General features: G+C 39.1%; 3 protein-coding genes across 3 annotated transcripts; 2 read left to right on the top strand and 1 right to left on the bottom strand.

The window, feature by feature from the left end:
• Nucleotides 1–7388: 7388 nt before the first annotated feature.
• Nucleotides 7389–8376, bottom strand: LOC125401918 (olfactory receptor 6N2-like). Its single transcript, XM_048436367.3, has one exon. It carries the CDS (start codon nucleotides 8331–8333, stop codon nucleotides 7389–7391), a length of 945 nt encoding a protein of 314 aa, XP_048292324.3. The 5' UTR covers nucleotides 8334–8376.
• Nucleotides 8377–17912: 9536 nt separating this feature from the next.
• Nucleotides 17913–43269, top strand: LOC125401950 (interferon-activable protein 204). The gene is made up of 8 exons (XM_087906105.1): nucleotides 17913–18275; nucleotides 20835–21119; nucleotides 21998–22110; nucleotides 22617–22775; nucleotides 29254–29676; nucleotides 39572–39760; nucleotides 41116–41202; nucleotides 41929–43269. The coding sequence occupies exons 2-7, from the start codon at nucleotides 20855–20857 to the stop codon at nucleotides 41149–41151; spliced, it is 1185 nt and encodes a 394-aa protein (XP_087762231.1). The 5' UTR covers nucleotides 17913–18275; nucleotides 20835–20854; the 3' UTR covers nucleotides 41152–41202; nucleotides 41929–43269.
• Nucleotides 43270–50042: 6773 nt separating this feature from the next.
• Nucleotides 50043–60550, top strand: LOC148121994 (interferon-activable protein 205-A-like). The gene is made up of 5 exons (XM_087906106.1): nucleotides 50043–50212; nucleotides 54260–54433; nucleotides 56832–57245; nucleotides 58605–58802; nucleotides 59607–60550. The coding sequence occupies exons 1-5, from the start codon at nucleotides 50210–50212 to the stop codon at nucleotides 59658–59660; spliced, it is 843 nt and encodes a 280-aa protein (XP_087762232.1). The 5' UTR covers nucleotides 50043–50209; the 3' UTR covers nucleotides 59661–60550.
• The last annotated feature ends 398 nt before the right edge of the window (nucleotides 60551–60948 follow it).

Raw genomic sequence — 60948 nt, forward strand, 5'->3', positions numbered from 1 at the left:
CGACTATGAAAGAAGAGCCTTGGGCCTAGAATTTTCTCCTTTCTGCTTGAAGAAAACTAAACAAAAATAAAAGCTAAACAAGAGATAGGGTAATTCTCTTTCCTGTCCACCTACCATTCCTAGGGAAATGTTCCCATGATGTTATGAAATAATGGCCTTTACTATATACTAACTCCAACAACCAGAGTGCAGTAGGAAAAGGAGCCTTACTTTTTCAAATAGCTAAGTCTCACTGGGGAAGTCTCTTGAAAATCATCATAGTTCTTATCAAACATTTAAAGAGGAAAAGATTGATAAAAAATAAAAACAAAGCTATATTTGGAGAATTTATCAAAGATTAGATCTTTGGACCAAGATAAATAATCAAGAAGACTCTAGGATGTGTTTATTATTATTATTATTTCTGAAAGAATCCTAACAGGAGACAAACTTCAGGATTCTTCAGGAGACAGGGAGAAAGGAGACTGTATGAAGCCAGGCCTCAGTGAGGTGTATCAAGGGCACCTTATTCAGGGATTGTATTTCTAAATTTGTTTTACTAGCAACTCAAAGTGAACTTTGGACCAGACCACAGCTTCCTCCCTGTTTGAACTTCTTTAAGTGAAGAAGTTTAAGTTAGAGGTTCGTGAAGCTCCTTACAAATTATTAGTCTGTGATTCTCCAGTCATTGACCGATGTGTGTTGAGTTAGCATGGAGATGCATTGTCTACATTAGCGTCCCTAGAGTGCCACTTCCATACTCCAAGGGAAATTATTTAGGAAAGGTCAAAGTTGTTCCCTACTTCTCCTCTTCAGTCACTCTTACCTCTTCTATGCCACTTTGAACCATCACCTCGCTGCTTTGGTTACAGTAGAACTAGTCTCATCCTTCTTGATATCAGCTCTATGCCAAGATACTTCCATCCTTATAGGCCATGCTCCTGGTGCTGCCGGTCTCCCACAGACTCCTTAATGAGTGTTCCCTGGGGCTATTATGACTACCTCTCAGTATGGTTCCCCTGGGCCAAGAAGTTAGGCTCAGAAAAGTGAGTCAAATGAGACATGTTTCTCAAACAACTTAGTGCTGCAATCTTCACTTTGGAGTTCTGAAATCAAATCCCAGGGATATTGCCTGTTTTGCAATGACCATAATACGTGTCGTTAAAGGAACAACCCAACTCTCAGATCCTCATTCATGCATGGAGAATAACAATTTGCGGAACCCAGAAAGGAATTGCCTCTTGAAAACCTACTGACAAGGAGATTTGTCATTATTCACCATATGCCTTACACTCTAGCAACCTAACCTACATAGGTACCATTCCTTTTATGCTTAATATTTCCATATTCATCCCTCCTATCATTACCCGACAACAGAGTAGTTCATTGTTTCAACCACTGCTTACCAACTATTATTGAAAATACTATTCCCGGTTTTAATTTATTGTTAAAATTATTGATTTCTGTGTATTATGAATGTATGTGTCTATGCTTATGTGCACAGGTGTCCACAAAGGCCAGAAGAGGGCGCCAGACCCCTCTGGCACTGAAGTTACAAGCAGTTATGAGGTCCTTAGCATGAGCAGCACGCATTCTTTACTGCTGAGCAACCCCTCTGGCTTTCTAAAAATGGTATTCTAAATACAGTATTTCAAATACCCACCAGCAGGTTTGCTACCAGTACTCAACCCAGTCCACCACCATTTTACCCTGGGCACAGTAAACAAACAAACTTGGTTTTTCACACAATTTTTCTACTCTCATTTTTCTCAAAATTACTTTATCAGTACGCAAACTTTGACCTCAGCTGAGTACACTGTCTCCAAGTGTGTACTTGGATAGATTCAGAGTCCAGATATTCAAGATAATTGCATTTACCCATTGAGTGTGAGTGTAAAACATTTGACATTTGCAATTGATATAAAGGTACTCACTTTTTTTTAAATTTCAGAGCAAGAGATATGTGCAAAGCAGTTGTTAAATTAACCTTAAGAGAAGGAAATAATTATGTTAAGAAACAAATAGCTCATAAAGGGACTGGTCTTGTGGAACCATAGTTGTAGAATCTCCATGGCTCAAGGCCACAGCAAGATGTACAAGAGGACTTTTGATAAGGGTCCATCCCTCTTCTCAAATAAAATGTCTAGACAGGAAGCCATTGAAAATAACTTTTAAAATTGTGATAGGGATGCTAGAGTGTATCTCTCCATAGCTGATGGCTTCTGGTGGGAGTAGGGGTAGGGAAGGACTCAGTTTACTTTAATGAGTTGGTCACTGGGAGCTTGACTATGTTCCATTGAGTATATGAACAAACACAAGACAGTGCTGGCTTTTTTTTCTTTCTTCTTTATTTTGGAAAGATGTCACAAGGGTGTGTGAACCTGGGAGTACTGGAAAGTGAGTGTGATCAGGGTGTATTACGTGAAATGCCCAAATAACAACAACAAAAAAACCTATGTTGGAAAAAGAAAAAAGAAACAAATCACATTAAGTGGACATAATATACAAAATCCCTGAGACTGGAAAAGGTTCCTGTGGGAAAAATAGCATTGGAGACCAAAGCATAAAACACACATTGTTTCTAAATGCTAATGGAATTCCATGATGGGCAGGTTCTAGATCTTACTTCCTCTGAAATACCCGACTGTTCACAAGGATATATAAGTTGCAGCAATCTTTCAAGACAATGCTGTATTTTCTACAATTCCAAACAAGGGACCGTGGTTTATCTGAACCCTGAAATTAATAATGGGGCTACCTCAAAGTAGCAAAGTAAATGCTCCAAATTTCGCCTTCCCTTCACATCACATTTGTCCTTCCGCATTCCTATGTTTGTCAGCCAAGCTTTGAGAAGAACTGCACATCATTTCTACATCTGATGTGATAACTCCATTTATATGTCCGAAAGCATGGTATTCACTGAGTAGATTATACACTCCATATCTCGTGTCTCTCAGGTTACTAATCAGATACAAATACCTGAGCATAGAGGTAGGAGATGCTATCTAGCATTAAGTGGAAGAGGAATGTAAACCATAAGTTGCAATCAGGAACAAAGAATGCCTTCTAAATTCATCTATATAAAAATTCTATGTAAGAAAGGACATAATAAGTATAAAACTCATCAGCTCATTAGTAAATTTTCCAATAATACCACATGCCTATGAGAAATTAGAAGTGAATAAAGGAATGCTTTATAAGGTTAGGGACATTTAAGAAGAGTGAGAAGAAGCATCGTTAAGAGCCAGAGCTGGTGGATGAGTACAAGCAAACTGTTTCCTGGACATAGTAGGGCAGATACACATATGAACGCACATCACTTATGACATCATGCATAAGACTTGTGTAAGATCAAACCAGACCATATCCCAACATGGAGAGGAGAGGTGAATACCAAGTCCTACTCTTAGCTGAGGCTATTTGCAACTGATAGCTTTGGGAGAGGGGGGAGGGGCAGTTTTCTTTAAGAGCATGGCCCCTCACAGGTCCACCATGATGCAGTGGAAGGCCACAGACCCAAGGATATATGGGCAGCAGCACAAATATAACTTGATGGGTTTAAATTAAAAAAAATTAAAAAAAGGAATAAAGATGAGGCAAAGCTGAGTTGGGTGGGGAAGTAGAGTAGAACTGGGAGGGTGTGGGGGAGGGGAATGATACCAAAGTCCATTGTTGGAAACTTGCAAGCAGCTAAGGGAGATGAGGAAACATCACGGGTTTACATGATTGTGAGTTTCTGTTCTTCTAAAAGTTTAACATGCTGTATTTATAAATAATACATTATTTTAAAATTGGACCCTAAAGGTTACAAAAATACTATCAGATGCAGCTAAAGTGTACCTGATAAACAGGAAAATGATGTCATAGGCCATTCTGAAAAATAACTTGGCAGGCTTGCATTCAGTGAACAGGGTTCTTACTAATTTCACCTGTCTTTGCTATCTAATGTACTAAAGTTAAGACAAAGTACAAATATCCTACATGAGGAATGCTTGTCTTACTGCAACTGTACTGCGATTGGTGTGTTCACTTTTAGTCCCGACCTTCTCATCCTGACTGTTCAACTAGAGTCATTATTCAGATTGGCAAGGTGGCTATGAGCTGGCATGGATATTTAGCTCCATACATCGCATTAGGCACTTGTAAAATGGGATGCTGTTTGTTGCACAAAATGAAATATACAACCACTTCCTGCCAGAGACAGCCTGAGAGATTCCACTTCCCTGAGGTATTGTCTGGCCACGCAAAGGGCATGTAGAGGGTTGAAGATCCAGTAACAATATACACGAAGTAAATAAATGCGGTTTGCATATTTTGAAAAGCACTGTGTGATAATAGCCTCAACTTTTGTTATAAAGAGAAAGACCCAAGATGGTTAGGAACTAAAACAATTGCACAAGGAAAGGCAAAGGTGGCTTAGAGTTTTATGAATGGATTTATGAAAGGCATTTTCTCCTGACAGAGTTAAAGGATAGTAATATAATGTTTGCCACAGTTATTTGACTTTTTTAAAAGTCTGTTTATTTGTTCGCATACTCATTTATTCTTCTTAAATATAAATGAATAAAAATCCATGGTATGGTATTCCTTGCTTTCCTCAGTTGTGATATGACTAGTTCTAGCTCCACAACCGATATGTAAGCATCCTATCTTACCATAAAGCATGAACCTCATAGAAATGGAAGCCCATAGACTTAACTACAGTGATGCAAGTCACTACCAGGACAAACAGCTCCCAGAAGTTCTTTAGTGCTAACAACACAGAAAACAATTCTTTTGAGATCAGAAGCCTATGTGAAGTTAGACGCATAAGGAGACAAAGGATGCGGGTCTCAAATAATAGTGAAAGAATGGAGTACTGTGCCCAGCACTGAAGAGCATAGGGTTAATGATCATGTCTGAATCCTCCAGTTAAACAAGGAGCACATGAGGCACAGCTCAGGAGGAGACGCTTCATTGGAATGCCTCAACTATGCTGAATAATACCCACAAAGGAGAGATAAGTGTACAGATAAACAATCACTAGATGTGGGAAATGCAGGACTTTAACATTGATATAGTTTCTAAGATTCCTAATACTGCACCCATTTTACAGATTAAGAAACATGAGGCAGAGATTTTGAATATGTTGCCTAAGCTCACAAAGCAAGTGAAAAAGAGATTAACCTTTAAACCAATGCAGGAAACCTTAATCTCTTTTCTATTTAACACTGTGAGGTAACAAGGTCAATCAGAACATTTATTATTCATTGGAATTTTAGAATAGTCTGTCACAGGCATTTAACACAAAGAGAAACCAGAAAATAAATATTTTCCCCAATAAGAAGGGAAAAAAAACTGTGGGAATTTGACCATTAAATTTCCTTTCTTTGGGATATTCAGTATAATCTCTGCTGGGTCTGGATCATGATGCTTTTCAAAGTACTGCAATCCTAGAATTGAAACTCCCTCAGCTGGAAGGAATGTGGGCAGCTACCCCTGGCAGCCACTCAGATTTCACACAGAGATGAGACTGAGGTGACTCTGCCAAGGTCGACTAGACATCTGGATGACATCTTGTTGAGTCCGGCGCTTTATGGCAATTCCAGAAATCCTTCTAACTTAGTTGTGCCAATAGCGAAACAATAATCATTAGTCAGTGGGATAAGATGAAGGCTTTATAGTGTATTTTAGGCTAGGCATGGTAGCACAGCTGTGTGAGTTTTAGGCCTGTCTGGTATATACAGTGAATCTCAAGCCAAGCTGCGATACAGGTTCAACTCAGCTCATACACATACACACACTCACACACCTGTGTATATATGAACATAATAATCACCAATCCTGATGTGGAGAATATTAAAAAATCATTGCTTTCAGTTTTGTAGTGGGATTTATGTAAGAATGAGAAAGACGAGACATATTCACACAGTCCCCAGTCTCTGCCAAGGCTTTAGTTCCATCATTCTAATATCCAGACCACCCTTAAGTGGGTGGCTGGTGGCTCAGGATTTACAGATCTCCAAAGTGCAGAGGTGAAAGGGAACAGTCCTGTCAAGCTTTAAACAGAGGGTGGGGCTGACTACACAGCTTTGTACGGTGTTTCCCTTTCTGTTGTTTACTGGCATGCCTTTCCTGTGACACCTGCCATTTTTTTTCTGCTCCTCCTATAAAGATGACTTCAAATTCACTCTAAGAAAATATCTCTGGCACTGAAGGAGAGCTCAGACAACATGCTCAACCCCCGCTGCTCTTGAGCCAAAGGAAACTAGGTGAGCCGTTCTAGTCTTCAGCCACTCCCTGAAAGTTAAATCCTTCTGAGGTGGCTCTGGGACCATGACTCAAGATTACTGGACTCGACCAGGGGAGCTCCGTGCTCCGCATGAATCACCATATATGCTGTCATTGTACTTTTTCTGTCACCCTTGCTTTCTACCTTTTCAACTCTGTTGGGATCACCTGTCTTATAAACAAGCTGCTGCTGGCCTTTAGTTGGTCTTATTTCCCTGTTGTCATGCCTGCTGATTTTACCCACTATCTTGAAGGGACTTGTGAATTCTGAGTCATCAGTCACACACTTTGGGGTTGTCTGGATATGAGGATGACAGGACCAAAACTAGGCACTGAGTGAACATGTTTTACTTTTTTCATTCTTTTATCTTGTCCCAATACAAAAAAAAATCAAAGTCATAAATTCAATTAAAATAGTTTCTCTATGACAGAGACCCACTTTGGAACACTGGACTGAGCTCCCAAGGTCCAGATGAAGAGAAGAAGGAGAGAGAACATGAGCAAGGAAGTCAGGACCGCGAGGAGTGCGTCCACCCACTGAGATGGTGTGACTGTTCTAATGGGAGCTCACCAAGGCCAGCTGGACTGGGACTGATGGAGTAAATGATCAGACCGGACTCCCTGAATGTGGCTGACAATGAGGGCTGAGAAGCCAAGGACAATGGCTCTGGGTTTTGATTCTACTGCATGTACTGGCTTTTTGCAAGCCTAGTCTGTTTGGATGCACACCTTTCTAGACCTGGATGGAGGGGGGAGGGCCTTGGACTTCCCACAGGGCAGGGCACCCTGACTTCTCTTAGGACTGGAGAGGGAGTGGGAGGAAGAGTGGGGGGAGTGGGAGGGAAATGAGAGGAGGTGGAAATTTTTAATAAATAAATAAAATAAAAATAGTTTCTCTATGCGAGTTTTTAATCCACTGTAGCATTTCTTCACCATCAGATCAGAAAGGATTAGGATAAAACTCCTTCCCCTTGACCTGTTCCATCTCTGATAGGTCAAGAAAGAGTGGGTCTGTGCAGTAAAGTGAGTGCTGAACTGAGTGGTAATCTTATTGGCATTGATTCTGATTCTGCAAAATGATTAACGACCCAGTTGATTCTTACATTTGCCCAGGATGTGGGTAACTCCGAAAGAGATAACTAGGCTTCCCTCAACAAAGTCCTGATCTTGTCACTGACCCTCTTCACAGCCTCCTTCACTTCCTTGTTGCGAAGGGAATAGATGATGGGGTTGAGGAATGGGGTCAGAAGGGCATACACTAAGGCGATAAGCTTGTCGGTGCCCTCAGGTCTGTTCTGAGGGGAGCCCACGTATACAGTAAAAGCAGAAGCATAGAACAGCGCCACGACTGTCATGTGGGACGAACACGTAGAGAAGGCTTTGGCCCGACTGGCAGCTGAAGGCAACTTCAGCACAGCTTTCAGAATACCCCCATAGAGTCCCAAGATGAGGACAAAATTGCATCCAGTGGCCACACCAATAACTGCCCCATGAACCTGAGCATGCCAGCTTGTGTCCAGACATGCCAACCGCATTAGTGGTGCCAAGTCACAAAAGTAATGGGCTACCTCTTTCAAACAGTAAGATAAAGTGGCAGTGAGACTGGCAGGCACCAGGGCTGCTGAGAAGCCAGCCACCCAAGTGGCACCTGCTAACCACAGCTGCACCTGCCTGCTCATGAGTGCATGATAATGAAGCGGGCGACAGATGGCCAGGTAGCGGTCCAGAGCCATGACACCTAACAGGTAGCACTCAGTCATGCCCAAGGAATGGAAGACATACAGCTGGACAAAGCATGCAGTCGACGGGATGGGCGAATGTCCATGGAGCAGGGTACGTAGCAAGGTGGGCACTGTGGTGCTGACATACCAGAGTTCCAGGAAGGAGAGGACACTGATGAAGAAGTACATGGGTGTGGACAGCCCCGAATCTGCTTGAACAAGGACAATGATGAACAAGTTCCCTGCCAGTGTGAGGAGATAGATGCACAGGGTCCCCATGAAGGCAAGAGGTCGCAGAGTCCCTGTCGGAGTGAAACCAGCAAGGATGAAGGTGTGGGTCCAGGTGTGGTTAGCACGGTCCATGATTCCAAGGAGGCAGGGGAGTTAAGCTGCAAGACGAACTACTTCAGCATCCTCCCTCTCTTCATGCAATGTTCCTAGAGCCAGGAACAGCAACTGTGAGCACACGACTGAGCTTGAACATTGTCTAATTAAACCCCTTATGTTTTCATACTGAAACTGCACCTCCCCTTCACTACCTCCTGCCCGAGGCAAAATGATTGGCTGAATGACCCAACATCAGTAGGTGGCTGGGCTGGGACTAGAAATGACGACTCCTGACCCTGTTTAATCTTTGTGTATGTTCTAGTACTGAACTCTTGAGAGTCTAGCAACTCAATTCTCCCTAGCCCACTACCAATAAAAGGGGAGAAGGAGCTTTTCTATTGTAATCTTTCTTATGAGCTTTATCTTTTCTGAGGACTCAGTGCAGCTAGTTTACAATGATAAAATAACCAGAGGTATTGTGCTGTTGTCAGGGATTGCCACCTAAAGGTGGTTATTGTGACCTCTCTCAGGAAATTTTACGCTTCATCGACTGTTCTGGGAGGGAAGGATTAGGGGATCTGGGCATAAAAATGGGGCTGACACTCCAAGAGTTTTCCCTAAAATATCAGGCCCATGCTGTGTAATGATTATTCATTCAACACGCATGCTGTAGCTTTTAAAAGTGGGTCTTCCGGAGAGACAAGTAATAGGAATTATCAAAGAAGAAAAGTGTGAGTCAGAATCCCCAGGCAGAGAAGAGACTGCAGCAGCCAGAGGCTGACTGCATCCCCTTGCTGACACACCACAGCTGTCTGGGGATTTTTCACTTAACCAACTTCTTCCCTAAAAGGAAGAATAGAAACACTTGGCAGTTGCTTCCTGAAACTTGTATACGTTTTGATTTCCCAATGTTATTGGAAAATGATTGTGAGTTTTGTGGACATCAAGTCTAATTTTGCTTGAGTTTTCTTGCCACACCCTGAGAGGATCAAAGCTCTTGCCTAATTCTCTTTTAATAATCACACACCCGCTTTACCATCTTCACCCATTACCTGAGCCCTTGATGGCTTTAGAAACTGTAGCCTCCTCCTCAGAGCAGTTTCTTTCACTATCTACTTATATCCAGTGCTTCTCCACTTTCCCAGAGGCTCCTTGTGGGGTGTCCCCTGGAGCTGTGAGTGTCATGAGCTCTCAGTGAAAGTCCCTCTGGGACAACGAGTTGGGCAGAGAGAAGTGAAACACGCCAGTTCTAATTCTCAGATAATTACTCTTCATCTTGCACCCAGGACTGATGCCTTTATCAATAAATTCATATTCCAATAAGAGACAGTCAAAACTAAGGCTGTGGGAAATGATTCCAAAGAAAGAGATAAATAGTTGTGTAAAATAATGTTAAAGTGATTTTAATTCTTTTAATCTAACTATCCCTTTTATTGGTATACTTGTTCATAATATTGTTTCCTAAGGAAAAAAATATGAACCAAAGTTCAAAGTGGTGTCATATGCAGCTAAACCACTGTGACAAGAATTACTCAAAAATCAAATGGACCACTTTGTGTTTTCCGTATTTTAAGCTAGGGTAAAGATAGTATAGAGAATGGTATTTCTTTTCTCACAAAGTTTAATTTGTAGTGTGAGAAATAAACTTTAAATAGAAACTGAAAAAAAACACACAAAGAATATGAAACATGTGAAAAGGTATCAGTCAACTCAAAATAAGGTGTGTTCAATCTGAAGCAATATTCTGATATTCCTCTCATGTTTTTACTTTGACAAAGACCTAGAAGTTCACAGACATACTTGATTTGAAAGGTGGTAATTGAACAGGTAGGTGTTTTTCATGTATTATGTATAAGAAAACAATATAACATACTTTTAATGAAACTTTAACAGTACTTATGTAAACTTCATACTCATTTTCATTAAACTAGCTTATTCTATTTCTAGAATTTCATCTTGTATTTCCTTTTAGTCTATAATTGTAACAACAAGAAGCAATTCAAGACATTCACAATAGGGGACTGGTTAAATAAAACAACCAGAAGAGACAAATGAGTTTTTTATCAAAATGAGAATGCCCTTCCTGAAATGATATATAAATTTTCCAGGAGGTATAGAAATACTTACATCTGTTTGCTTTCACTAAAGAAAACACTGAAGAGTTCTAAAAGCACTATTAAGTTTTTTAATGAGTACGGTGTATGTAAAGGCACAGAGAGGGAAAAACTAGGTTTGGGAGAAACATTCATATTACCTTCTTTGGATTACTTGATTATTAAAAATAAAATAGACATATTATTTACTGCTATGATTATGCTCACAGTAATGCGATGATATTGTGTCTTGTTCTAGCAATCAGTGATGAGTGCCTATTTCCCTGAGTTGTGGGCTGACTACTGAAGACTCCATACTAAGAAGCATGCTCATGTTCTTCATGCTTATCATTGAGCATAGACCTTAGTGATAAATCAATCTGATCCAAGAGATGCTCAGCACATCCTTTGGGTATCACAGAGGAGCGCACTGCTCGAGGCGTATTTTGTTGTCTTCACAAATATTTTTCAACAAAGACAGGTTGAGATAACTGTACTTAGGAAGACAGAAAGTAAAGAGAAAAAAACGTTATGGTACCTACTTTGCATAGGTAAGAAGAATGACAAGAACGTCCAGGGTTTCACTAAACACCTTGGTCCAAGGGAAAAGATCAACTTGAATCACTACTAGTTTGACTGTTGTTTTTACATGATAAACGTGAGATATATGTAAATTAGGCAAGAATCTGCTTTATGAAATTTATATGTAAAAAATTTAAAGTAGTGTCTTTCTCATATGAATAGATATCTTTTCCCATGTGCTTTCCACGTATCAAATACTTTAACACAAGAGTTCTCTCTGCGTCTGCTTCTATCAGTTACTGGATGAAAATTCTATGATGACAATTGGGCGAGTCACCAATCTGATTACAGGAGAAGGCCAGTTAGGCACCCTCTGTGCTGTTGCTAGGTGTCTTAGCTGGGGTCATCCTTGTGGATTCCTAAGAATTTCCCTAGCTCGAGGTTCCTAAGCACTAGGCTGAGCTCCTGGAGTCTAGTTGAAGAGTGGGAGGAGGGACTATATGAATGGGGGGGGTCAAGGTCATGGTGGGGAAAATCACAGAGATAACTGACCCAAGCTAGTAGGAGCTCTTGGACTGGACTGACGGCTGGGGAGGGAACCTGCATGGGACTGAACGGAGCCCTCTGAATGTCAAGGACAGTTATTTGACTTGATCTGTTTGTGGGGCCCCTGACAGTGGGACCTGGAATTACCTTTGATGCATGAACAGGCTTTTAATGGAGGCCATTTCCTGTGGTAGGATACCTTGCTCAGCCTTGATGCAAGGGGGGAGGGTTTTGGTCTTGCCTCAACTTGGTATGCCAGACTTTGTTGACTGTCCAAGAGAGGCCTTACCACTCTGAGGAGGGGGTGGGAAGTGGGGGAGTGAGGAAAGTGGGAGAGCGGGAGGGAGGGGGAACTGTGATTGGTATATAAATATTTATGTAAAATGAAAAATATTTAAATAAAATAAAAAAGACAAAAAAAAAACCCAAAGAATTCTCTAACTTACCTATTGTCTGTATTTCACAAGTGAGAAAGACAAGTGAAAAATTCAAAGACATTAGGGCGAAAAACTATTAAAGATAATGATTGAGTCATGGAAAGTGATGTTTAAATCCCATCTCTAAACACTATCTGCCCTGTGTCTAGAGGAAAGGAGATCTGTTACCATCTAAAAAACCCTCTTAAGTGCCCAGACCATGGTCAGCCACTTTGCATATTTCATTTCTTTTCATCTTCGTGGGAGTTTGAGTTCGTTGTTATGTTTTTAGGGTAAGGAAACATATTTCAGAAGAGGTTCATGTTTTTCAGCAGAATTTTTTAACTAAAAGGAGGCAAAACCTGGATATGTGTGGACATATTTCCCTCCCCTTTGGCACATTCAGAAATTGACCATCTGACTGGGCCTACATCAGGTCCTCCTTTCTTAAAACAGGGTTGAGCTAGAAAGAGATCTCAGGCAGAGTGCTTGCCTAGCACATTTAATGTCCCACATTCAAAACAGTGTTGCAATCACATAACCAAACTTTCTTAAAATAGAAAGAATCTGAAAAGTCTTCCACACCCAGCACGTGTTTTGCAGCCATGGAATGAAGCCAAGAATGTTGCAATAGAGCAGCAGAGGTTGCCAAATTCATCTAAGGATGAATGCGTGTTTTCTTTGTGGGAAGTTCAGAACTATTTCTTTATTTTCCTTAAATCATTGGCACTGACTTTTAAAAAGAATGTGCAAAGGAGTATAAAAACCAGAGAGGGGGCTGAAGAGGTGGGTCAGTAGGTAACAGCATCGGCTGGTGAGCCTGAAAACCTGAATCCGGTCTCCAAGAGCCACATGGTGAAAGGACAGAACCAACTCTTGTAAGTTGTTCTTTGATTTCTACATGTGCTCAGAGACACATGCAGAAACAGCTTGCATTTTCACGTGTGCACACATGCATGCATCTTCACACACATACACACACACAAATAAATGAATAAATAAGTAAATAAATAAATAAATAAACCCATTGGGCATCTACTGGTATGATGCAGAAATTCAAACTACTTTTGGTCAAATATAAAGAGTATTCAAGACTCACAGGGCAGTCTGGCTCTGCCACATTCTGTCTGTCTAAGAAGCTGTGTGTCTTTTGGACGTTCATATTCCCTCTTTGACCTTCAGTTCCATCATCAGAAAAGAGAGAGCCGAAATGAGTCATCTCAGAGAAGAAAATGGTGGCGACACCAGGTGAGCATAGGGAAGGCCAGAGTTGTTAAATTCCAGCCTCTACTTTTTATTCCCATATATCTCACCTTATATTGATAATTTTTATATGTGACCCTTCATATGAGGTTTGCTCATTTATCTATTTGAAAGCAGAGAAGTTAGTGTTTCCTGAGGTATTTTGTTTTATCTTTATGTAAGACTGATGGGTTCACATCTTGCTAGGGCTGTGCAGCAATGACTGAACTAGTCTGAAGGAAAGTGGAACACGTGCCTACCTGGCATAGATAATGCGCAAGGATGCATTTGGAAAAGAAATGCAATCTATTATCATCATGAAAACAGGGAAGACAAAGACCTCAGGCATGTGGACTCAGGCCTAGACAATGGTGTTGACTGGAACCTCAGATAGTAGTGCTGGCCAGAGGATGGATAGTTTGATTTACTCTGGTATCCTCCAAATCCAGTATCTTTAAAGTGCCATGCTTAAACCTAATATATGCTCTTCACTATGGAATACTTCTAATTACTGAGCAAATCTCCTGTCTTCCCTATATTATTCATCCAAGATGTCCTTTTCTCCACTCTCAGAACTAGGCCATTAACACAAGAGGCATCATTTTTCTCTCTAACCTTATAATAATTCTGGGGTCTTCCTAAGGCTCTGTGTCCTGGTGAATACAGCCACTCTAGCGAACACTGTGTAAAAGTTATGGCTCCTTCTCCTACAAAGTTGATGGTTATAAATATATACATTCTTGTTAAATTTCTGGTGGCTGGCTAAATGGACTTAAAGAATGAAGAGTTACAAATAGCATTTCATCTAATCATAGTTGAAAGCCCTGCTCCTACACTCAGTGTCTATTACAGGTTAAGTAAATGGAGCCCTGGGTGTCTATTTGATAAATGAGGAATGAGGTTGTACATGTATCATGACCTGTCTTTCCTCAATGAACTGCCACTTAAAACAAGTGTTTTGGGGACAACAAAAAAGCTGCACCAATGTTCAGGGACTATAGAAATTCTAGACAAAGAGAGAAGCAGAGTTGAGCCTCTGCACAAAGGCTCAACAACATGCAGTGGTCCTGGAAATGTTTATTAATGGGTGTTCAAAGCAAGTATTCAATATTCCGTCTTTTTCAGTAGGTCTCAGGCAGATGCCTTGACCGTTCCTATCTTTAAACACACCAACCATTTGTTTTCATATTGTGTTTTCAAGACAAGGAGCTTTGACCCCACTTCTGACTATGGACATATAGTCATATGTGTTAGCAGTCTAACACATCCTGCTGGAGCATATGTTTCACAGGGAAGGAAGAGAGACAGACCTGAAGCAGCTTCAAAATCCTCCCACAAACTTTTCCTCAGCAACTCAGGGGAACACAGTGAAACACTAACAAGTTTCCTAATGAGAAAACAAACGAGTTGCTTAATTGAGCTGGGGAAGCCAGAAGCCAGAGCAAAGGGAATGGCTCCCAGGTGGAAGTCAATGCCCAATTAATGTCCTGGGGCCTCAACTTCAGTAATTATCAGCATTTTCTCATCAGAGATCACCAGCGCAGGAGTGCCCTAGTAGGAAGCTTTGGGGAGGCCCTCGTTGTCTCCTTTTACTTCCTTCAATTAGCCCTAATTAGGATCATGGGAACACAGACCAAGATGTCAAAGTTACTACTTTAGGTTAAGACTTTGTAGGAGTCCCTTCTGCACATACTTTTCCTAAATAATACATTTGTTTCTTGCATCTATACTAGGCAATATGTTGACTTAGACTGACATCTGGGCAGGCCTAAGTCTGAATCCAAACTTTGCCACTAGCTAACTCCAGTATAATGTGAGCCACAGACCTTCCCTGGCCTCGACCTTTTTATTAAAACATGAAAGTGACTTGACTCTGTGACTTTTATGGTGTTTTGAGCTGTAATTCTAAACTGTGATAAATGATATCGAGTGCAAAGTAAGGATGATGAAAACAATCCTAGCTTAATATCAGGGCGCCAGCAACAAAGGAGGGAAATCAAGTTCAGTAAATAGATTGACTCTTGATTACACACACTGTGGGGGGAGGAGGTATACCGTGTGAATCAAGCCAATTAAGCTAATTCTGTGTTCTTTTCTGATCTTTTAGAACATGTGATAAGCTGCCTATATTATGAAAACAAAGCTCACTTCCTTTTATAACAGAAAAAGTTCCAATCATTGCCTATCTTTACACTCCTACTTGTCTGTACATGTATGATTCTCAGGTGCTACTAGAAAGTAAAATCCACAAATGAATATATCACAAAATATTCCATCAAAACCCCTACACTTTAATTCTAATCCCATACTTCATCATTTTAAAAAATTATACACAATTCTCTTATTTTGGGGGGGGGGGGCTCATTTACAACTGAAAATAGTGGCCACGTGGAAGACCAATGGGAAGAGTCTGTAAAATAATTTCAGTGAACATGCAATAAACTGCTGCAGAAATGGAGCCTAACTTTGCTGACATCTATTACTTTATCAGCATACATGAATCTAATTCCAAACACAAGAAATGATTTCTGAATATTAAAAATATTGGGTTAGAGATGAGTTCAATAAATGACTGAAAGCCTAGAGGTCTTCGGGTCTGTGTATTTATTGAGGTCATTAGAAGACATTAAACTATGAAAGAGTCAAGATCTATGACACATCAAAAATACTCATGACTTGTGACATGATCTAGACTCATCTGTAAGCAGAGATTCATATCTCTTCAGGTATATGGACTGCAGTTTGGCCACAGCCAATAGACTAGAATGTGCTAATGCCTTTCCTGGAAGGAAACTCTGCCTGAGGCTGTGACATTCCGTCTAATGCAATCATGCCATGATGAGTTATAGGGAGGGATTATAGCATGGGAAATTACTTCTTAAAGTTTGGGATGGAAAATAAGCTCAATTATTTTTAAGGCCCCGTCTTCTTCACTGTGGCATTTCTCACAGTACTTAAATACAGGTACACAGGTTTTATGTCACTCAAAAAAAAAGGCTCTTTTATATGTTTTACTACAAAAAATGAGTTATCTTTAAATTCTATAATGTTATTTTTGTTTATTTATCATTGTTGTTTATAGGAATTTTAAGTTCATAGAAAATGGTGCCAGGGCCAGACAGACGAGTCAATGAATAAAAATATTTACTCACAAACCTGACTAGCTTAATTAAATATATAGTATATTTATATTGTATATGTATGATATATGAAATAAATATATAAATATGCTGATTCAATAAAGTAGCACAAGAGTTACCATCTGACCTCCACATGAATGGCAGAACATGCATGTATCTGTACACCCACACACACACATACACACACACGAGAGAGAGAGAGAGATTATTGATAGATAAATAGATAGATAGAGATAATTTAAAATGAATGAATGGTGTCCAAATTAAAGTTACCATATATCCTCTGCCCCAATACATGTACCATCTCCCTCACTGTCACCATTTCCAACGAGAGTGAGACATTTGCCACACCCAACAAATATGTGTTTAATACTGATATGTCTTTACCAGTCCAACACATAATTCACATCAGAGTTTTCTCTTCTTTTTGTACATTCTGTGGTTTGGCACAAATGTGTAATACACATGTCTACCATTACATTATCATATGGAACACTTTTACTGATCTATTCTTTAACTTTTTTTCTACCTCCTCCAAGTATATGTAACCCTTGATGTTTTTGTCCTGTGTCTATACATTTACCTTTCTACATTATCAATTGGAACTAGACCTGAAGAAAGAATCTCTCCTCATGATCCAGCAAAAGGCTCAAGTCTACCAGCAAACACAACCCTTCATTTGCATGGGAAAATGAATGGAGCTGTGATTGTAGGAAGAACAGCTTCTCATTTGTATTAAAACACTGTGTCTTGATTGGTGAAGACAGCCATATAGTTGTTTGATGATGTGTTTTGATCACTACAAATTCTCTTTATATATCCATATAAGCAGGAAACAATTTTCCTTTGGAAGTATGTAGAAAAGTCGTTCCTGGTTTAATCTGTGCTATTGCAACATAAAGCTCAATTAGAGGTGTCTCTTAAATGGCCTTTTCTTGGTTTTTGTTTTTCACTGACAGAGTAAGCTGACCTGTTACCAGGTGATGAAGACGGTGATGAAGACAGAGTGGCGGAGGTGACAGTGTTAGTGACAGTGGTGGTTGTGGTGAAGAAGCAGCTGGGAAATCCAGAGATCTTCTGGGGCTGAAATAAGAAGTCAGAGATAAAGACAATGAGGGCTGTATTGAGAGCTGAGGATGTGACACTGGCGACTCTATCAACCAGATGCATCCCAGGCAGCTGTCAATCCTTAAGTGCCAGCAATCCCATCATCCTAGCCAAGGAGCTGTGACACTGGACACCCAAGGCCCCAGGATCATAAAGGCACGGCATGTGTGCTGCTGTCTTTTACCCACTGCTTCCAGAACTTGTTGATGACAAAAGCTTCCAAGTTCAAGGCTGGAAGTTGGTGGTGAAAGCCCAGGTTAACAAGCCTCCGATCTGAAACCTCAGGACCACAGATCTTCGGCTTCAGAAGAGTTAGGAGTTTGTAAGACCCTGGGTATATTAGACTATGTCCTAGGCCATGAGTCCTCTACTACAATGAAAACTCTGTCTCAGCTCTCCCTGATTCCTACCCAGAAAGGGACCTTGACCAGTTAGTTTTAACACTCTGAAATTGGTGCACCCCGTATGTGGGGTTTGTGTCTAGTGACTCGTATACAACTGATTGCTACAAAAGTCACAAGGTTAGGACTTTTGTGAGGGAGTGAATTTCATAAGAAAAGAATGTGAACATACCTAAGCTTTGATTTTTTTTTTACGATAACCACAGTGTTATGGGAAGTAAGTAGTCAGGTTTCCCTAGTCAGGGAAATTGAAAGCTATGAGCAGCACTGGGAGGAGGCCTGACTATTTCTGCACCCCTCTCCCCAGGGAAACAGCACAGTGATTGACATCTATCACTGCTCAAGATATGAAGTGACTTTAACAATGTCACAGTCCCTGGTATCTTGACTACTATCCTACTCTTCAGCTTTTGATTTACTCGTTCATCTATCTACTCAAACCAAACAAGCTCACTTCTTGCCTTGTTAAAGGTCTCAGGATCTGAACATCGTTGCAGAAATTTTCAGGGAGGTGAGTCTGTTTCCTAAACATATGATCAGATATCTCTGTGAAATATAAAAGAACATAGGAAAGAAATCAGAGATTTCTACTTGCCATCTAAGTGCTGAATCTTATACAATTTTATGTTTAAATGATGTATTATTTTTTCTAACTTACACTCCTTTATATGGCCTATTATAAAATCAATACACATATGCAATGTCTAGTAGTATAGTCTGTGAAACAGGCATTTCCATGCCTTCAACAATCAACTGTTGTATGTATTGGGAATTACACATTTTATTTTCTAACTGTGCTGAACTATGTTGTACACTGTTCTGTCCAATAATTGCTCTGTTGTGCTAAATAAGAACAAGAGTTGAGTTGTACTTTCTGTTGTAATGTTGAATTTATTTTTTAATTTCTTTCTATTCCTCCTGCCTCTAGATCTTCCCCATCTCTGGAGACCCATGATTCCACATCATTCTTCTATAAAGTTGATTACTGTTAATAATTGAGACAAGTGGTATTTATCTTTCTGTATCTGTCATGTTTCACCTAACAAGACTATTTTCTTTTCTATTCATGTTGCTTCAAATGACAGAAGTTCATTGCTTTTAAGGCTAATAAATACTTGGTGTGTGTGGGGGGGTCATGTATGGAAGTGCAGGTATATACATATCACAGTATACACGTGGAGATCACGAGGTATCTTTGGGGAGTTGCTTCTTGCCGTCTATGTTGTATTGAGTAAGCCTTTCTTGTTTTTCTGTTGCTATGCTCTCTATTCCAGAAGAGCTGGTCAACAAATTTCCAGGCATTCTCCTATCTCCACCTTCTCTGTCACCATACGAGCGCTAGGATTACAGACATAACTACTGTATCTTGTTTCTACAGGTTCCAGGAATCTAATGTCAGGCCACAGTGGGTACTTTTACCAACTAAGCCATCTCCATTGCCCATTAAATGTATATTTACCATGTGCTTTTTTGTTTGCTTTTTTGTTTTCATTTTTCAAACAGTCTCAATTGAGGATTCCCTTGAACTCCTGATCCTTTCTCCACCTCTCCAGCACTGGGGTTATAGGCATGTATAGTGCCCAGCTATTTGTTTTCTTAATTCACTCATCCACCTAAAAAGTATTTGCAGTTATTCTGTATTTTGGCTGCTGTTGTAAATAATAATGCAATAAATATAAAAGTGCAATTACTTTTTATACAACTTTTTCATATCCTTTGGTTATATATTTATTTACTAGAAGAAATGAAATACACTTGTTGTGCTTTTTGTATTTAAGGGATTTCTATATTATTTTTTGTAATTAATTATGTACTAAATTATGTAACTTTAAACAGTATTAGAGTTGCTGCTTCTCTGAATCCTAATCAGAATTTGTTTTTATCTGTGTAATGATAAATATTCTAACTGGGTGAAATGATAGGTCACTATAGCTTTTATTTAATTTTTTCTGATAATTAGAAAAATTACTTTATATCTAAAAGGCACTTATGAGTGAATACATATCATATTTGTCTTTCTGGGTCTGGGTTATCTCACTCAAAATGGTGTTTTCTAGATCCGTCATTTTGCCTGCAAATTTCAAGATGTCATTATTTTTTTCTTCTGTGTAATACTCTATTGTGTAAATGTACCACATTTTCTTTATTCATTATTCAGTTGAAAGGCATTTAGGTTGTTTGCAGATTCTGACTATGACAAACAATGCTATTATGAACATAGTTGAACACATGTCCTTGTGGTAAAATTGAGCAACCTTTGGGTATATACCCAAAAGTGGTATTGCTGGTTCTTGAGGTAGGTTCTTTCCTGAGAAATTGCCATACTGAATTCAAAAGCAGCTGAACCAGTTTGCACTCCCACCAGCAATGCAGAAGCGTTCCCTTTTCCCCACATTCTCTCCAACATAAGCTGTCATCAGTGTTTTTGATCTTGGCCATTCTGACAGGTGTAAGATGAAATCTCAGAGTTTTTTAACTTGCATTTCTCTGATGGTTAAGAAAGTTGAACATTTCCTTAACTGTCTTTCAGCCATTTTAGATTTGTCTGATGAGCACTCTCTGTTTAGGTTTGTAGCCCATTTTTATTGGATTATTTGTTCTTTTGATGATAAGTTTCTTGAGTTCTTTGTATATTTTGGAGATCACCCCCCACGTGTTGTTTCTATTGGGTATTACTGTCACAGTCACTAGAAAAGTAACCAGTATAGCCACAGTAAATCTGAGGAGTCAGGATCTGACAAAACAACAGGGACACTTAAGGTGAAGAGAAGATGCAAACCAATACTCCTAAATTCTGCCACAGTGGCATTCCTCCAGAATCTTTCCATCTCAGCTAGCCTGGACCCAACTAAACCATCTTCTTTAATAGGAAAGATTGATTTAAAGTTTGTCCGAATACAGCAATTCTTACCCAATATTCCATGTAACATAAATGGCTGTTGTACAATTGTTTTTCATGAATACACGTGTATTCAATATTTTCACATAGTGCATTCATTCATATAGACATTCCTTTCTTAGGGAATTTCTGAACACATATACAATAATGCATGCCAATTTTCTCTTACAGTTTCACCAACAGCTTAAAAGATGGTGAATGAATACAAGAGAATTGTTCTGCTGAAAGGATTAGCGAACCTCAGTAGTGATCAGTTTGACTGCTTTAAGTCATTAATGTCCAGTGATTTAAGACTGGAAAGACACATGCAAGAGAAATATACCAAGGTTCAGATTGCTGACATGATGGAAGACGAATTCCCAACTGATGTTGGATTGGGCAAACTGATTGACTTTTGTGAAAACATACACACTCTTAAAGGACTTGCTGAAATCCTTAAAGAAGAGAAATCAAAAGGTAACATGTAAAATAGAACCCCCTGTCCCTAATACTGTGTTGCTATCTCTGCTCCCTTCGTTAAAGTACCCACATAGCTTTTATCTTCCCAATTTATACTTCAGTGATCACAGCTGCATTGGTGTTTTGGGTTGAACTGAGGATGTCCCCTTTCCAGTGGATGCTATGAGTTAAGGAGTCTATTTGGTGTGTAGACTAACACAAAAATAGAATTTCATCAAAGATTGGGCTTGCAGGTGTAACATAGATATTGGAAAATTATGGTTTAAAATCTAAGTATATTCATTAACCATTAGTGTCACCTATTTTATTAAGAACACTAGCATTAATTATCCTCTCTATTGACAAAGATAAGACAATACGTTAATCAAATATCGCCTTAAGAAGGTATAAATCACCACTGTCATTCATAAAATTACAGAGTTAGGTAATAAGATTTTAGAAAGATAAAATCCACAGCTTTTCTATCTTATTCCACAAGTGTGTACCAGGTTTCTTTCACTGATTTTGATGATTTGAGTGTACTATATACACAAAGCATAACCAACAAATCATGATGAAAATTTGCATTTTTAAGAGAATGGCAGGAGAATGAGAATGAGAAAAGCTTGACTGATGTAATGGGGTTCAAGGACAGGAAGGTTTTCTCCCATTATAGGGAACGAGTAAGAAAAACATCAAGTAGTAGAGACTGTGTCTAAGACAGTGCCTTTAGTGATATAATCCTACAGTAACCTAATGGAATAAACATTAATATGAATGCAATAAAAATGTATTCATATGGCAGGAAAACTAGATGGTTTCTAGATCCTCTATTTTGGTTCAAGTGGAGTCTTTTGTTCATGCATTTGTTGTGATGAAAATTATACCCTTCCCAGTAAAAGGAAAAACACCACTGAGAAATAAGAATCAAGAAGCAAGTTCTGCTATAAAAACACCAACTGCAAGCAGTACTTTAGCATCGGATGGAGGGGAAACTTCTGCAGCTCAGGTGAGTTTGAGGTACAGCAGCAGATTGATAGGCCAAAAAGGTTGCAGCAGAGCTGCTTGTCCATACTCTGTCCATGAGGCACTGACTGCTTTTTAGTTTATCTTCAAGCCTTACTGAAACTCATGGATAAATGATCATGTGGCATTAAAATATGTTAACTCCTACAAGAGATGTGGTATACTTGACAGTCGGGTAGGATAATGGCTGCTTCATGTTTGTACAAGACCCAGTTTTCAATTTCACATTCAAATTCAATTATGCCCTACCATAAAGGTAATGTGAGAAAAACTATGTGTATAACCCTTTCCTCTCCCTTTATATAATGAAACTACTTATGCACACATTTTGTTTATTTTCACAATCATATTCTAGACCTGGCCAGAGGGTGGGTGTCACTCCAAGCTTCCAACATATTCAGGCATAATAAACCTACTGCCTAATAATGAAGACACACTTTGGTCACTTGATACTGAGACTCATTAACATTGCCATGTATACACTTTCAGAAAAGAAAATGTATGAATAACGAAAAGACTGCCATGAAAAAGGCCAAGGGGTCTGAGAGGCTAAATCACCCTCCATGTTCTACAGAAAACACAGCCAGTTGCCAGTCCTCAGTATTCCAGACCTCATCTTTGGCTTCATCCAACACTTCTTTGGATAAGGTACAAGTTTTATGCCACCCTTTCATTTTCTCAATCTAAATATCAGAATCAGATTTTCAAGTTTGCCCATGATTCACACTTATCACTGAGATTTAATTAGTTACACACACACACAGTGTTTGGATACAATAGAAGTAGATCACCATACAAAGGCAGAAATATAAACATAGGTGATACAATTACAGAATTTGCTGCATCATAACTTTTGGTTGCCACAAAGACATTTAATAAACTTGGCATTACTGACAATGAGAAGTCCTGCCTTGCGCTGATCATAGATATGAAGAGAGGGATGAAGAGTCAGTAGCCATAGGCTCAATTTCTATAAGATGGAACCCATACCTGACTCAGCTAAAGCAGTCAAGAACCTGAGAAACCTACTACTATTTTTCTGCTTAAGGAACATAGCAATAACATGACTCATAGTGACAAATTGTCATATCTATAGATCAGTGCTTCATTCAGATCTCATCAGAGAAGCTTCTTCTTGTCATAGATGGGAATTAACAGAGACCCACAACTGGCCAATGTGAGATAGTGAGAGACTTTACAGTATCCATCCCTCAGTAGGAAGTCTGCATCACATCCCTCAGGGATCTATGTGGAAGAGGAAGATGAAAGCTTGTAAGAGTCAAAGATAGTGCATGACTCCAAGGAAACAATGTTTGCCCTTTTGGACAAACAGGAGTGATGCATATCTGAGCTCAGACACTGTAGTGGCACACATTAAAAAAAAGCACAGGTTCAAGCTGCCTGGGGTCCCATAACAGGGAGAAGGGAGGGAACATAAGTCCAACCCTTAACCAAGAAGCAATTTTCAGTAGATAACAACTACCAAAGGGTTTCTTCAATGGAGACTCTCATCCACAGTCTGAATGAGAGTGGTACACCAGCACCAAAAGAGGTTCGCATGGTTTTGTGTATGTGGTGGATTGGGTTTTTATTTTGTTTTTTGGGGGGAAATGTTTTTCTCACTTTTTATGTTTTTATTTATTTACATTTTGAGAATGAGAGGAAGACATGAAGTTAAATGTGGGGGGATTTGGAAGTGTTGGGGGGAGGGGAATCCTAATCAATATATATTGTATGGAAATTTTTAAAATGAAAATAATAGAAAAATACTAATCCTGAGAGGGGCGAAAAGAAATGTAGTGAGAGAAATTAGAGAATTTTTGTAAATCTAAAAAAAAAAAAAATAGAATACTATTCAGAACCTGGTAGTGAAAGAAAGCGAGCGGCAATCTATTATCTTGTGTTGACTTTTTCCAGGTCAGGCTACTTTCAAATGGGACTTGTCAAATATTTCTGCACTAATACATTAAAAATGGGATGATTAGCCAGGCAGTGATGGCACATGCCTTTAATCCCAGCATTCGAGAAGCAGAGGCAGGTGATCTCTGTTGCAAGTAGGGGCAGCTTGTTTTTCCCTCTGCCTGGCTAGCTTAGCCCTAAAATAACCACACAGAAACTGTATTAATTAAATCACTGCTTGGCTCATTAGCTCTAGTTTCTTATTGGATAATTATTACTTATTAATTTAACCCATGTCTATTAATCTGTGAATCGCCACTTGACAGTGGCTTACCGGGTAAAATTCCCAGCGTCTGTCTCTGGCAGATCCATGACGTATCTCTGACTCTGCTGTCTTCCTCCCAGAATTCAAATCTGTCTTCTCTGCCTACCTAAATTCTGCCCTATCAGGTCAAGGCAGTTTTTTTTATTCATTAACCAATATAAGCAACACACAGAGGGGACTTCCATATCAGATCTCTATGAGTTGGAGGCCAGACTAGTCTACAAGAGCTAGTTCCAGGAGAGATAGGGTTGTTACACAAAGAAACCCTGTCTAGAAAAAACAAAATTAAAATAGAAAGAAAGAAAGAAAAGAAAAGAAAAAAGTAATTGATGCCTCTTACTTTTTCTGAGTACTCATTGAAGGAAAACTGTAGCAATGTCAGCATCCATCTCTGAACGCTCCCTTTCCTTTCTCTAGCTATCCTTCTGTATGCCCCCATCTCTTTATCACTTGATGAAATATAACCAGACAGTCAAGCAAAAACAGAAGCAATTTTACTCACCTCAATCTTACCATTCTAATAATTTAGAGATAAATAATTTTTTTATATTTTTCATTGATTGTTATAATTATGTGAAAATTTTTTCTAGGGTAACATTCTACAAGAGTTATTACTTCATTGTTTTTCCAATTTGACATATCAGGATCATCTTTCCAACTCCCTAAGTTACAAGCATATAACATTCAATGGTTATATCAGTATTTATGTTGCTTTTTAAAAAAAATTCATTGCAGAATTCATTGTAGATTGTTTATCCAGTACTACAAACTAAGTTCCACTTTCAATGAATATTGTGAATGGAGACTGTGCTTGGTTTCCTGGCTGCCCAGACTCTAATAATCACACAGGAACTACCTTAATTGCAACACAGTTTGGCCAATAGCTTAGGCATATTTTTAACTAGTTGTTACATCTTAAATGAACCCATTTCTATCAATCTGTGTATCACCATGAGGGTGTGGTCTACTGGTAAGATTCTGATATCTTTTTCCTTTGGCAGCTACATGACATCTGCCTGAATTTATCTGCCTATTCTCTCTCTCTCTCTCTCTCTCTCTCTCTCTCTCTCTCTCTCTCTGGAGTCTTACCTCATTCACGATGGGTTTTTTTCTAGCTCTATTTGCCTGCAAATTTCAAGATGCCATTGCTTTTCACCACTGAGTAATGCTCTATTTGTAAATAGACCACATTTTCTTTATCCATTCTTTGGTAGGGTTATACCTAGGTTGTTTTCAGGTTCTGACTATTACAAACAATCCTGCTGTGAACATAGTTGAGCAAATGTCCTTGTAGTATGACTGTACATCCTTTGACTATATGTCCAAGAGTGGTATTGCTGGGTCTTGAGGAAAATAGACTCCCAATTTTCTGAGAAACTGTCCTACTGATTTCCAAAGTGGCTGTACAAATTTGCACTCCCACAAGCAATGGAAGAGTGTTCACCTTATTTCACATCCTTTCTACCTTAAGATTCCATTTTTGTTTTTCATCTTAGCCGTTTTGACAGGTGTAAGATGGTATCTCAGAATTGTTTAGATTTGCATTTCCCTGATGGTTAAGAATGTTGAGCAGCTCCTTTGAGAATCCTCTGTTGAGAATTATCTATTTGGATTTGTACCCCATTTTTTAATTGGATTGTTAGATATTTTGATAACTAGTTTCTTGAGTTCCTTGTACACTTTAGATTAGCCCTCTGTCTGATGTGGGGTTGGTGAAGATATTTTCCCATTCTGTAGGCTGTCTTTTTGTCTTGTTGACCATGTCATTTGCCTTACAGAAGCTTCTCAGTTTCAGCAGGTCCCATATTAATTGTCAATCTCAGTGTCTATGCTACTGGTGTTATATTCAGGAAATGTTTTCCTGTGCCAATGTGAACAAGGTAACTTTCCACTTTCTCTTCTATGAGGTTCAGTGTGGCTAGATTTTTGTTGAGGTCTTTTATCCATTTGGACTTGAGTTTTAAACATGAGAATAGACATTAATCTATTTTCATTCTTCTCTATGTTGACATCCAGTTATGCCAGCACCAATTTGTTGAAGATGTTTTCTTTTTTCCATTGCATAATTTTAGCTTCTTTGTCAAAATTCAGGTGTTCATACATGTGTGAATTAATATTAGGGTCTTTGATTTGAGTTCATTGGCCCACCTTTTGTTTTTGTGCCAGTACCAAGCTGTTTTCATTACTATAGCTTTATAGTAGAGCTTGAAGTCAGAGATGGTAATGATTCCGAAAGTTTCTTTATGTACGGGATTGTTTTAAGCTATCCTGAGTCTTTTGTTTCTCCATATGAAGCTGAGTATTGCTCTTTTGAGGTCAGTGAAGAACTGTGTTAGGATTTTGATGGGAATTGCATTGAATCTGTAGATGGCTCTTTGTTAGATTGCATTTTTTATTGTGTTGATCCTATCTACCCAAGAATACTGGATATCTTCCATTTTCTGATACCTTCCTCAGTTTTCTTATTTAAAGAATTAAAGTTCTTGTCATATAGTGTAAGAGTCTGCACTTCCCAATGGATACCCACACCCGGTTCAGGCTGTGAGCTTTCCCGAACTCGAGCCCACGAGAATGGACGATTGTCCTGAGGGTTGGAAAAGAGACACACACACAAAAGAGACCTTTGCTCATTTATCAGAGTAAATGGCAACTTTATTAAACTCAAGTCAGGTATTTATACCAGTGGGCTAGAAGGATCGAAAATGCAAGGCCTCCTCCCAACCAGAAGCAGGAGGAGAAGATTAAAGCTTCCCGGCCCCTCGGGGCAGGGTCAGCTAGGGGAGGCAGGCTATCGGCCCACTGCTAAGACCTTGAATACAAGTGGAATCACCATAACAAAGAGAACCAGGTTCTTGCTAGGCTATCTTCTCAAGCCAGAGCTAGTGCAGAGTCTCCAGGGAGCCGGAGGTCACAGGGCCCTGGGAATCTCTAGGAGAGAAGGGAAAAACCTTGGTGGCTACAATATAGGCCTTTCACTTGTTTGGGTAGAGTTACCCCAAGATATTTTATGTTTTTTGTGTCTGTTGTGTACGGTCATGTTTCTCTAATTTCTTTCTCAGCCTATTTAGCATCTGTATATAAAAGGGTGACTGATTCTTTTTTTTAGTTAATCTTATATTCTTCCACATTACTGAAGGTGTTTATCAGCAGTTGAAGTTCCCAGGTAGAATTTTTTGAGTCACTTATATGAACTATCATATTATCTGCAAATAGTGAAAGCTTGAATTCTTCCTTTCCAATTTGTATTTCCTTAATCTTCTTTTGATGTCTTATTTCATTGTTCTAGCTAGAGCTTCAAATACTATATTAAATAGATATGGAGAGAGTGAACAGCCTTGTCTTGTTCCTGATTTTAGTGAAATTTCTTTGAGTTTCTCTCCAGTTAGTTAAATTTTGGCTGTTGGTTTGCTGTATATTGCTCTTGTTATGTTTAGGTATGTTCCTTATATCCCTGGTTTCTCCAAGACCTTTATCATGAAGGGGTGTTGGATTTTGTCAAAGGCTTTTTCCACATCTAATGAGATATCATGTGGGGTTTTGTTCAGTTTGTTTATATGGTGGATTACATTGACATATTTTTGTATGTTGAACCATCCATGCATCTCTGGGGTGAAGCCTACTTGACTATGGTGAGTAACTTTTCTGATGTGTTCTTAGATTCAGTTTGCCAGTATTTTATTGAGTATTTTTGCATCAGTGCTCCTCCAGGTGTAGGTGGGACCAAGTCCTCTCTGATTGTAAACACCATGGGGATATTTGGTGGTGTATTAAGGTTACTCCCACATCTCTGGGGTTTTGTTGGGTGGGGTAGGGTGCAGGATGTGGCTAGGGGGCAAGGACCTAAAGAGTAGGATTCTCCAGGTGGAGACCCAGACACTCACGTCCGCAGGTGGGCACAGATTCCCTCGAAGTGATTTGGGGTGTGGGGAGACTGCTCCAAGGTCTGGGGAGCTTCACTGGGTAAGGATGCAGCACGGGATATGCTTCTGGGATCTAGGGCCTAGAGGGTAGGTCCCTCCAACCAGGAACCAAGATACTCCACTCTCCTGCTTTTATATTTTTATATTATACTAATTGGTTACACTGATAAAAAAAATCAGATCCAAGTGAACTCTAATCACTTATAGGCAATGATCAGTTGTAACATGATAGATAAGGCTATGCACATCCCCTTGGGTCTGTGGAGACACCAATGCTATCCCTTTATCCTCCAATCCATGAAGTTTCTGTCTAAACTCAATGAGCTCAGACTACTGTGCGGAACGGAGATTAGAAGCCTCTCAGTATCTCTTCCTGCTGTTGAAGAAAACACTCTATCCACATTTCAGGACATGTCTCTAATCAAAGTAACTAACTCTACATCGGTCTATTTAAAGAGGTGGCTGTGGGCAAACTCATGCTGATTTTCATCTCCTGAGGAGATATACTGTGATTTTATTCTCAGAATAGCTCCAAATAGTCCAGGGGTAACTCAAGTCCTATGACATCTTTATGGTTTATATTTACCATTCTCTGTTTTCAACAATATTTAATTTTCCCCTTTTATATTCTTCTGCCATAAGAGAAAAGGATCTATTTGAATTAACAATGATTTCACTTAAGTACCTCATAAAATTTCTCTCACAGCTTGTGCTGTGTTCATGCTGAACATCTTGTTTCATGTTGGAAATAGCCCTCTGAGTTTACAACAAAAATGTTCAAGGTTCTGTGGCTGAAGCTCATTGTTTTAATTCATTCGACTTTTGGCCAGTGAAAGAGTTCCTCTTTAGCTTATCCATAATTCTACTAATACATAAAAATTGATAGGACAAATGTAGAGATTGTGATTTACATTATGTAAAGGTTAATTTTTTATTTGTGGCTAAACTTATATGTTTATATCCCCATGTTTGTTCAACCCAGAACCAAAAGACTCAGACCCAAAACCAGAGAATTGCAAGAGGTGCTGTTTGTAAAAATGATGCCATGATAGTGATGGTGCTCAATGCAACAGAGCCATTTGCATATAAGTCAACAGAACCTGGAGGAAAGATGATGTTTCATGCTACAGTGGCCACTGTGAGCGAGTATTTCCATGTGAAAGTTTTCAACATCAACTTGAAAAAGAAGTTCACAAGAGAGAATTTCATCATAATCTCTAATTACCTTGAATTCAAAGGAATCCTAGAGATAAATGAACATTCCTCTGTGCTTGAAGCTGGTCCTGTCCAAAGTATTAGTGTCCCCATAAGCCTTATCAGAAAATCAAAAGAAACTCCCAAGATTTTTGATATTCGCAAGTATGCCACTGGAACACCAGTTTATGGGTTGTTTACATTAAACAAGGTAATGTCTGAAATTTTGTTTATGTCTCCTTCTCCACCAACACCTGAGCTCAAATATAAGAACTTTCCAGTCCATGTGTAATGCAATATTGTTACAGAAGATTTTACCATGTCTGGGGTAACTGTAACACGAGGGCCGACTTGTTGGGGTTTCTGTCCCACCCAGTACCCCACAGCTGGCAAGCCCCAAAGAAAATCACACACAGGACTCCATAAGATTATAAACTGATTGGCCCTTAGCTCTGGCTACTTATTAGCTCTTATAGCACATATTACCCCATTATCCTTATCTACATTAGCCACATGGCTCAGTACCTTTTCCAGTGGTCAGCTCACATGTTGCTTCTTCAGTCGTCTGGGCAGGAATGGCAGAGGGAGCTTCCTACTTCCCAGAATACTCCCATTGTCTTTGCTCCACCTCTACTTCCTGTCTGGTTTTCCCGCCTATACTTCCTGCCTGGCCAATTAGCATTTATTTAAAATATGATTGACAGAATACAGACAATTCTCCCACACCAGGTAACAGATGAAATCATCCCACATATTAAGAGATAATTCATCAGCCTATTTCCTAGGATATTTTTTAAAAAGTTCTCTGAGGCTAGCTTCCCGCCAGGCATCCCAGCTTCCATCCAGAGGGCCTTCCGAGTGGTGAGTTGATTCGGGCCACGGCAGGGGCCCCGGCGAGGGGGAGCTAGTACTTTCCCCGACCCCATAGACTCCCAGGTCAGCCTGCCCTGCTGGCTCCACCCTGCTAGCTTCCCGCCAGCCATTCCTGCTTCCATCCAGAGGGCCTTCCGAGTGGTGAGTTGATTCGGGCCACGGCAGGGGCCCCGGCGAGGGGGAGCTAGGACTTTCCCCTACCCCATAGACTCCCAGGTCAGCCTGCCCTGCTGACTCCACCCTGCTAGCTTCCCGCCAGCCATCCCTGCTTCCATCCAGAGGGCCTTCCGAGTGGTGAGTTGATTTGGGCCACGGCAGCGGCCCCGGCGAGGGGGAGCTAGGACTTTCCCCGACCCCATAGACTCCCAGGTCAGCCTGCCCTGCTGGCTCCACCCTGCTAGCTTCCCGCCAGCCATCCCAGCTTCCATCCAGAGGGCCTTCCCGAGTGGTGAGTTGATTCGGGCCACGGCAGGGGCCCCGGCGAGGGGGAGCTAGGACTTTCCCCTACCCCATAGACTCCCAGGTCAGCCTGCCCTGCTGGCTCCACCCTGCTAGCTTCCCGCCAGCCATTCCTGCTTCCATCCAGAGGGCCTTCCGAGTGGTGAGTTGATTCGGGCCACGGCAGGGGCCCCGGCGAGGGGGAGCTAGGACTTTCCCCTACCCCATAGACTCCCAGGTCAGCCTGCCCTGCTGGCTCCACCCTGCTAGCTTCCCGCCAGCCATCCCTGCTTCCATCCAGAGGGCCTTCCGAGTGGTGAGTTGATTCGGGCCACGGCAGCGGCCCCGGCGAGGGGGAGCTAGGACTTTCCCCAACCCCATAGACACCCAGGTCAGCCTGCCCTGCTGGCTCCACCCTGCTAGCTTCCCGCCAGCCATCCCAGCTTCCATCCAGAGGGCCTTCCCGAGTGGTGAGTTGATTCGGGCCACGGCAGGGGCCCCGGCGAGGGGGAGCTAGGACTTTCCCCGACCCCATAGACTCCCAGGTCAGCCTGCCCTGCTGGCTCCACCCTGCTAGCTTCCCGCCAGCCATTCCTGCTTCCATCCAGAGGGCCTTCCGAGTGGTGAGTTGATTCGGGCCACAGCAGCGGCCCCGGCGAGGGGGAGCTAGGACTTTCCCCGACCCCATAGACTCCCAGGTCAGCCTGCCCTGCTGGCTCCACCCTGCTAGCTTCCCGCCAGCCATCCCAGGTTCCATCCAGAGGGCCTTCCCGAGTGGTGAGTTGATTCGGGCCACAGCAGCGGCCCCGGCGAGGGGGAGCTAGGACTTTCCCCGACCCCATAGACTCCCAGGTCAGCCTGCCCTGCTGGCTCCACCCTGCTAGCTTCCCGCCAGCCATTCCTGCTTCCATCCAGAGGGCCTTCCGAGTGGTGAGTTGATTCGGGCCACAGCAGCGGCCCCGGCGAGGGGGAGCTAGGACTTTCCCCGACCCCATAGACTCCCAGGTCAGCCTGCCCTGCTGGCTCCACCCTGCTAGCTTCCCGCCAGCCATTCCTGCTTCCATCCAGAGGGCCTTCCGAGTGGTGAGTTGATTCGGGCCACGGCAGGGGCCCCGGTGAGGGGGAGCTAGGACTTTCCCCGACCCCATAGACTCCCAGGTCAGCCTGCCCTGCTGGCTCCACCCTGCTAGCTTCCCGCCAGCCATCCCAGCTTCCATCCAGAGGCCCTTCCCGAGTGGTGAGTTGATTCGGGCCACGGCAGCGGCCCCGGCGAGGGGGAGTTAGGACTTTCCCCGACCCCATAGACTCCCAGGTCAGCCTGCCCTGCTGGCTCCACCCTGCTAGCTTCCCGCCAGCCATTCCTGCTTCCATCCAGAGGGCCTTCCGAGTGGTGAGTTGATTCGGGCCACTGCAGGGGCCCCGGCGAGGAGGAGCTAGGACTTTCCCCGACCCCATAGACTCCCAGGTCAGCCTGCAGTGCTGTGTCCACACTGCTAGGCTCTCCCGCCTGCCATCCCAGCTTCCATCCAGGTACAAATTTCTATATTTCTCCCCTCCCACTGAGGCCATAAAATTTCCCCAGTTCAGCTGCCTTGCACACTGGGCCTGCTCTGTAGGGGCATCCCGGAAAGAGGGAGTGCCTGTGCTTCAATACCCTGCCTGGGGAAAGGTAGGCATTCTATCAGTGAACTCCCTGCCCAACAAGGGAACCTGACCCGATACCAGAAGCTCCAATAGAGAGCATTGGATCGAAGAGATGGGCAGACGCCAAGGCAAGACCTCCTCCAACAATCTGAAAAACAACATGAAAATATCAGATCCCAACGACCCTACAACAGAAGGATTTGAACACTCTAACCCAGATGAAGTGGAAAAAAGTGCCATTATGAAAGCAATAGAGTCCCTTAAACAGGATATGAATAACTCCCTTAAGGAACTGGTCGAGAAGTATAACAAAAAGTTTGAAGAAATGAGTATAGAAATGGATGAGAAATATAACAAAAAGTTTGAAGAAATAAGTAAATCCGTGAGTGATACCCTGAGAAACCAAGAAAAAACAATCAAACAAGTAAAGGAAACAGTCCAAGAATTGAAAACTGAAATGGAGGCAATGAAGAAAACACAAAACGAGAACCGGCTGGATATGGAAAACCTAGGTAAACGAGCGGAGACTACAGAATCAAGCATAACCAATAGAATACAAGAGATAGAAGAACGAATCTCAGATTCTGAAGATACCATAGAGAAAATAAATGCTCTGGTCAGAGAAAACGGCAAATCCAACAAATTCTCTTCACAAAACATTCAGGAAATCTGGGACACAATAAAAAAACCAAATCTAAGAATAATAGGGATTGAAGAAGGAGAAGAACTGCAGATCAAAGGACCAGAAAATATATTCAACAAAATTATAGAAGAAAACTTTCCCAACCTAAAGAACGATATTCCTATGAAGGTTCAAGAAGCATACAGAACACCGAATAGATTGGATCAGAAAAAAACATCCCCGCGTCATATAATAATCAAAACACAAAACATAAATATTAAAGAAAAAATTTTAAGAGCTGCAAAGGAAAAAGGTCAAGTAACTTATAAAGGTAAACCTATCAGGCTTACACCGGATTTCTCTATGGAAACCATGAAAGCCAGAAGATCCTGGATAGAGGTACTGCAGAAACTAAGAGACCATGGATGCAAACCCAGACTAATATACCCTGCCAAGCTACTGTTCACTATCAACGGAGAAAACAAAATATTCCAGGATAAAAACAAATTTAAGCAATACGTAGCTACTAATCCAGCCTTACAGAGAATACTAGAAGGAAAATCACTACCGAAGGAATCCAACATTCCCAACACGGCCTACAATAACTCGAACATCTAGCGACCATTCACAAGCACAAATTAAAGAAGAAAAACACATATACTCTACTACCTAACAAAAAAAAAATGACCGGAGTCAACAACCACTGGTCATTAATATCACTTAATATCAATGGACTCAATTCACCTATAAAGAGGCACAGACTTAGAGATTGGATACGAAAACAGGATCCAACATTCTGCTGTTTACAAGAAACACACCTCAACCACAAAGACAGACACCTACTCAGAGTAAAGGGTTGGGAAAAGGTTTTCCAAGCAAATGGGCCTAAGAAACAAGCAGGCGTGGCCATTCTAATATCTAACAAAATCGACTTCAAACTAAAATCAATCAGAAGAAATGGAGATGGACATTTCATACTCATAACTGGAACAATTCATCAGGAGGAAGTCTCAATACTGAATATCTATGCTCCTAATATAAAGGCACCCACATATGTAAAAGAAACTCTTCTAGAACTCAAGGCGGTCATCAAACCACACACACTAATAGTAGGAGACTTCAACACTCCTCTCTCACCAATGGACAGGTCAATCAGACAGAAACCAAACAGAGAATTGAGAGACCTATTGGAGGTATTGAATCAAATGGACTTAACAGACATCTATAGAACACTCCACCCAAATAGGAAAGAATATACCTTTTTCTCTGCAGCTCATGGAACCTTCTCGAAAATTGACCACATACTCGGTAACAAAGTAAACTTCCACAGATACAAAAAAATATTAGTAACTACCTGTGTCTTGTCAGATCACCATGGACTAAAATTAGAATTCAACAACAATGCTCCCCCCAGGAAGCCAACAAACTCATGGAAACTGAACAGTCAACTACTAAATCACCCCTGGGTCAAGGAAGAAATAAAGAAAGAAATTAAACTCTTCCTTGAATTTAATGAAAACAAAGACACAACATACTCAAACCTATGGGACACTATGAAAGCAGTGCTAAGAGGAAAGTTCATAGCACTAAGTGCCCAATTAAAGAAAGCGGAGAAAGCACACATTGGAGAATTAACAGCACAATTGAAAGATCTAGAAAAAAAAGAAGCTGATTCACCCAGGAGGTCTAGAAGACTGGAAATAATCAAACTGAGGGCTGAAATCAACAAAATAGAAACAGAGAAAACAATCCAAAGAATCAATGAATCAAAAAGCTGGTTCTTGGAGAAAATCAACAAGATTGACAAACCCCTAGCCAAGTTAATCAAACGGCAGAGAGAGAACATGCAAATTAATAAGATCAGAAATGAAAAGGGGGACATAACCACAGACACAGAGGAAATTCAGAGAATCATTAGATCTTACTATGAAAGTTTATATGCCACAAAGTTGGAAAATGTAAAAGAAATGGACATTTTTTTAGATAAGTACCATATACCAAAGTTGAACCAAGAACAGGTGAACAACCTAAATAGACCTGTTAGTCGCGAAGAATTAGAAGCTGTTATCAAAAATCTCCCTACCAAAAAAAGCCCAGGACCAGATGGTTTCAATGCAGAATTCTACCAGAACTTCCAGGAAGAGCTAATACCTATACTCCTTAACGTATTCCACAATATAGAAACAGAAGAGTCATTGCCTAACTCCTTTTATGAAGCTACAGTTACCCTAATACCAAAACCACACAAAGACACAACCAAGAAAGAGAATTACAGGCCAATCTCACTCATGAACATCGACGCGAAAATTCTCAATAAAATACTGGCAAACCGAATCCAAGAGCACATTAGAAAAATTATCCATTATGATCAAGTCGGCTTCATTCCAGAGATGCAGGGCTGGTTCAACATACGCAAATCTATCAATGTAATCCATCATATAAATAAACTGAAAGAAAAAAACCATATGATCATCTCACTAGATGCTGAAAAAGCATTTGACAAAATTCAACACCCATTTATGATAAAGGTGTTGGAGAGACTGGGGATACAAGGATCATACCTAAATATAATAAAAGTAATATACAGCAAGCCGACAGCTAACATCAAACTGAATGGAGAGAAACTCAAAGCCTTTCCACTAAAATCAGGAACGCGACAAGGCTGTCCACTCTCTCCATACCTCTTCAATATAGTGCTTGAAGTTCTAGCAATAGCAATAAGACAACATAAGGAGATCAAGGGGATTCGAATTGGAAAGGATGAAGTTAAACTTTCGTTATTTGCTGACGATATGATAGTTTACATAAGTGACCCCAAAAACTCTACCAAAGAACTCCTACAGCTGATAAACACCTTTAGTAACGTGGCAGGATACAAGATCAACTCCAAAAAATCAGTGGCCCTCCTATACACAAAGGATAAAGAAGCAGAGAGGGAAATCAGAGAAGCATCACCTTTCATGATAGCCACAAATAGCATAAAATATCTTGGGGTTACTCTAACCAAGGAAGTGAAAGACCTATTTGACAAAAACTTTAAGTCTTTGAAGAAAGAAATTGAGGAGGATACCAGAAAATGGAAAGACCTCCCCTGCTCTTGGATTGGGAGAATCAACATAGTAAAAATGGCAATTCTACCAAAAGCAATCTATAGATTCAATGCAATCCCCATCAAAATCCCATCAAACTTCTTCACAGACCTTGAGAGAACAATAATCAAGTTTATATGGCAAAACAAAAAACCCAGGATAGCCAAAACAATCTTATATAATAAAAGAACTTCTGGAGGCATTACCATCCCTGACTTCAAACTCTATTATAGAGCTACAGTATTGAAAACAGCTTGGTATTGGCATAAGAACAGAGAAGTCAACCTATGGAATCGAATAGAAGACCCAGATATTAACCCACAAACTTATGAACACCTAATTTTCGACAAGGGAGCTAAAGGTATACAATGGAAGAAGGACAGCATCTTTAACAAATTTTGCTGGCATAACTGGATGTCAACCTGTAAAAAAATGAAAGTAGATCCATATCTATCACCATGCACAAAAATCAAGTCCAAATGGATTAAAGACATCAACATTAATCCGTCCACTTTGAACCTGATAGAAGAGAAAGTGGGAAGTAGTCTACAAGATTTAGGCACAGGAGGCCTCTTCCTAAGCAGGACCCCAGCAGCACAGACAATAAGAGAAGCAATGAATAAATGGGATCTACTGAAACTGGGAAGCTTCTGTAAAGCAAAGGACACTGTCAGTAGGACAAAAAGGCTGCCTTCTGACTGGGAGAAGATCTTCACCAACCCCTCATCAGACAAAGGTCTGATCTCCAAAATATACAAAGAACTCAAGAAACTAGGCACTAAAACTCTAATTAACCCAATTAAAAAATGGGGTACTGAACTTAACAGAGAATTCACAACAGATGAACTTCGAATGGCCAGAAGACACTTAAGGTCATGCTCAGCCTCCTTAGCGATCAGGGAAATGCAAATCAAAACCACTTTGAGATACCATCTTACACCTGTCAGAATAGCTAAAGTCAAAAACACCAATGATATCCTATGCTGGAGAGGATGTGGGGTGAGGGGAACACTCATCCATTGTTGGTGGGAATGCAAACTCGTGCAGCCACTGTGGAAATCAGTGTGGCGGTTTCTCAGGAAACTGGGAGTCAACCTCCCTCAGGACCCAGCAATTCCACTCTTGGGAATATACCCTAAAGATTCCCGATCATACTACAAAAGCATTTGTTCTACTATGTTCATAGCAGCACTATTTGTAATAGCCAGAACCTGGAAACAGCCTAGGTGCCCCTCAATAGAAGAATGGTTAAAAAAGGTGTGGAACATATACACATTAGAGTTTTACTCAGCGGTAAAAAACAATGACATCTTGAATTTTGCATGCAAATGGATGGAAATAGAAAACGCTTTACTGAGTGAGGTAAGCCAGACCCAAAAAGAGGAACACGGTATGTATTCACTCATAAGTGGATTCTAACCATAATTAAAGGTCTTTGAGCCTATTATTCGTGATCCTAGAGAAGCTAAATAAGAAGATGAACCTGATGAAGATTATTTAGCTATCCACCAGGAGGTAGGAAATAGACAAGAGTCCCAGGTAACCTCGGGTGCATGGGGGGGAGGGAGGGTCGATGGAAGGGGAGAAGGTTAGAGAGAAGGGAGTAGGGGAAGAAAGGGGAAAGCTTGGTGGCCTGGGATGGGGGGGGAGGGAGGAAGGATGAACAAGGGATCAGGGAAGATTATATTTCAACTAAGGGACCCATTTTAGGGTTTACAGGAGACTTGAGTATATATGGGATCCCAGGTCCAAGGAGAGATCCCCCAGATTGCTCTCTGGACAGAGGAGTGGGTGCCTGAATCGGCCGTGGCCCATGTCCATACTGATGTATATTTTGCTTATCACCATAGATCCTGCATCTGACGAAGGATGGCGATACAGTCGGAAACCCACATTGCAGCACGGGACTGAGCCCCCCGAGGTCCAAATGAGGAGCAGAAGGAGGAAGAACATGAAAAACGAAGTCAGTACTGCGAGGGATGCCATCACCCACTGATACAAGGGAACGGATCTGATGAGAGTTTACCAAGGCCAGTTGGACTGGGACTGAAAGAGGACGTGATCTAACCAGACTCTCCGAATTTGGCCGGATTCTCTGACTGTGGCTGACCCGAAGTCTTTCTGAAAAGCCATTGACTATGACACTGGGACCTGTTTCCTCTACATATAATGGATTTTGGGGATCCAGTCTGTTTGGACACTCACCTTCCTGGACCTGGAGGGAGGGGGAAGGAACTGGAACTTCCCACAGGGCAGGAAACCCTGACCGCCCTGGGGGACGAAGAGGGAGGAGGAGGGGGAGTAGGGGGAGTGGGAGGGTGTTGGGAGGGGGGGTGGAAATGGAAACTTTTATAATTTAATAAAATTTACTAAAAAAAAAAAAAAAAAAGAGAAAAAAAAAGAAAAAAAAAATAAAAACTATTTCCCATACTAAAAAAAAAAAAAAAAAGTTCTCTGAAACTAAATTACAAATAATCTTTACTTTATTTGTTAAAAAATATCTACCCTCAGTCACAGTAAGCAGGAATGTTATAGTATATAGGTCAGTACCTTGCCAACAGTCTCAGATTTTTAAGCTCCCTTGCAAATATACAGTATTCATTCTTTTCTTTCCATACAATTTGTTTCTATTGATTGTCTGAACTAGAGTAAATATTGATTGCAACAGATATTTGGAGTAATAAATGATTGGTTAGCAACCTTCTAGATCAAAAACCATTGACTAGAATGAATCGTTTATCTCTTTAGTAGGTTTAATCATTCAATGTTGACTTTTATCTTATTCAATTAGTATCTTATTCAATTAACTACTTCTGAAGACCTTAGCAACTGAGAACTATAGCACTAAGTGACATTTAGAAGTCAAGTGAACCTAGTTTTTACATTTAGAGAAGTAAATACATGCAGACATCTCATTGATGGATCATTCAATACAGTATGAATTGGTGATATTGACTTATTTGGACATGATACTCGAAAAGTAAGTAAATGAAGAGGGTCTAAATAAGTGAGTTACAGGAATCTTACCTGTTATGTAGTTTCCCTATAACCTACTGGATGAATGAACAGTGAGAGTTAATGTCATTCGTCCCTTTATAACCATAAGATACAAAGATGGCTGCCTGAATTTCTAATGTCTATGATCCTGGGTGATTTAGAGGGAATGCAGGCCATGAAGTATAGGTGGCAGAGCAAATCAGGAAGAACATTTATTGTCCTAAAACTTCCAGGCACAAATCTTCTTGATAAAGAAAGTAAATCATCACACTAATAAAGAAAATTCTTTGGGAACACTTCACTACAGACACCTGCTTGCCTGTGTCTGTAACAGTTCTCATATTTTTCTATCATTTTGTCCTGAAAAGGTCTTTTTTGAATGTAAAATAATGTTTGTGAATTTGATAACTTTCAGAAAAGGAATGCCAAATTTACTTTTCCAGAAAAAGGTGAACCCAAAGAATACAATCTATGAAATAAAGGATGGCACAGGAAATATAGAAGTTGTAGGGAGTGAGCAATGCTACAACATCAGCTGTAAGGAAGGAGACAAAGTGCAACTCTTCTGCTTTCAAGTGAAAACAATTGACAAGCAACCGAAGCTGGTGTCTGGCTATCACAGTTTCATTAAGGTATGGAGTAGACAGGGAACAGATTTATCAAAGCAGAAATTCACATTTCATTAGGATTCTGAATGTGAATTTTTAGCGTGTTGCATTTTTGTCTCTGGAATTTTGTCTCTGGAAGGGAGAATTAAAATGTTGTCCTTACACTCATTTTTATGGGAAGATTTTTTAAAAATTATATTAAAGAAATAATCCAAAGAATATTATATATATGCTAAATAACAAGATATGTGAGAAAGTAAGAGTGACATGGAAATATATTTCAAAAGTGATCAAGAACAAGAGTTTTGAATAAGTCAAATTTGATTTGAAAGTCAACTTTAACCGTTAAGAATTGACTGATTCTGGGGAAAACTTCACTTTAAATCTGGACTTTAAGGTAAGAAATGCCTAGATATGTATGAGTTATCACAAAAATTAGCACATCATGACAAGTGAGTAGGTACTATTTTCTTAACTGGGTGAAGGAGAGAGAGAGAGAGAGAGAGAGAGAGAGAGAGAGATAAGAAATAGAAACGGCATGAAAATATATCAATGAATGGCTCACCACTATTAATTCTTCCACATATGAAAGACAGAGACTGAGAACATGAGATTAAAGGGCTGTTTAAATGGTCAAATAAATGTAGCATTGTCAGAAATAAGGAAGTAAGAACCATTCACGGTGGATAAGTTAAATATTGAAAGACTTTCTGAGTTTGAATGCTTGATAACTTTGAGACATAAGTAAAAAAGATTTTTGTACCTGTCTTGAAAATTTGTGTTGCAGAGAAACTTGCCTTGGAGGTAGAAATATTAGTTAGACATAACTTTGTACTATTATACACTTTGTATTAAATATTTGTGTTAAATATTCAGAAACATTGCAAGTTGCTTATGAAATCTCCAGAAGTTTGAAATTCACCATAGATTTACAGCACTAAAACATTTAAAGGCTATTGAGAATGATTTTAGAAATCAGGCAGTCACTTTATCAAGACATTGCAGAATCTATTTTATAATTTTATTAGGCAGGGAAAAGATAAATGGGACTTTGAGTGATGGAAATGACTAATGTTTAAGAAGATAAACCCTCATTATTTTACAACCAGCTTGGTAATGGTGGTGAGGAAAAAAATGGGTTCAAAGAACATCCAAAAGCTATTCAGTGATAATACTAACAAGCAGAATAAATGGTGCTGGTACCAACACTAAGAACAAGAACAACACATATGGGTTTGAAGCGTACTCAGATTGATGATGATGTTAAACTCCCTTGAGGAAATTTACATCCATACAAATAGAGAACACCCAATAAGTACTTACTTTGTGTTGGGACTTTAAGCAGCAACAGAGAGATAATAATTATTTTCATTTCACAGATAATCAGTAATAATCACAGACAATGTGCACAGTAGAACTGAAATCTACCTGTGCTACCTGGAACTGAATGCAGATTCTTATACAAGGTGAGTATGCAGATCACTGAAGGCAGTTATGAATCACAGGACAGTGAAGGGATAGGTAAACAATACTATAAATTAAGATAAACAAATTGAGAGGACAAGATAAAATGAAAGAGATGAAACATAGATACAGAAAATTTAAAGAGGAATGGGGTCAACACAGATCATTCCAGACACAAAAGAGCAAGGAGTTCTCTGGAAATTACTGCATTAAAAAGCTAGAGATGACTTTAGCAGAAGGTATGCTCCAGATACAATAGTCAAAATGCAAATGTTGCTACATTCTGACACAGGAATATAAACATTAATTGTTCCATCTTCAAGAATACAAGAATTCATGAGTTTCAACTATACCTAATAACCCAGAGCAGTAGTAGTGAAGAAAATCAGAACTTCATGTAGTTTGGTTTTGTTTTTCTGCTCCAACACATGTTTTGGAAAGGTAAACCAATACTTCTGATTTTTTGTTATAATTCCTTGCCCCAAAAGAAAGTCATGTTGAGCATGAAAAGCCATCTCTTCAAGAACCACATAGTTGGGAAAGGGTGGCTCAAAATAAGGCAATACAATGAAGAAAGTGAAGCATAGAAGATCAACAGCCTTTGAGAGGGCCAAAGGTCATATAAGGCTATTGAGGGCAATAGACAAAGATAGATGGCTGGAGAAATACAAAGAGTGCTTTAGTTCAATGACTAGAATCTTATAGTATCTCTCACTGTCTCTTTTCAGGCTACCAAGGCTTGAATAGAGACACCAAGCAACTGGAAATAAACAACAGCTCTAGTAATACATCCAAGCATTTAAACATCTCGCTATCTAATTTGTAATTATGTATTTTCATTCGCAAATTTCCTCATTGCTCTCTTTTTCTATGAGAATAATACTTGAATTTAATTTCTCTAGTGCAAAAATAACAAATTTAAAGGGACATAATTACAAAATGTTGTATGTAATTTATTCAATTCATGGGTTTACTGCTAGATACTGGTACATTTGTGCTCTGTGGGACACATAGGATGGAATACACAGAATTTTGTCAACATTGAGGTCTATATTCTGATCAGAACTTCCAGAGTGTAGAATCTATTAGGATTCTCTCTCATTCTGTGGGCTGCTTATTCTCTCCATTGACTGTTCTCTTTACTGTACACAAACTTGAAGTTTTATGAGGTCTCATTAGTCAGTTGTTGACCTTATTCTTGGATGTATGAAGTCCTATAAAGAAAGTCCTTCTGAACAGAACAGTGTTAACACAGGCACTAAAGATCCACAATTAATAAAAGGGACATCATGAAATTGCAAAGTTTCTGCATCACAAAAGACACCATCCTTCAGACAAGGAAGCAGGGTACAGAATGAGCAAAAAGTATTACCAACTACACATCTGATAGAGACCTAATATCCAAATATATAAGGTACTCACAACTCCAGATGATTGATCAAATGAGTAATTCAATTAAAAAATGGGATGCAAATTGGGCATGGTGGCACATGCCACCTAGTACTCAGGAGGCAGAGGCAGAGGCAGGCAAATCTATGTGAATTTGAGGACAGACTGATCTACAAAGTGAGATCTAAACAGACAACTCTCAAAGAAGGAAAGTCAAATGACTGAAAAACATTTAAAAGAAAGTTTAACTTTAGCAACCCTCAGGGAAATGCAAACCCAAACTATTTTGAGATTTTTATCTTAAGCCCCACTGAACAGCTAAGATCAGTAGAATAAATGACAGCTTATGTTGGTGAGGATGTGAGGTGTGGAGTAAGGGAAACAGCCATCTGTTGATAGTGGAGTGCAAACAGCTTACTTCAGTCTCCTTTAAACACTTTCAATAATTTTTTTTTGTTTTATTTTCCTGAGAAGTCTTTTCCAGACACAAAACCATAAGATTGCATCTTTTGCTCCTTTTAGAAAGTTTATAGTTTAGTTTTTTTCTTTTTATTCTATGACCTGGTTTTTCTTAGTTTTAAGATGTGAAATGGTATTTACTTTAATATGAATATGGGATTTGTGCCATCACAACCATTTTTTGGTAAAACATGCTTGAATCAAGATCCTTTCCCCACTTATTTACTTCTCACTTTTGTCCCAAAGCAACTTTCTAGATTCTTTATTGCATTTGCCCAGTAGTTCCTCTGCATTTTAAGTTCAAAACTACACTATGTCTTTACAAAGAACCCAAGATAATAAACAAAATATTGCAATTTTCGATATTCCGAGATATAGAAATCAGCATATAAAAAACTGATACTCCTTTGTGTTGTGAATTAGGTCCATACGATAAATAACCAGACCAGCTCAAGAATAACAGTTATATTTTAATGGTTAAAAAGGGGAAACTCATGCTACAAGAGTGGGAGGTCCAGCATCCCTTCTGTCTGGCAGGCATCACACAGAGAGAGGCACGTACCTGGATCCTCCCAGTTTTTCTACCTGGGCCCCAGATAGTCACATCCTAACTAGTTATGATTGGTTGATATAGTTTCCACATCATCTCCCCCTTTTGTCTAAAGAAGATCGATCCAAACCCAATACAACTATATACAATAGGAATAGATACCAAATATAAAATTATAAATACACAATAAACAATATTAAGAAAGGAACACATAACGAAAGTTTTACTAAACATTCTATGTCAAGGAGTCTAACTAGTGCATTGAAATTAAGCTTGGGTAAATCATGAGGAAGGTAACTACAATTATCTAATCTTCAACTCCATCAAAAATCTGAGAAGGGAAGCAAAATTACTTGAGTAAACAGAAAGTGCAATTGAGAAACTTCCAAATTGTGCAACAAATGACAGAGACAACTGACTACCTGGGCAATCACCCAAAGTCTCATTTGTAATGTTGAAGCAGCCAACTTTGGCTATGGCCTAACGTAACTAACATACCATTTTCAAAGGCAAGAAGCTTTTCAAAACTATCTTACCCTGTTTTGGCAGGGTATGACAGTCCTGTTTTATCCATTTACAAGTTCGCGGCAGCGGGGCATAGGGCATGGGGCTCTGGGCGCAGGGCACAGAGCCGAGGGAAGCCGAGGTAGTCTATGTCTGCAGCATTGGTGCACACAAGTGGCGTGGGACTTGCAGAACTGTAGTGGCTCCACGTTTAGGCGCTAAGTATTGCGAATTATGTCGGTAAGATAAATAACCAGACCAGCTCAAGAATAATAGTTGTATTTTAATGGTTAAAAGGGGGAAACTCATGCTACAAGAGTGGGAGGTCCGACATCCTATCTGTCCAGCAGGCACCATGTTCCTCCCAGTTTTTCTACCTGGTCTCCAGGTAGCCATACTCTAACTAGATGTGATTCGTTGATAGAGTTTCCCCATCATCCTTGCCTTATAAACACATTGATAGAATTTTTTTTAAAAAAATATTTGCCAACATTATCAACTACAATGAACTGCAATAGAGTTTTAAATTTTGATCAATTTTACCTTATCTTACTTCCTCAGTTCCTCTGAGATTCATACTCAGCCTACTTAATTTGAAGAGTAATTTCTGTCTAATTAGTGTGTCTATATACTCTTGGTTATTGTCATACATTGGAGCATATTCTGTCTACCAGAAGCCACACACTAATAAAAATTGATCTCTTTTAAAGATTTACTTATTCGTTATGTATGCACAAATTATGGTACATTTACACAATGGGATACTACACAGTGGTAAAAAAAATAAGGACATTTTGAAATCTGTAGGCAAATGGATGGATTTAGCAAAAAAAAAATACATATTGAGTGAGGTAACCCAAATCTAGAAAGACAAATATAATAGAAGGACTCTGTCATAAGTGACTTTTAGACACAAAACAAAGAAAAAACCACCTATGGTCCAAAACCCCAGAGAACCTAGACAACAGAGACACTAAAAGAGACATACATGAATCTACATAGAAAGGAGAAAAAAGACAAGATCTCCTGAGTAAGTTAGGAGATTGGGAGTCACAGGAGAGGGTAGATGGAAGGGTAGAGGAAAAAGGAAGAGCAGAGAAAAATGTGTAGCTCAACAAAACAAAATATCTCTCTCAGCTAGTGTTAATATCTTGTCTCAATCTCCTTTCTCCATACTGGGCTTTTGTCTGACATAAATTAGACAGGTCTGGTGAATATTCTCATGAGCACTGGACATTCATATGTGCAACTTCCCTATTATATCTGCAAAACCCTGTTTCCTATACTCATCCAGCTGCTTTAGCTACTATGCTCTACCAGACTGCAGGAAGCATGTAAGTACCTGTATTCACAGACAAGCACTAGGGAAATGAGGAATGATAAACACACATGATTAAATTGTCCCTTTAAAGAAAGAGATACATAATCTGTGTTCTGCCCAGAAGACTGAAAATGGGTGTGGCTAATAGCCTGGTGACCTCAGCACTTTTCATATGGCCATTACCGGCTCACCCAGACTCCTACGTTTATCTCAGTAAATCTATAGCATCATCCTTCCTGAAACTTCATCATAAACATTGTTAACCTTGAGCTTGCTTTCTTAGTTAATCTTTAGAACTCATTTTTATGGATTTGTCACTTGTACTTTATCAAATTCTAGATGTTGCCATGGCTTAATCTTTATTGTGAAACAGGATTAAGTTAATTATCACCAAGAATTAAGGACAGTTGTGCTGTTCTTAAATGGGCTTGAAATAAACTACCTGATATTAGACTTTAATTTGAAACAACACAGGCCACTGAGTCTTGTTGAACCAAATCTTCTTACCTCCCCTGCATTGACTCTCTGCTGGCCATGGTGATTGGCACAAACCTGCTCTTCTACAATGACCTCTGACACATGGGAAAAGGGTTTGCATTATAGATGTCGCATTTAGGGCTGAGCACTGCACAGTCTCTTATTCTCTATACCTTGACCAGTTGTAAATCTTTTTTTTAATTACCATAGTAATGAGAAGTAAATAGAAGTCACTTTAATATTATGTCACTTTGGCAGAGTAATAAAAGTCAACTCTTTCCTCTGATCTATGACTTGTCTAGCCCCATGTTCTTGGCCTAGATAATAATACCATGTGTGGATTCTATCTTGTGAAGTGGGGCTTAAATCCAAGAAAAAAGCAGTTGGTCACTCCAATGACATTCATGCCACTATTGTACCTCTGGGCTTATAGTTCTAGGCTTGCTAGGGTTGATGCTTGTGATGCTCATAACTAAATAAAACTGATGCTTATTTTTGTCTTCTGATAGCATATATGCATGTCACCTTCTAGCACTCTGAAAGCAAACCAGTGATACTAAAACTGGTCTGAAAATAATGGAAAAATAAAAATTTTTAAAAGAGAAACTTCAATACTTTTTGGAAAAATTACCATACAACTCAAAAACTGATATAAAAGACTCAGAGCAAAGAAACTTTAAAAAACAAGGAGAGGTTATTTAGGAAGTGCCAATTGCGCTAGTTATCAAGACTAGTATAAACAAGGAACTACTATAAATACAGAGGCATCAGGTTAGTGGAACACAGGAAAATCAACAAGGATGTAGTAAGGAAGTAGAATATTATTGCAAAAAAACATGGCATTCTATTATGAGGGAAGGATGGAGAACTATGAAAAAGTAGGGAAGGTCATGTAGAGTGAAAACAGCCTGAATCATGTTCTTGCTATGAGTTTGTTTTATTTGTTTGGTTTTTGTAGCAGGATCTGACTGCATAACACTACCTGACCTGAAAATCATTATGTAGACTAGGCTGGCCTCAAACTCATGGAGACAAGCCTGTATCTACTACCTGAGTAGCCTTCATGGACACAGATAGGTAATACTGTATCTTTATCTTACAAAATATGTAATAAGAAATAAAGATCTAAAATAGAATGTAATATCACAGTTTCATAAGTATTTTTTCACTTTATACCTTTAAAATATATTTTAAATAAGATACAATTACACAATTTCATCATTCTTTTTTCTCTCCAGCACATCCTAGATTCTATTCATTTTCAATCAGAGAATTTTGAAAAATAAGTTTTGTCATATAACATATTATGCAAGTATATGTGTGTGTATGTATATATGTATGTATGTATGTATGTATATGGGTTTTAAGTCCAAAAAGAAGGAGTTTGGTTTCACTGATGATATTCATGCCTCTATTTTACACCTGGGCAGATCTTGCCAGGTTTGTCATGGTTGTGATTTGCATACTGTGATGAATCCCAAGATCACCTTGTGTGTAAGTTTTCTCTGACTAAACCTTCTATTACTAATCCATGATTGCTGATTTTTTTTTTTGACCTGAGATGTCTGTGAGACAGGATGATTCTCCAAATATTTAACCACTCCCTAAAAGTCAAGAAAAATGCATTTTTAGGATGCTTTTGCTACATTCAGCAAATATATCATCTGCACAAAGTGGATTGAGGGGCACTGGGCTGTACTACATAGTTCAAGGACAATGATTTGTGTGCCGCATGCTGAAATAATTATGACATGAAATGACAATGCTCAACCTCCTTAGCGATCAGGGAAATACAAATCAAAACAACTTTGAGATACCATCTTACACCTGTCAGAATAGTTAAAATCAAAAACACCAATGATAGCCTATGCTGGAGAGGATGTGAAGTAAGGGGAACACTCAACCATTGTTGGTGGGAATGCAAACTTGTGCAACCACTTTGAAAATCAGTGTGGTGGTTTCTCAGGAAACTGGGAGTCAACCTACTTCAGGACCCAGTGATTCCACTCTTGGGAATATACCCAGGAGATGCCCAATCATACTACAAAATCATTTGTTCAACTATGTTCATAGCAGCACTATTTGTAATAGCCAGAACCTGGAAACAACCTAGGTGTCCCTCAATAGAAGAATGGATAAATAAGTTGTGGAACATATACACGTTAGAGTTTTACTCAGCAGTAAAAATCAATGACATCTTGAATTTTGCATGCAAATGGATGGAAATAGAAAACACTTTATTGAGTGAGATAACTTAGACCCAAAAAGAGGAATATGGTATGTACTCACTCATAAGTGGATTCTATCCATAAATAAAGGATATTGAGCCTATAATTCGTGATCCTAGAGAAGCTAAATAAGAAGGTGAACCTGAAGAAAATCATATAGCTATCCTCCTGGATATTGGAAGTAGACAAGATTGTCAGGGGTGAGGGTTAGGGGTGTAAGGGGGATGGGGAGAGACAAGGGAGAAGGGGAGGATTGGGGAGAGCTTGGGGAAATGGGATGGTTGGGATAAAGAAAGGGTGGATATGGGAGCAGGGAAGTAGATATCTTAATTAAGGGAGGGATTTTAGGGATGGCAAGAGACTTGACTCTAGAGGGGTTCCCAGGTCCAAAGATGTCCCCAGCTTGTTGTAGGTACCCAGGTCTTTTTCCCTTTTCTTCCTTGGCATTTCGCAGGGCTGTTTGACCTCTGACCCCTGGAGATTCTGCACTAGCACTGGCTTGAGGGTAGCTTAGAAAGAACTTGGCTGTCTTTTTTATGGTAATTCCACCTGTAAACAAGGTTGCAACTGCGGGCCCTACACGCCTCCCACGCCTGCCTCCCCCCCCCCCAGCTGATTCTGCCTGAGGCGCTGGGAATGTATCAATCTATTCTACTGCTCCTAATGGGAGGGGGCCATGCCCTTTTGAACCCTCTTGCCTCCTGGTATAAATACCCGACTTGAGTTTAATAAAGGGCTTTTTTTACTCTTTGGCAAGCGAGCAGGTCTCTTGTGTTTGTCTGTTTAAACCCTTAGGACAATCGTCCATTCTCTTGGCCCTGGTTCAGGGCCAGGCTCGTGGATTAGGCCTGGGTATCCACAGAAAGTGCGGAGGCTTACAGCTTGTTCCAAGAGGGTGCCTGAACTGGCCTTGTCCCATAGCCACACTGATGAATATTGTGCATGTCACCATAGAACCTTCATCCGGCGATGGATGGATATAGAGACAGAGACCCACATTGGAGCACTGGACTGAGCTCCCAAGGTCCAAATGAGGAGCAAAAGGAGGGAGAACATGAGTAAGGAAGTCAGGACCATAAAGGGTGCGTCCATGCACTGAGATGGTGGGACTGATCTAATGGGAGCTCTCCAAGGCCAGCTGGACTGGGACTGATGGAGCATGTGATCAAACCAGACTCTGTGAATGTGGCTGTCAATGAGGGCTAACTGAGAAGCCAATGACAATGGCACACTGGGTTTTGATTCTACTGCACGGACTGGCTTTGTGGGAGCCTGGTTTGTTTGGATGCTCACCTTCCTAGAACTGGATGGAGGGGAGAGGACTTTGGACTTTCCATGGGTCAAGGAACCCTGACTGCTCTTAGGACTGGAGAGGGAGGGGGAGGGAAAGTGCAGAGAGTGGGAGGGAAATGGGAGGTTGGGATGAGGTGGAAAATTTTAATAAATAAATAAATACATGAATGAATAAAAATAAAATAAAATAAAAGATTGTCCTCTTTCCAGTATGTCCATTAAAATACTAGTGGTAACAGGTATCTGATGAGCTTTCTTTCTACCATCTCTTAGGATCCTTAACCTGAAAGGGAGGTGTGGATGAGTGACTTATCATTTTCTCATGGGATGTTGTATAACTTTAGTGGAACATAGACTCCTAGGGAACTAAATATAGGCCTTTTAGATGAGAAAATGCCCAAGTCTGAACTTGTACCTTTTACGTTTTTTTCAGAACAGCCTCTAAGTATAGCCACATTTCCTTGTGTCTATGGGAATTTCTTACTTACCAAGTTGAAACCTGAGAATGCTGATGGGGGTGAGTCCTCACTGATTACTTGACAACTGCTTACTGGAAGTGATCACTCAGACACACCCAAACAGCTCACATGGAGAGGGGTATTTAACCAGTGCCCTTTCCTTATTAGTTTAGTAAAATCTTAATATTCTGGGCATCGGACATTAATACACCACCCTTCTGCCTAGTTTCTGAGAGATTTATTCATTTATCTTTATACTTAAAACAAACAAGTTCTGTTTCTGCCTTTCTGAGGATTGAGGATCTGGACATCACTAAAGAAATTGCCAGCATGGTGAGTCTTGCCCTGTTCTATAGGGAGCAGGTAGCTCTGTGAAACCCACAGGAACAGAAGCTCGGTGTTGGTTCTTGTATGTGGGATAGAGGGATAGCTGGTACCAGTGGTTCTCACAGCAGTAAACTCTCAACTCAAGAAGATGATGGACATATTTATGAATCTATCCTTGAAGCCTGAGCAGAGAAAAATTTGTTTTGACTCTTGCAAATTATAAAGTAAACTTTCTATGTTTAAGTCTAAATAAGTAGGAGAGAAGCCTGGTTATTCTGTCTGAGGAATGCAGGGGATCCTGGTGATTGTGGTGAGTGACTGGACAAAAGAAAAGGAAGTGACATGAATGAGCTTCCAGGAAACGGCATTAAGTGAGTAAGCGTGGTGGATTTTAGACTGTGTTGTCTAGTGTTATTGCCATGTTAACATTGCGAGTGCTCAAGAACGTGCGCAATAGAAAATTTCTCAGATCCACAAACACATGTTGTCTTAATTATCTCATGTGCATATTTAACATCCTCCTCCATTCCCTTCTACGCCAGTTAAAACAGCAGTGTTCCGCTTACTGTAAGAGTTCCTTCTTGCTGAAAAGTTATTGTTTTGGTTGCTTGACTTATTTCTGTTTACTTTTTTTCTGGTGAAATATGGAGGCAACAAAAGGGAGATTTAAATTGAAATTCATTTATATTGATTATTTTTAAAGTATTTTAAATAGTCTTGGTAAACCCCGGTATAAGTCTTTGGTATACTTGAACTTAACATCTTTTTGTTGTTGTTGGGCTATTTTTTTTTCCTTCTTGCTTGTTTGCTTTTTGTTTTTCAAAAAAGAGTTTCTCTGTGTAACAGCCCTGGTCATCCTAGAACTATCTCTTGTAGACCATGCTGGCCTCGAACTCACAAAGATCTGCCTGTTTGTGCCTCCCGAGTACAGGGATTAAAGGCATGCACCACGACCGCCCAGTCAAACTTAACATTTTAAATGTTGATTTGAGAACTCTACCCATATTAGAACAATATTGCTAAGTTTATCAGTTAAATAGACCAAATTTCTAAGTATTTTCAGATATTTTCACCTTGTAGTAAGTGCCAAATACTTCTGAATCTACTATAAAATTCAGAGAAAGGCATTTTTGTTTCCAAATTCACAGGTATGTGTACTCTCTCACACACAGGAATGTATACGATGTATATACATGGATAAATGCATGTGCATGTGGAACAAAACATTCCATGATACTACTTATAGAGTCTTGAACAAAACTACTGTAAGAAAATATGGTGCAATTGTAATATAAGATAAATTCCTTATTAAAGCTGCTATCCCTTTCTAGGAAAAGAAAATTATGTTCTGCAACAGTAGTTTGTAGTGTTAAGTTATTTAAAGCTACACACAAACACATATATACGCACATATATAATTATTTTCTTCATGTATTATACAGAGCAATTTGTTTTTAATTGTTCCACTACATGCGTAAATGTTTTGTTACAATATTTAGGTGCATGGCTTAACTAAAATTTGACTGCTAACACTTGACTAGCTGGGTCATTTATGAACAAGCTAATAGAGAACATTTTTCTTGACTCTGTTGGTATCACTTCACTTTAATATATCTATCCTACATTTTGAGACAATAAAAACTACTTATCCTTATGTCCTTTCTCATGTTTCCCTCAACCATACTGCAATATGTTCTTTTCTTATCTCTGTCATCAGGGTTTTCAATATTTTGGTAAATAATATTTTAATTAACTCATTAAAAACTAAACTCTCCTAGGCTACAGAGAAACCCAGTCTTGGAAAACCAAAAAGAATTTAATACATTATATTTTATATTTTCTGACAATTTTTCCATTATTTCTACCCCTTAACTGCTCTAGTCTCCCCGACAACCCTTTTCAATTTCATAATTTATTTAATTATTAATGCATAAAAGCATATATTTATGTACATGCATGTGTTTGGGCATCGTTTGTATGTGTATGTGATCAGAGCTGACATTTGGGATCTGATAATTGTTAGAAGCTTTGGTTCAACACTGGAGAAGATTGATGCTACCTTTCTTTTATTTTGTTTTATGTTTGTTTTGTTTTTCTTTGAGACAGGGTTTCTCTTTGTAACAAACCTAGTTGTCCTGGAACTAACTTTGCGGACAAGTTTTGCCTCAAACTCACAGAGATCTGCCTGCCTTTGACTCCCAAGTACTGGGATTAAAAGTGTGAGCCACCACTGCCCACCTCCATTCTGCCTTTTGTAATAACATACTTAATGCATGTAGCTCTTCATTGGGGGAAAGGTGTGTGAGAGTTCCTCCATTCAGACTGTAATGTAAACCAATGTTGCCATTATGAATAATTTTTAGGAAGCCATGTTATTAAATTTTCATGATATGCCCATGTGCCATATAAAGAAGACGCTGGCTTGCACTAAACAGTGTGATCATCTGGCTCTTACATTCTTTCTTCCACTGTTTTCGCTGAGCCTCGACTCAGAGATTGTATTAGAGATGCAACAATTAGGAATGAACACTCCACAGTGTTGTCCTCTTGATCTTTTTCAGTTATGGATTTAAGCAATGCTTTCATCTACTGCAAAAAAAAAAAGTAGCTTCTTTGAAGAATGATGAGAGCTTCACTTAACTTAGGATTAAGAATGGATATTCAGAATGAAATACAGTTGGAAATTATACTGGTCCAAGAAAATACAATAGTTGTTTTTCATCTAGGGACCATGAGCTCACCATCCAGTAGCTGGCTAGGTTTTCAGTACTGGATATGATTTCCCTCCTATTGAGAGGGCCTTACGTCCAATTGGACAATTGTTGGTTACTCCCAAAATACAAGTGCCACCATTGCCCCATTAGGAATATTTTCCTGTGCTGGTCATTGCTGTACATATGCAACTAGGAAGGAGTATTAATTTCTTTTCTCTTGTGGAAACTAGCAGATTAACTTCAAATGGATTGAGAGCTGGTCCACAAACTCTTCAAATGTTGTGATTCCAGGCATCTAGATTCCAACACAAAACCACAAATGTGAACAACCAGGAGAATATAACTCTTCTGAACACAGTAATACCACTGTAACAGGCCACAAGAAAAGCAATTTAGTCAAAGCATGAGGCAAAAGCTTTAAAAAGCAATTTTAAATATGTCTGAGGCTATGAAAAAATTCTTCATAAAGACTGTGAAAATATAAACAGTTGAATGAAATAATGAAAGCAATTCAAGATCCAAAAGTAGAATTTAACAAAGATATTGAACCATTAAAAAACCTAAACATAAATAAAACTGGAAATAAAATACTCAGGAAGTCTACAAAAACCTCAGATGTAAGTCTCACCAACAAATTAAAAGATATGGAAGAGAGGATTTCAGAACTTAAAGACAAAGAAAAAAAATTGAATACCTTATCTTAGTCAAAAAAAGTTAGATACAAAACCAAATACAATTAAGAGTTGTACAACACAGAGCAATGTGGAGTGTGTGTGCGCATGCGTGCATTCGTGCATGTGTGCGTGTATGTGTCCCTGTTCGTGTGTATGTGCATTTGTGTGTGTGCATGTTGCACGTGCATGTGAGTGCACACATATGTACACACGCGCGCGTGAGTGTGTGCATGTGTTTGTGTGTGTAGACCATAAAGCTAGAAAAGAGAACATGAGAAGGAAGGCATAAGTTTTAAGAGAAGGGAGAAATGGTAATGATGGAGAAATACACGTGACAAGAAAGCAGGGCAGGGACAATCTTGGAGAGAAGACAGCAAACCTGCAAGAACGGGTGGGAGGGCACAAAGGAGACTTCATGGCAGAGAATGACGAGTAAAGTATATAAAACATACTTACAGATTGGGGCTCATCATCATTGTTAGGATAGCTGAAAGAGATGCTGAAGGTTTCTGTGGATGTGAATGTGTTATCATTTCAGGGAAAATTAGAGAGCAAAAACCTGTGAATAGAACTAAAGAGAAAAAGTTCCTGTATTCTTTGTGACTTTGAAAATTATTATTGAGGTATAAAGGAGAACAATCTTTTTATTTTTCCTTTATAAACAGAAGAAGTCATGCAAAACATCTGCTGCTACAGAAGACACACTACCTGAGACTATGTCCCAGCTTAACATAGAATCACCTTCGAGCACACCTCCTGCTGATGATCAACATCAGACTGCTCCCAGCCATTCCCTAGACCTTGCTGAGAGTCTCCCTACTCCAGCTCCAGGCCTCACTGTGAGTCAACTCCAGATTCTTTTCTGGAATGCACCAAACTCTACTAGCTATTCTCATCAAGTGTTATCATTTCCTGTTTCCTTTATGATATCTTCATGATATAATCACAGGGCTTATAACCTTGCAAGAAGTTCTTTCACTTCCCACAAATTTATTTATATCATGTGTTCATTCATTTATTGAGTGTAAGTTTTCAGATACTGCCTGCAATTTATATAAATCTACTCCTCTACTGCATTGTGTCATTTCATCAGAACACTGGATGTGGTATATCAGAGCAGCATCATGTGGAGCATGAGGTCCTTAGACACATCTAATTATTTGTGTTCATAAATAATAATAGTAATGTAATTAGAAACATTCATAAGTCTGGAAAAAACACAATCTTATTTAATAATAATTTTCCTTTGAATGATCCCAGCTTTATAAAACAATTTTCTAAGAGGCTTTAAATTTAGAAGACTGGTTCCCTGCTTGATCATAAACATGCAAGGCAGTCAGCAATCCTGAACATCACACTTATATTGAAATGTTCCATGGCAGCTTACCTTTACTTTTAAGACAAAATTTAGAATAAATTTGTATATCTTGTATAAATATATAAGAAGTGTATTGAAGACTATTGATATTTCTCTTGCAGAAAGTTTATTTAAGCTGAGTTTTGATCCCTATAAAGATTTTAACTTAAATAGGTATTGACATGAGTCCTAATTGGGTTTTGTACATGATAGTCCAGCAAGCTACCGGTTCATAGGTACCTCCGAATATTGACTGTCATCTAGGCTTTTTTGTGATTGGTGTAATAATTTTTTTCTCAGCTCTGTGGGACCCCCTCCATTTTAAATTGCTCTCCTAAAATTCAGAAATAGTGCAAGAAAGACAGCTGTGGTAGTTCACAACTGTAATCCTTGCGTTAAGGGGACAAAGACAAGTAGGCCTCTGTGGGTTGTAGACAAGCCTAGTTTACATTGTACATTCCAAGAAAAATAATGAGATCCTGGCTCCAAAAGAAACGATGGGAGGTAGGAAGGAAAAAAGAAGGAAGGAAGAAAGGAAGGAAAGAAGGAAGGGAGGAAGGAAGGAAGGAATGAAGGAAGATAATAAGGGAGGGAGAAAAGGAGGAAGGAAGGAAGAAAGGAAGTTAGGGATGGAGGGAGGGAGGGAGGAAGGAAAGGAGGAGAGAAGGAAGAAAGAAAGGAAGAGAGGGAGAAAGGAAAGAAGGAAGGAAGGGAGGTAGGGAGGGAGGGAGGGAAGGAAGGAGGGAGGGAGGGAGGAAGAAAATAAAGGATTTATTATCTATCACCACAACCACAGTCCCACTTTTAATGTTTACACTGGAAATTGTGTGCATTATGAATTATTTGGTGGTATTCATAATAGCCCACTAATTTATTTTATACATATCCTAAAACTTTCTAATTAATTTAAATCTAGTCATTGCTGCTTGCTTACTTATTTACACATCACTACCACTAACTATATCACTTTTTGATTTTTATGTTATACTAGTTGGTTATACTGATGGAAAAATCAGATCCAAGTGAATGCTAATAACTAATAGTTAATGACTGTGTGTTACATGTTGCTTGGATTATTTGCATTTCCTTGGGTCTATGAAGACAACTCTATCTCCTTGTATGCAGGTATCCAAGCTTATAGCTTTTCCTTACTTTGCATATTCTGTCTTACAGTTAGGCAACCTTCGATTCATTGAAAAACTCTGTATTACTCTGTGATCTCAGAACACTGTACAGAAAAGAGATTAGAGGTCTATCAATATATCTCTGTATTATAAACACTGATATTGAGAAAAAATCTCTAAACATTAAGAACATGACTCTAACCAAAGGACCTCTACCTGAGCCTGTTTGAAAGAGGTAGTTGTGAGCCAGCTCATGTTGGTTTTGATTATTTAATAGGAACAGGTTGGTATCTTCAGAGGAGACATACTTTGATTTGTACCCACATAATAACTTAACAAACTTCAGTTGTATGTTTTATATATACTTTTCTCTACTCCAACAATATTTAATTTCCCCATTTTATATTCTGCTGTCAAAAGAGAAAAGGATATATTTAAATTAATTACAATTTCACTTAAGTACTTCAGACAATTGCTCTTAACAGTCTCTGCTGTACTCATGTTGAACATCTTGTCCACAATAAAAAGATTCCTCTGATTTTCAGGGAGAGTGTTCAAACTTCTGTGGCTGAAGCCCATTGCTTTAACTCATTACTTTTTTCCAATGAAAGAATTTCTCTTTACCTTATCTGTAGTTCTATAAATACATACAAATCTTTAGGACAAATATGGAGATTGAGATTTATCTCATATGAAGGTTAATTTTTATTTGTTGCTAAACTTGCAAGTTTATATCCCTGTGTTTGTTTAACCCAGAACCAAAAGACACAGACCCCAAGCCAGAGCACTACCAGAGGAGCTGTTGCCCAAAATGAGGCCATGACCGTGACAGTGCTGGATGTATCAGAGCAAATTGAATATGAGTCAAAAGAACATGAAATAAAGTCTATGTTTCATGCTAAAGTGGCGACTGCGAACAAATATTTCAACGTAAAAGTTTTCAGCCTCAAACTGAAAGAGAAGTTCAAAATAAGGAATGTCATCAACATTGCCAATTATGTCCAGTTCAAAGGAATCCTGGTGATAAATAGAAATTCCTCTGTGACTAAAGTTGGTTACAATGGAGTGATCGTAGTTCCCAACAGAACAGCAGAGGAAACTCTCATGATTTCTGATATTAACAAGATTGTATGTAGAGCACCATTTTATGGGACGCTTACATTGAACAAGGTAATACTTAAAACTTGCTTTTTTAAAAAAAATTTTCTTTTATAACACCTTGAATCAAATATGGTAACTTTCCAGTCACAGTTTAAATGATAATGTAGAAGCACAAGATTCTTGACTATGGGTGGAAGGTGAAATCATTCCACATATGAGAAAATAAGAGTGGGTGACTTATTCATAATTCTTAGGATGTCTCTGAAAGAGCACCAGAAAATGACTTACCAAGAAACTTTATTTTGCTAGTTAAAAATCAATGAAAAGGAATGGTGCAGGTCACAGGTCAGGGTCATGTCAACAATCTCAAATTTTTTAGATATACTATAACTATACAATGCTCGTTATTTTTTTTCTATACATCCTGTTTCTACAGATTCCCTGAAAAGGGGTGAATGTTGATTGTGACATATATTTGAAGCAATAAATGGATGAGTGACATCCTCACAAATTCAAAATCATTCAAAAGAATGGATTTATTCACTCTGCAGATAGAAGGTTTAACCATTTAGTGTTGACTCATATCTTATTCAGTTAGTTAATTATTTCTGAAGACCTTAGTAACAAAGAACTACTTATGAAATAACCTTTAGAGAGTAAGTAAATCTAGTTTTCTTTTTTACAAATGAAAATATATATAGATATTTCATTGGTGCATCAATCCCCAAATTACGAGTATTGAGTTTTTAAAAAAATGACAGTCTTGGTGAACTCAATAAATGTTTTATAAATTTGCCACTTTTAAGGCTCTTTAGTTCATCATCTTTTAAAAGCTCTTTTATATTTTAGAGCCGTTACTTTATAGCACACTCCTTAGCGACAATGCTTATAAACACAATACAGTGACTGTGAAAGTCAATACTGTATGATTTGGGGACTTTGACTTTCTTAGACATGATAATGGGAAAAGGTAAGAAAATGTATAAGGTCAATATGAGTGAACTACTGGAATCTTACCTGTTCTGGAAAATCCCTATAATCTATTGAATGAATGAATGGTAGAAGAAAATGTCCGTTCATCCTTTTATAAGAAGAGGATACATTGATGGTTGACTGAAGTTCTGATTTCTGAGATTTATCAAGATGATTTTTGGAGAATCCAGACTGTTAGGAATAGAGAGTAGTAGAAAACAGGAAGAACATTTATTTTCGTAAAACTTCCAGGCAGAAATCTTCTAGATAAGGAAAGTAAATAATTGTAGTAATAAAAGATAATTCTTTGGGAAGACTTTAACAAAGATGCCTGTATGCCCATGTCTGTAACAGGTTCAATATTTCCCAGTGATTTTTGAAAGAGAAAAGACTGTTTTGAGTGTATACCAAAATGAGATAACTTCCAGAAACAGAATGTTAATTTTACTTTTGCAGAAAAAGGTGTACTCAAAAAACACAATCTATGAAATGATGGACGAGGGCGATGAAGATGAAATTATAGAAGTTGTAGGGAGAGGGAGATGCTTCAACATCAACTGTGAGAAAGGAGACAAACTACAGCTCTTCGACTTTGAACTGACAAGAACTAATAATCACGCAAAGCTGGTGTCTGGAATTCACAGTTTCATTAAGGTACAAAGTAGAGAGGGAACAGATTTACCAAAGCAGAAATTCACGTTTTCTTTAGGATCCCAAACATGAACATTTTAATGTGTTGCATAGATAATTCTGTCTCTGGAGGGGAGAATTGAAATGATATCCTTACACTCGTTTCTATAGGGAAATTTTCAAAAATTTATATTGAAGTAATGATCCAAAGATTATTGCATGTATGGTAAATAGCAAGATGTATGAAGAAATTGAAATGACATGGAAGTACATTTGAATAGTGATCAAGAGCAAGAGTTTTGAATAAGTCAGATGTGATTTGAATGGCAACTTCAACAATTAGGAGGTGGTTGGTTTCGCGGAAAAGTTTAACTCTTATTCTGAACTTTAAGGGAAGAAATTCCTATATATTTGTTAGTTCACACAGTGTTTAGCACATCTTAAGAAGTGAGTATACTATTTTCTTAATTGGATATATACACTAGAGAGAGCAGTCTAGGAAATAGAAATGTCATGAAAATATACCAAAGCATGGATCATCAGTATTAATTTCACTACACATGAAAATATCCAGCCTACTTGAATAAAGTCATGTTGAGCACGAGGAGCCTTCTCTTCAAGGACCACATAGTTGGAAAGAGGTGGCTCAAAATAAGACAATACACTGAAGAAGATGTAGCAGAGAAGATCAACAGCCTTTGAGAGGGCCAAAAGTCATATAAGGCTATTGAGGCCAATAGACAAGAATGGGTGGACTGGAGAATATATAAACAGTGCTTTAGCTCAAATTGCTAGAATCTGATAGTATCTCTCACTTTGTTGTTCAAGGTCATCAAGGTTGAAAAAAAAGAAAATATTCCTTCTTCATCCAAACCCGAATAATGAAGAAGGAAGTGGCGACCCACAGAATTAATTCAGTGCTTTCAACAGTGGAGTTTTTAAAATAGAGACACCAAGCAACTGGAAACAAGCAACAGCTATAGTAGTACATCTGAGCATTTACGTGTTGTTACCTAACCTGTGATTACGTATTTTCATTTATAATAGGCTTTACTCTGTTTTTCTATGAAAATAACACGTGAGTTTAATTTTTCCAGTGTAAGAATAATAAAAATTTCTTTTGAAAAGGATACAAACATTCAGTCAAAGTAGTCATCTACACTATGTGGAAAGAATTTTACCTACTGTTCTTCTGATACAGGGCTAATATCCAAAATATATAAAGAACTCAAAAAACTAGATAAGCGATAAAACAAATAACCCAATTGAAATTTGGCTAAAGATCTAAGCAGAGCATTCTCAAAGAGGAAATTTAATTGGCTGTGACACACTTAAATGTTCAACATCCTTAGGTATCATAAAATGCAAATCAAAACTATTTTGAGAATTCATCTTAAACCTGTCTGACCAGCTAAGATCAGTAAAACAGGTGACAGCTCACACAGGTGAGGATGTGGAGTAAGGGAATAGCCATCCATTGTTGATGGAGGGCAAACTTGTACAACTTATTTCAGTTTCCTTTAAACACTTTTAATGCAATTCAAATTTTTAGATATTTTTGTCTGGGAAGTCTTTTCCAGACTTAAAACCACAAGATTGTATCCTTTTTCTCTTTTAGCAGTTTACTTCTTTCCCTTTTAGCCTGTTAACTGATTTTTCCATATTTTTAAAATGTAAAATGGGATTTACTTTAAAATGAGTATGAAATTTGTCTCATTAAAGTGACTATTATTGGTAAAATATGCTTGAATAAACTGTCCTTTCTCCACTTATTTATTGCTTATTATTTTCCAAAAGCAGCTTTCTAGATTCTTTACTGTATTTGACCAGCATTTCCTCTGTATTTTAAATGCAAAACTACATTAAAATTGATTGTCTTTACAATGTTACAATTTTAATACGAAATGTTATAAGTTTTCAATATTTCTACATATAAAACTCAACATATAACATCTGGCACACCTTATCTTACAATCACACAGAAAACAATTGTTAAAAATCAGTTTCTCACATAATCTAAGTACAATAGACTAAAATACGTCTAGAAATAGCCTTTTAAATTTTGATCAATTTTACCTCTTTCTATTTCTTCAGTTCCTTTGTTATCTGTACCTATCCCATACCCAGCTTACTTGATTTAAAGAGTAATTTTTGTCTAATTAGTGTATCT

Source organism: Myodes glareolus, chromosome 5 (genome assembly GCF_982192425.1).
Source record: "Myodes glareolus chromosome 5, mMyoGla1.1, whole genome shotgun sequence".
Taxonomy (NCBI): Eukaryota; Metazoa; Chordata; class Mammalia; order Rodentia; family Cricetidae; genus Myodes; species Myodes glareolus.

What these genes read in the sequence shown, in the direction of transcription:
- LOC125401918 (XM_048436367.3), bottom strand. Translation starts at nt 8,333, where the DNA reads ATGGACCGTGCTAACCACACCTGGACCCACACCTTCATCCTTGCTGGT.
- LOC148121994 (XM_087906106.1), top strand. An exon ending in GGACGCTTACATTGAACAAG is followed by an intron (nt 57,246 to 58,604) that starts GTAATACTTAAA and finishes TTACTTTTGCAG; the next exon opens with AAAAAGGTGTACTCAAAAAA. An exon ending in GAATTCACAGTTTCATTAAG is followed by an intron (nt 58,803 to 59,606) that starts GTACAAAGTAGA and finishes TTGTTGTTCAAG; the next exon opens with GTCATCAAGGTTGAAAAAAA.
- LOC125401950 (XM_087906105.1), top strand. Translation starts at nt 20,855, where the DNA reads ATGGTGAATGAATACAAGAGAATTGTTCTGCTGAAAGGATTAGCGAAC. An exon ending in CCAACACTTCTTTGGATAAG is followed by an intron (nt 22,776 to 29,253) that starts GTACAAGTTTTA and finishes TGTTCAACCCAG; the next exon opens with AACCAAAAGACTCAGACCCA. An exon ending in GCTATCACAGTTTCATTAAG is followed by an intron (nt 39,761 to 41,115) that starts GTATGGAGTAGA and finishes TTCATTTCACAG; the next exon opens with ATAATCAGTAATAATCACAG.